Raw genomic sequence first — 72089 nt, 5'->3', positions numbered from 1 at the left:
TAAACTTTATACTTAGGAGGCAAAAGACATAATATTTTTATAATTTAATAGGGTGTTTGAACCAAAAAATACAGGTTTGAAAAACGAATTTCGTCTATATTACAGGAGATTTTATATATTTAACCTTTATTTTTTTTTAATCTCAAATCAATTGATTTCGTTGATCAAGTTAGATAGATTAATAAAAATGTGTAAATAAAAAACAAAATAGTATATTTTTTTTACTAAAGTTATGCTATTATATATTAGTTTATTTGTATTTATCAATCGGGTCATGCTAACATGTGTTCCCGAACACTCTTTAAGAATATTAAATAAAAAAAATTATTTAAAAAAAATATTTATTTCAATTTTTAATTTATTGAATACACGTATTTTTTAAAAATCTTAATATTTTAAGCATTAAAGAGTACCTCTGAGACACTCGTTAGTATTTCCCTTATAAAAAATAAAAAATAAAAAATATTGAATTGAGAAAAATAATAATATTAATTAAATAGGAAAAAACTAATAATATTTTGTTAATTTTTTTAAAAAAAAAATAACTTGTTTAAGTATTAATCTTTTTAAAATAAATCAGTTATTTTTAGATGGATGAAGTATATTACACATTGCTATTGTAATATAGTACTCCATTTTGTTTTCTTGTTAATTGAATCTTCAACTGCTACCAAACACAATTGTGTGATTTATGAACAAATAATTTATGCATGAGGCTTGGTTTCCCCACCTAATTTAAGATGCACGGTGCAGATTAATTACAGAATTGACAAAAACAAAAACAAAAGCATCTACCTCTGCTAATAGACTGGTCCATCTGAGAGACACTCACAAGACGACGTTCCGAAGACAAATACATGGAAAAGAATCAAATCATGTCTCACTCACATTTGGTTCTATCAACTCTATCAAAATTATTAGTAATTTTTCAAAATAATTATGTTAAATGAGTTTAAGTATGACTCTTTTAAGAAAGAAAAATTGACGAACAATTATCAAACTTTGTTTTAAGAAAAGCTTAAAAATTAATCTTTTGGATTCAAAGGGAGACACTTAAGATGGGTAAGAAAAAATAATTGTCAAACTCAATAAATTTTGACTAGGTAAGGTTAGGTTGCATTAAAAATAATGTGTATAATGTATTGCTCGCCCACTTTTTCTTACTACTTGACTTGTCTACAAATGTTGTCAGCAGTGGTGACATGAGCCATGCATGATAGCTTTCGATTTCTCATATGGTCCCATTTTGCAAAATAAATACAAAGCTTATTTCAATTCTCTTATTATATTCCAATTAATAATTTTATATATAAATATTAGTAATTAATTGTTTAATATTTCTCATTATTAGGAAGATCCTAAAGTTTCACACTGGTTGTAGATAGAGCATTGAAATAATATCTATAGAGGAACACTTCTTATTTTACCAATCAGTTTTATAAGGATGAGTTAGGTCAAACTCTAATATGGTATCAGAGTTTATCAATTGGACCGTGGGCCGTCCACCGTTAATATCCACGCACCAAGTCAAAAAGAGTGTTGGGCGTGAGGGGGGTGTATTAGGAAGATTCTAAAGCACTACATTGGTTGGAGATAGAGCATTGAAAGAGTATCTATAGAGAGACACTCCTCACCTTACCAACCGATTTTATAAAGATGAGTTAGGTCAAACTCTAATACTCCTTTATCGAAATTTGAATTCAAATTCTATTAACTAATCAAATTGTTTCAACCATAAACTCAAGTGAGAAAAGCTATATAAACTATCATTTATAATCATGAGTAGTTAAATCTTACATAAAAAAAAATTAATAGAATATATATATATATATATATATATATATATATATATATATATATATATATATATATATATATATATATATATATATATATATATATATATATATATATATATATATATATATATATATATATATATATATATATATATATATATATATATATAAAAGAGGTGACTTGTTTATCGGTAAATGTTTTGATAGAGAAATAATGTATTTCTCATGTAATTATATTGACTCATTGTTGCTTGGGCGCTTTCCGAACTTTGAAAAAAAATTACATAAAAGTTTCATTAACATTTTCAATGGATATAAACAAAAAAAAAATTGCCCTAAAATGTTTTAAAAAAACAAGAGCTAAAACTAAAAATCTATAAGTAAATATATTTATTATGGAGGAGTGGTAAACATGACTTGTGGTGATCATATATGTTTGAGTGATAAAGAGGTCATAAAGTCAACTTATTCTACTAACAAAATAATAACTTGTTCTAGTAGCTAATATTTATCATTATATTAAAATAGACTGTTTTATGATCATGGATTCTAAGCGATTTGATACTAATAAAATCATGAGATGCGGAATCTTGGAAAAGGGGAGGAATGGAGAATACTTAAGCTATAAAATAATCTTAACATGTAAGGTGGAAAATACTTAAGCTCATTAATGGTGTGGCTATAATTAAATGTTAATAGAAAGCATGAGGACCTTTTGGAGCTTTCCATATTGGCCAATATAGTAGAATAGAAATAAGATTTGATTTAACTCTTCTAAAATAAATGTGGAGGATGTTACCAAAAAAATGTGGAGGATGCATAAAGGTAAAGTTAGTATCCGGATTCGATTCCGGCTGGAGTCAAAAACGCTCTGGAGCCACGGTGCCGTCGCCTCCTATCCCGAGTCCGGAGTAGTCACGTGGGACCCCTTTCCCCGCGGATACCGGTCGGTAAAAAAAAAAGTTAGAAGTTAATCTTGCGATGATCTTGTATGTAGGGGCGGATCTAGCTTATTTGAGAAGATTGAATTCCATTGAATCTCATTAATTTTCTTTATAAAAGTACATATACTCTTTCTTTTCATTTAGAATTCTTGAAGCTGGTAGATATTTATTGAAATCTAGTTTTTTTTTTTTTAAATATGATATAAGCTTATGTTATTTAATAGGAGATTTGCAACAATGAAAGTTATCATACGAATTTATTGTTACAGGATGATTTCCCTTAATATGCGGTAAATGACGGCGGTGTTTAGAAATGGCGTAACATGATATAAAATGACGGTTTGAACCGCCAGTACTTGCGAAATTAAAAAATCCATCCTTGACAATAAAAAAATTACTAATATTTTCACTTTTTTTCTTTTTTTTCAATTCCAAATTTTTTTTCTCTCTTTCTCTCATTTTTCAATTTCAAAAAATCGTCCACTCTTTTTATCATTTTTTTTCAATTCCAAAAATTCTTTCTTTCCATTTTCCTAAAATAGTTTACCCTAACTTCAACATATCTTCTTCTCATATTTCTCTTTCATTTTCTATATTCCATTACTTTGTTTCGCACTACACGCCCACCATCTCTCTCGCTCTAGTCTGAACCACACATAACTTAACACCTCCAACCATTCATTGTGTTGTCTTCATGTTATCCTCCATTCACGTATATCTACATTCTTTCCCATGAACTGAGAAATTATATGCGTCAATCACATCGATTTTGTTAAAATTTGTTGTTCTCCCAAAAAAAAAACTTTGATAGTAGTTCTGTTAGGTCCCTTTGTTTGAATTTGTAAGTGTTTTGAATTCTTAGAAGAGTAGTAATGGCCAATCAAAAAGCAGTTACAACAAAAGACCTGTGAATACAAGCCCACACTCACAAAGGTGTTTTTGATCCATGGCAAACTTCACAAGCAAACAAGCAACAAGGCACAAGCAAAAGAACTCAAGGAAAAGCAAGTTTGGCTATTCAAGACAAAGCTAGGTCGACCCAAAACAAGACAAGGAAGATTCAGAAATGCCGCAGATAGGTCGACCTACTCACAATCCAGGTCGACCTAAAATGATGAAATTTACACACCTCACTGTTAGGCCGACTCACATAACAACTAGGTCGACCTAAACTGAAGAAAATTCTTCAGAACGTGTTTCAACAGAATTCTGGTCGACCTAAACCTTCAACAGGTCGACCTAACTGGGAAGAATTTCATCCAGGTTTAATCCAGCTCTGTTAGGTCGACCTAAGCACTACAAGAGGTCGACCTATTTAATCAAAAAGGCCAAAATTGCTGATCTGCTATGCTCAAACTGACCAGCTCTCATATATATTATCAAATGTTCATTATTGAAGTTTCAACACCAACAACTGAAAGATACACAAAGGCTTCTCATCTTCGATCATCGACACAACTCCAACACAACTACACACAATCATTTTTGCGTTGAGGGTTTGCGTTCAAGATCGATAACGTCCATGGAACGGAATTGAAGATTCCTAGTGGGTGAAGATTTGTGGGGTTTTTGGTGAATAAAATCTGAGGGTTTTGTCCTCCAAGATTGGTGAATTTTGGGGGTTTTTATCAAGAGGCTTCATCAAGGATCCAGCTGAGTGTGAAGATTGAAGAACAAGTGTTCAAGCAATTCAAGACACTGCAGAAAGGGATCAAAGTGAAGCTCTTGGAAGACCTTGATCTGGCTCAAGATTAAGGGGGAAGAAGATTCAAAGGATCGACAAATTTGGTTTATTGTTTATCGCTTTGTTATCTTCTTTGTATAAACTGCTTTCAACATTAATGGAAGACTTCCCGATTTCAGTTTGGAATTGGGGGCAGACGTAGTCGTAGCGAGGACGATCGACGAACTGCCTAAACAAATATCGTGTTCTTGTCGCTTTTATCTTTTCATTTACGTTCTGTTCGTATTTGGTTATAATTACAAATTGATAAACGATTCAAGTGTTAAAATTGTGAATTAAGAACTTGCATAAACATCACAATTCATCACACATTGAATCACCATCAATTTGAACATTATCACCAAGTGTTTGTCTTTTTGCTTCTTCCATTATCATTGCATTGCAAACCAAGGTTTAACAAATTATAAGTTAATTGATTTTCTTCAGTGTAACGAATTGATTCGATAACCTATCCTTTCATTGTTAATCCCAATTATTTCGTGGTTTTATCACATATACAACCCTTGCAATAGCGGTCCGGAATAGACGCAAGTCGATTCAGAACCGCTTTCGCTTAAGTTTGAAATAATTCCGAAAAACTCTGAGAGATCTATTCACCCCCTCTAGATCCTTAAGCCTAGCGTCTAACAAGTGGTATCAGAGCTCTGGTTTATTTCGTGCTACGTGAAACACTTATTGGAAAGATGGCTTCCGGACCTAAAGGGGCTCACAATAGAGCTCCAGTTTTCAACGGTGAAAACTATGGCTATTGGAAGGATTGTATGTGTGTTCACATCAATGCCATTGATAGGAACATCTGGACAACAATTGTCAATGGTCCCTTTCAGATCACCATGACAAATGCAGCTGGTGTCGTTGTTCCAAAACCAGAAAATACTTGGGATGCTGAAGATGAAAAGAGATATGGATACGATTGGAAAGCGAGAAACATTCTAATCTCAGCTCTAGGAGTTGATGAATACTATCGCGTTTCCCATTGTAGATCCGCTAAAGCTATGTGGGACACATTGCAAGTTGCCCATGAGGGAACGGATGATGTCAAACTAGCTAGAATCAATACGTTAACTCAAGAGTTCGAACTCTTTCACATGGAAGATGGTGAATCCATCGAAAACATGCAAAAGAGATTCGTTCATTTGAAAAATCATTTAAACTCTCTTGATAGACCTGTTTCTAATGCAGTTGCTACTAACAAAATCTTGAGATGCTTGAACAGGGAATGGCAACCCAAGGTTACGGCAATAAAGGAAGCAAATGATCTAAATACCTTAGACATCACCACTCTCTTTGGTAAACTAGAAGAACATGAACAACATCTTAAATGCCTTGACATGCATGAGAAAAGGGCAAAGAAAGAGAAGAACATGGAGAAAGAGGTAGAGAAGAAGTCAATAGATCTAAAAGCTTCAAGCTCCAAGACCTCAAGACAAGAGCTAGAGGATAGTGATACAAGTGATGATGAAGACTCCGATGATGAGGAAATGGGACTGTTTGTGCGAAGATACAACAAATACCTAAAGAAATGTGGAGAAAAACATTCCGACAAAGGCTTGATCAACTATAGAAAGCAATCAAACAAGTTCAAACAAGATGACAATAACAAAGGAAAGATCAAAGGTCCTTGCTTCAGTTGTGGCAAAGTCGGTCACTACAAACCGGATTGTCCATACCTTAAGAAGGAAAAAGAGAAGAACCAAAGCAAAGGTCACAACAAATCTAGAAGATCCTACATAGGATGGGAAAGTGATTCATCTAGTGAAAGCTCATCAAGCGATGAAGAAGAATCAGCAAACTTATGTCTTATGGCTCATCAACACAAGAAAAAGAAACGTGTAAGTCATCTTAAACCTGAACTTGTAGATAAAGTATCTCATTCTCAATTAAAACTTGCTTTTGAAGAATTACATAGAGATGCAATTGAAGCTTTCAAACTTTTGGCCTCAAATAAGAAAATCTTTTCATATCTTGAATCAAAAGTTGAGAAAACCGAAAAGGATATGGAAGCTTTAAAACAATCTATGCTAGATATTCAAAAGGATAAAGTTGAGATAGATCCTACATCATGGTTTGGTTGTGAGACATGTCATATTTGGCAAAAAGAAGTAAGAGATCTAAAAGCCAAATTAGACAAGGCTCTACAACCAAAAGTGACTTTTGCGGTTGATCTAAATAAGTTCAAAAGATTGTATACTCCTTTATATAGTAAATACACTTTTGTACCAAAAGTATCAACTAGCAAAACATCATATTCTCATAATATTACCTGTCACTATTGTTGCAAAAAGGGTCATACCATTGAAAAATGCAAATTTAGGAGGATTTTGGTTCCTAAAGGAGTATTTCAATGGTTGCCCAAGTGCAACAAATTATGTACTCACTACCAAGGACCCAATGAAAATTGGGGACCTCCCTCTCTAAATTAATTTTGCAGGAAAAGTGTCTTGACATTGCCGAAAGGTTGTGGTTCCTTGATAGCGGATGTTCAAGACACATGACGGGAGACATATCACTTTTCGTTGAGTTTCACGCAAAGAAAAAGGGGTATGTCACCTATGGAGATAACAATCGGGGAGCTATACTTGGTAAAGGAAGTGTAGGTAACCCCTCTACCACAACTATAACTGATGTATTGCTAGTAGAAGGTCTTAAACATAATCTCTTAAGTATAAGTCAATTGTGCGACAAAGATTTCAAAGTGACATTTACAAATTTTGGTTGCACAATAGAACATACTAAGAAAAGAGACGTTATGTTTAATGGCTTAAGAGTAAACAACATCTATATGCTAAACTTGGACGAAGTATCTAAGTCTAGTACCAAGTGTCTAATTGCTCTAGGCGAAGACTCATGGTTTTGGCATAGACGCCTCGCCCACATAAATTTTGACTTACTTAACAAGGTTGTCACAAAAGACTTAGTAATCGGCTTACCAAAAATAAAGTTTTCAAAAGATCATCTATGTGATGCTTGTCAAAAGGGAAAGCAAACGAAAACCTCGTTTAAATCAAAGAACGTGGTTTCAACATCACGCCCTCTTGAACTCCTTCACATGGATCTCTTTGGCCCTTCAAGGACTAAAAGCATAGGTGGAAACATCTATGGTTTTGTCATTGTCGATGATTACTCTAGATTTTGTTGGACAATCTTTCTATCTAGTAAGGATCAAACTTTTCCAGCTTTCACATAATTTGCAAGATTATGTCAAAATAAAATGAACACCAAAATAGTTGCAATTCGAAGTGATCACGGTGGAGAATTTGAAAACTATCTTTTTAAAAAATACTGTGATAAACATGGAATTGCATAACTTTTCAGCTCCTAGAACACCACAACAAAACGGAGTGGTTGAACGTAAAAATCGTGTTCTAGAGGAGTTGGCAAGAACAATGCTAAATGAGGGTAGTCTACCTAAGTATTTCTGGGCTGACGCGATTAGCACCGCGTGTTATGTTTTGAATAGGATAATAATACGTCCTATACTAAACAAAACGCCATATGAATTACTAAAAGGTAGAAAACCAAATGTGTCACATCTCCATGTATTCGGTTGCAAGTGTTTTGTATTGAACAATGGTAAGGATAATCTTGGGAAATTCGATGCTAAAGCTGATGAAGGCATCTTTCTTGGTTACTCACAATCTAGCAAAGCATATAGGATATACAACAAAAGATTACTTATAGTAGAAGAGTCAGTACATGTGTCATTTGATGAATCCTATACAAAATATGTCGAGAAAGGTCTATCTTTTAATAGTGTAGGTCCATCTACTGAAGACATTGTCAAAGATAAGGAAGACGAGAGTGAAACTATTGTGAAGAAAGATGCTGAGAAAGAGAAAGATGAGTCTCATGATGATAATGAAAAAGAAAGCATCTCAAACAATGAAGAACTTCCTAAGGCCTGGACAAATGTGAAAGATCATCCAATTGACAACATAATAGGGGACATCTCAAAGGGCGTTACAACACGCTCCAAGATAAGTAACTTTTGTCATCATTTTGCTTTCGTTTCACAAGTTGAGCCGAAAAACGCTAAGGACGCATTACTTGATGAGCATTGGCTAATGGCCATGCAAGAAGAATTAAACCAATTTAAACGGAATGATGTTTGGGACCTAGTCCCTCATCCGGGAGATCATCAAGTAATCGGCACTAGATGGGTTTTTCGTAACAAACTTGATGAAAACGGCGTTATTACTAGAAACAAAGCTAGATTAGTTGCCCAAGGTTACAATCAAGAGGAAGGTATTGAGTATGAAGATACATACGTTCCCGTAGCACGTCTCGAAGCTATTCGCCTCTTACTTGCCTATGCTTGTTCAAAAGATTTTAAACTATTTCAAATGGATGTTAAAAGTGCCTTTCTAAATTGCTATATAAATGAAGAGGTCTATGTCGCTCAGCCACCCGGCTTTGAGAATTACATGTATCCAACTCATGTTTATAAGCTGAAGCATGCTTTATACGGTCTCAAACAAGCCCCTCAGGCTTGGTACGAACGGTTGAGCAAATTTCTACTTAGTCCAGGATACTCTATGGGTAAAGTTGACACTACTCTCTTCATTAAAAGAAAAGATAAAGATGTACTCTTAGTTCAAGTTTATGTAGATGATATTATATTTGGGTCGACTAATGCAAAACTTGTCAAAGAATTTTCTAAGCTTATGGAGAGTGAATTTGAGATGAGTCTCATGGGAGAGCTGAATTTCTTCCTTGGCCTATAAATCAAGCAACTTAGTCATGGAACTTTTGTAAGTCAAACCAAGTACTGTATAGAGTTGCTTAAAAGATTTGGAATGAGTGAGGCAAAGGAGATTGACACACCTATGGCAACAAATAGTAACCTAGACAAAGATGAGAAAGGTAAAGAGGTTGATGTGAAATTGTACCGAGGTATGATAGGTTCACTATTGTATCTTACAGCCTCAAGACCAGACATCATGTTTAGTGTATGTATGTGTGCAAGATATCAATCTTGTCCAAAGGAATCACACTTAAAGGCTGTCAAAAGAATTCTGCGATATCTACGTGGAACTACTACATATGGCCTATGGTATCCTAAAGGCAATGAGTGTTATTTGGTGGAATTCTCCGACTCAGACTTTGCTGGCTGCAAATCCGACAGAAAGAGCACCAGTGGAACATGTCATCTATTCTCAAATTCATTAATAAGCTGGCATAGCAAGAAACAAGTATCAGTTGCATTATCTACCGCTGAGGCAGAATATGTAGCTGCCGGAAGCTGTTGTGCTCAGATATTATGGCTCAAGCAACAACTCATTGACTTTGGTATTAAGCTTGATCGTATACCTATCATGTGCGACAACACAAGTGCCATAAACTTGAGCAAGAATCCTGTCATACACTCACGAACCAAGCATATTGAAATAAGGCATCACTTCCTAAGAGATCATGTAGAGAAAGGAGACGTTATATTTGAACATGTAGAGAGCAAGAAGCAACTAGCTGACATCTTCACCAAACCTCTAGCAACGGAGCAGTTCTTCAACATTCGTAGGGAATTAGGGATATTAGATATCTCTAATTTGAGTTGATTACGTTTGTTTCTCTTAATTTTATTCTTTTACTTTATATACATTGATTATACTCAAGCTAACACTTCTTTTAGTATAAAGGTAGTTCATCATCAAATCAGGCATCATTCCACATTGACTAGAGGATTCTACGAAATGATGACGAGACACCTACATATTGAGAAGGCGGTAACATGTTTGTTGTTCACTTCCAAAAATATTATTGATACTATAATATGCTATCAATTAACATGCTTATAGTGACTTCATCCATATATCTCTCTTACTTGTATATGTATTTCATCATTATGCTATCTCTGCTTGACTTTACCTATTATACTATGAATGTTCGCGTTATATCTATTTTATCTCGTTACTCTCTTCTACTATTCCTTCGTTGTATTTCTTTTGATGTTGTCAAAGGGGGAGATAGGTGCTGAGAGTACGGGGGAGCTCAGTAGGAAGGAGCTTACGCATACAAGTCCGGGGGAGCTCTCACTACTTGTTTGCCGAAGCTTTCACTACTTGTTTGCCATTATCAAAAAGGGGGAGTATGTGAATACAAGCCCACACTCACAAAGGTGTTTTTGATCCATGGCAAACTTCACAAGCAAACAAGCAACAAGGCACAAGCAAAAGAACTCAAGGAAAAGCAAGTTTGGCTATTCAAGACAAAGCTAGGTCGACCCAAAACAAGGAAAACAAGGAAGATTCAGAAATGCCACAGATAGGTCGACCTACTCACAATCCAGGTCGACCTAAAATGATGAAATTTACACACCTCACTGTTAGGCCGACTCACATAACAACTAGGTCGACCTAAACTGAAGAAGATTCTTCATAACGTGTTTCAACAGAATTCTGGTCGACCTAAACCTTCAACAGGTCGACCTAACTGGGAAGAATTTCATCCAGGTTTAATCCAGCTCTGTTAGGTCGACCTAAGCACTACAAGAGGTCGACCTATTTAATCAAAAAGGCCAAAATTGCTGATCTGCTATGCTCAAACTGACCAGCTCTCATATATATTATCAAATGTTCATTATTGAAGTTTCAACACCAACAACTGAAAGATACACAAAGGCTTCTCATCTTCGATCATCGACACAACTCCAACACAACTACACACAATCATTTTTGCGTTGAGGGTTTACGTTCAAGATCGATAACGTCCATGGAACGGAATTGAAGATTCCTAGTGGGTGAAGATTTGTGGGGTTTTTGGTGAATAAAATCTGAGGGTTTTGTCCTCCAATATTGGTGAATTTTGGGGGTTTTTATCAAGAGGCTTCATCAAGGATCCAGCTGAGTGTGAAGATTGAAGAACAAGTGTTCAAGCAATTCAAGACACTGCAGAAAGGGATCAAAGTGAAGCTCTTAGAAGACCTTGATCTGGCTCAAGATTAAGGGGGAAGAAGATTCAAAGGATCGAAAAATTTGGTTTATTGTTTATCGGTTTGTTATCTTCTTTGTATAAACTGCTTTCAACATTAATGGAAGACTTCCCAATTTCAGTTTGGAATTGGGGGCAGACGTAGTCGTAGCGAGGATGATCGGCGAACTGCCTAAACAAATATCGTGTTCTTGTCGCTTTTATCTTTTCATTTACATTCTGTTCGTATTTGGTTATAATTGCAAATTGATAAACGATTCAAGTGTTAAAATTGTGAATTAAGAACTTGCATAAACATCACAATTCATCACACATTGAATCACCATCAATTTGAACATTATCACCAAGTGTTTGTCTTTTTGCTTCTTCCATTATCACTGCATTGCAAACCAAGGTTTAACAAATTAGAAGTTAATCGTTTTTCTTCAGTGTAACGAATTGATTCGATTACCTATCCTTTCATTGTTAATCCCAATTATTTCGTGGTTTTATCACATATACAACCCTTGCAATAGCGGTCCGGAATAGACGCAAGTCGATTCAGAACCGCTTTCGCTTAAGTTTGAAATAATTCCGAAAAACTCTGAGAGATCTATTCACCCCCCTCTAGATCCTTAAGCCTAGCGTCTAACAAGACCAAGGCCTAAGGAGCCAACATTACACGGTCAAGTACTATAAAGGATCAACTATGAAATCAATAACATTACAACAAGGTTTATTGATTTTATATATACCATTCCATAGTCACACCATATGTTTAATAAGTTTCAAACAGTATTCATGTTTATAGTTTCTCCTTCAAAAATAATCTTATTCCTATGCTACCATAAGCTCCAAATGACAACAAACCATATGAATCCCTCTTTTCTAATTTTAACCTTCCCTTCAAACATGCTCTAAAGAGATAGAAATTTGTTCCAACTGTGTTGTGGTGAATGAACATTCAGTCAAGTGAAAACTTCCAACCAAACTTGCAAAAAAAAAAAGGACATTCATAAAGCAAATGTTAGAGATTCTCTTCCTCTTCAAGACGCTACACACAGTTTAAACCCCTTGAGTTTGTGAGGATGATTCTTTTCTACAATTGATCTTTAGTAGGAAGTCTATTGAAAAACAACCTCCATCCAAAGATCTTGATCCTTGGAGGGATTTTGGTTTTCCACGTGATTTTCAAATCTAAAGAAATGGCCTCTAAAACCCTGTAATAAGAGATAATTAGGAAAGATTTGTTTGAGGCACCTTTCCAACAGAAATTATCTTCTTCATCTAAAGAGGGTCTGCAATTTGTCTATTATCTCATGGACAGGAGTAAGCCAAGTGGTTATGTCAAACTTGTATAAATGTCCGACAATTTCTTTCTAAACTCTTTTCTCTTTAATTTTGATTGATTATTTTATTTTTGTTGTGTATCTCTCTTTTCATCTTTCTTCTATCTAATTATTATCCTCTAATATAAATGGTTTTAAGTGTAAAATATTTTTAATTATTCACGAATTTCGAATATTACAACTCACCCCCTCTCATCTCTCTCTGTCTTTCTCTCATGTGTTTGGAGTTACTTAGTCAATAGAAATCTCAAGAGAAAACCTTTGGATTTATGAGTGGAATGCATGGTTTAAGGTTTGTTGTAACAGAGTTCCGTAAAGAACAAACCAAAACTATGAGAAAGACTGAGCTTCTTGAACAAACACAAGAAACCCTACTAGATTTTCACAAAAGAGAGGAGAAGAATAAATTCAAGACCGGTTATAATAGTTTTAATATTCACTTACTCAATAAGGGTACAACGATTACAAGTGAATAACAACAACCAACTTCTCTCAATAACTTGAGAGAACTAGCCTATTTATAGACTACTAAGCTAACTTAGGCTACAAGTTAACTTAAACAATTGGGCTAAACAAACAAGCTCATTTTGACATACTAACAGACTTAGCAGTATCGACTATTGCATGCTAGAATATATTTCGACTAAAGCATGCAAGACTTCAATATCAGCATGTGAACAGACTTCGACAACATGCTTAAACTCTATCGAACCAAGAAGTTACCCCTGTCGAGATATTAGAGTTCAATCCAAATTCTCACAAGGACTGTTAGGAAAGTTGGCTAAGTTTAGGGGCCCGTGGAAAACCGATAAAATTGGTATTATCCAAACACCCTTAGTTTCCTAAATAGGTCACGTGTTTAGCACGTGTTTTGTACCATAGTGCTCTGATTCTAAGTACCTTATAATTTATTGATATAGACAGTTTAGCATACATTTAATTCACATGTTATTTATGATTGATTGAGAAAGAGAAAAATAAGCAATAAAAGGTGGTAAAAGGCGACTACACCCTCTAAGTTGAATAATCCTCACCCGACAATTCAACCCAACGGTGGTCGAACCCCAACGTCAAACCATAATGGTTAATAAATAAACACACAAATCAAGTGCGTAAAAAAATTTCATTTGCAAAGACAAAATTCTCTATTTCAATCTCATACATTTAATGATTATCATTATTTAAACGATGCCTTAATTTGATTGTCTAACAAAAAGGATGTGAAAATTGAATAACAGAGTTAAGTCCAAAGTGTAGCTAGACAGGTGACCAAAGTAAAAAAATTAATGATTGTATCCTTTTCAAGGTTTTGTGTTCCAGTAATACCTTTGGTGTTGGTGAGTATGGGGAACTTAAGTCTTAGCCGGTCAAAAAACGGACCACGTACGAGTAATGACAAGTTTCCAACTTTAAGAGTTTTTAAAGAATAAAAAAAATCACTTGATCCTAACTCTTCCTAAGCAAGCTTGTTGCTTGAGGATAAGCAACGGTTCAAGTTTGGGGGTATTTGATAAGCGGTAAATGTATCATTTTTATTGTGTGTTTTCCCTTCTATTTCATGTGTGTTTTTATCATTTTTAGTTCGCTTTTATGCGTTTTTATTTCCTTTCTTTATTTCAGGAAATAAGAGGTTGATGAAGTGAATCGAAAAGTATCAAGATCGCACAAATCATGACACTTCCCATACAAAAATTCTGAGGGAAACACGGCCTGGTCGTGTCCCATGACACAGTTCGTGTTGCCTTCTTAGTCCTCAGTCAGTTACGAACTTTTTATCTTTTGGCTTCTTTTGTGACTTTTCAACTATTGTAACCTCCAAAACTTCGTAGCTAAGCAACTAGTGATTGGTTTGCTTTAACTTAATGCTAATAATGGATGACTTAAGTCTAGAATTAGTATAAAAATGGGCTTGTATCATCTTTCACTACAACATTCCAAACTTTTGTTCTTTGTTCTTAGCTTAAATTATTAGTAATCTTTTGTAATTTCCAGCACTCTTTAGTATAATCTTGCCTTCTTCTTCGTCTTTAGTTTGTTATTGCTTAAGTTATTTTCCATTTATTTATTTTTATGCAATGTTCTTAAGCTTATTCATAATTGTTGTTCATCTCACCATGAGTGAGTGAATCCTTAGAAATATGGGGTTATGAGAGTCCTTCTCATGACAAACCTCTACTAAGTTATTTATCTGTACTTGTGAGAAATATAAGTTTATTTATCTTAGAATTTGAATGCCAATCCATGTTTATGTCGGTTTTAAAGCAAAGTCAAAACAAATGTTGATCATGTATCGAAAGATAATGATTCCACATCCGAACACGGATTACTAAACAAATGAGTTCGAGGCACCACTGACAAGGCAGCTTGATCTCAATTGAGAAAGAATCAAGAATGTGGCATCACGTGACAAGGCATGCGCTTTTGATTGATATACATAGTTGTGCTTGAAACACATTTAGATGTGTATACCACGAAAGTGGGTGTCGGACATCTTTATCTAATTTTCTATAAAAAAAAAGCTTAGAACTTTTCACAATTCAAACATAAATAGTCTTAGAGGTAAGTCTTGAATGATGATCATAATCCCAGTCTTGTTTTTAATCATTTCTTAACTTACAATTTTAATCTGCAGTCACTCAAACTTAGTTTGATCGCTTTAGATAAACACTATATGAGTAAAGATTGTAATCACACATCTCTAAATGGAATATATACTTTTTACTACTTGAAACAATCGTGCACTTGCGGTTTACACACATCGGTCAGCCGGTATTAAAACCAATAAAGGTTGAAGCTCAGCCCGATATTAAAAGCTTTACATGTTCGAGATCAATTCGGTGTTAAACTCTCACAGGTTTTTGGTTAGCCCGTAAAACCAAGGTTTTAAGCTCAAGGTGTAAGGAAGCTTGAAGACTTACATCTCCAAGATTCTTGTTCGTGGAAAAAAAGAACTTGTTGCTTCGATCCATCATTGAGAAGGACGATTGGCCGCTTCACTCTCAAGAATGTTTTAAGGAAAAGACGCAAGCACCCACATTCTTCTCTTTTATTATTTGGTTAAAGATCAACCATCATGTCCTTGTATAAAGGGGTTTATGATCCTTTCCTACTAAAAGCTCTCAAAGTACTATTGGAAACTCTCAAGATCAATTCTTAGAAAGTGGATTAGGTCTCTTTATTTTTTACCGAACCTTTATATCTCTTGGTGCTCTTCTTCTTCCCTTAAACTCTTTATTTTGTGCCATTTACTTTCAGTTGCAAAATGTTTTCGAACTCTGATTTTGTTTTCCAAAAGTTTTCAAAACCACATTTTACCAAGTCATGCAATTCACCCCCTCTTGTGTGGAGAAGTTGTAATGTGAGTCTAGATTTGAGTTATGTGTTTTATGCAAATTTGATATGGTGCAATGTTTCAGGGGGGGCACGAAGGAAAGCCTTTATCACGATTTACGTAATGCTCATGCCGACTCAATTAAAATGCAAGTTTGCCAAGCATCAAAAAGGGGAGACTGAAGTTGCTATACCCTATAGGAATTTGATTTTGTTGTTTGTCTCGTTTATTATCGTTTATCATTATATCTTTCATAATTTAGTCTCATCTAAGTTAGATTTTATTCAAATATCTTAGTATTGAGTACAATGCTTTTTAAATGGTATTTTGCGTTGAATCATATTTTTGCATGCATAAATCAAACCATTAATAAAAGTCAATGCAATATGGTTCATGTCAAATTAGTAGATTGTTTGGGTCAAGAAATGCATGAATGAATGATTCCTATCATACCAACTTTAGATTTAATATTACACTTCAATTTACTCTAAAATATCAATGTTTAGAAGTGTGACTAGAATCAAGGTTGAGCATGATTCAAATCAAACATGATTGTGAAAATTCAGATTTTGCTTCTGCCTTGTATGATTTGAATCACATATTACACTTGATTTGAAGCATGGCACCATTGTGATTTGAATCACATATTATACTTGATTTGAATCGTGACTCAAATTTTGCTTATGTTTGCTATGATATGAATCAAAGGTTACACTTCATTCAAATCATGAGTCTGTTTGATTCAAATCACAATTTATACTTGATTTAAATCATGACTTCATACATTGTTTATGTCTTAATTCAAATCACAGTTTTTAGTTCTTAATTCAAAGCATTTTTCTTATTCGACTTAGGTTATACCCATTGCTTTTGACTCGAATCAAAAAGGTATTTTCATTCATTTTTATGCATAATCTCAAACACCTATATAAATCATTCCCTCCCCCCCCCCCCCCCCTCACTATTAAGATTCAATGATTATAGTGATGAAAATTTGAACTTTGAAAGTCTTTCTAAAAACTTGGAAAACCACTTTCAAATAACACTTTTTCACATCTATCTTTTACATTTGAACTCATCCTCAACCTCTATCAAGATTAACATCAATTGCTTATAAATTCTTAGAGAATTTAAGATGCATTATAGAATAGGTTCATTCTTTGTTAATGTTTGTCAAGTTCTTGAGTTGCAGGAAAAGAGTCAGATTGTATGGTGTTGTTGAAGTTTGGAAATCCAGTAAGAAAAAGAATAAGTATTTTCTCATGGTTGCTTGGGTAGTGATGTGTGGAATCCTACAGATAAAGTCAGAGTTTTCGTGTTCTTCAGACAGGTCAATATTCGAGAGATCGGTAAGACTGAGTAAAGGTTGAGGCATAATGTAGGTTTGACATGATTATTGATTCTAGAAGAGTTAAGTCGAGATCAGATGGATCTTGCAAGATAGGAGAAGTAGATGCCATATGCAACAAGAGAGGATTAAGATAAGAAGACTGGTTATTTTTAGGAGTATCTTGTATCTATTGATTGTATAGTTTCTGTAAACAATTGTCATATTATATTTTATAGTGGAAGAATACAATTTTCAATGGGAAACCATTGAAGAATGGATTAAGCTCATGCGAGGACGATAGAGCTGAACCACTATATATTTGATGTACTCTTCTCATTCCTTATCTCTCTCTCTCTCTCTTTCTTTAATTTTCGGTATAGTTTTGCATGCTTAGGTTTGCACTGCTTTCATAGGATAACACGATGTTAGGATTTATCTACTCATAGCGATTTTCTGATTAAAGTTTAGGTCATGATAGATCTAGTCATTTGAACATTCTCTCTCACAATTATTGTTGTATGAATTCTTGTTGTTAGATTGGTCATTCGGTTAATGAAATTCAATTTGAGCTTTGTGTGAATATTGAATTATGATTATTGTGATTACTGTTAATATGAGTTAACAGTAATATCCATTTCATCGTATGGTTTATAAAATGGTCGTTATCTTTTGCTTTCGTTTGTAATATACTTTTATGGTATCAACAATTGGCCTCAGAGCATGTAATTTGCCCATCAATTTGTAAAAATCTGGTTTTATAAAAAGAAATTTTTTAAAAATGGTTTTTAGCGGAATGGTCAATTCAACCCCCCTCCCTTTAGACCGTTTTGATCCTCATATCCTCCACCAACACACCAAAACAGGAAAGGGTAGTGGATGCAAGTGGCAAGATCAAGGTCCAAGCGTGGCTTGGACTTAATAAAAGTTGTTGAGTGAAGATTCAAATCGGAGAGAGCAACAAGGAGGTTGATGGATAAAGCATCATCACCATAGATTTAAACTCAACGTGGAGAATTGTAGAAATATGTCTTAAAACCTCAAGTGATGAAAAAAAAGAAACCAAATTTTGAGATTGCTAGAAAAGCAGTAAGAAAGACGATAAAAGGACGTTGGAGCCGCAAAGTAGTGGTTAGGTTGGATAGAAGTCGGCGGTGCAGCAGAGCTTTAAAATCGGCGACATTGGAACCATGGTTGAAAAACATTTCTAAATACCTTAGATTTATGTGATTCATATGTAAAGAATTTGAGAGATTTGGAAACACTTGAATAAAAAATAAGGGTTTGTTCTCGTGAACTTATGAGACTATTTTCTTGTAATTCCTTTGTAATCTCGTGTACCTGTTATTAGAAGTATAGTGAATTAGAGAGATACTATTTTCTCAAATAAGATCAGTTTTGTTGAACTGGATAAACTATTAGAATTAGAGTTTATTCTAACTAAATCGGCTTATAAGGTGAGTGGTGCCACTCAATATAAACTATTTCCAAGCTCTATGTGTAACTATTGTGGGACATGAGATTTTTTCAATACATCCCCTCACATCTGACACTATTGAACTTGTTGTGTGGATATAAACGGTCAGTGGCCTGTGGCCTGGTCGATAGGCTCTAATATTATTTTAGAATTGTGATTGAATATAATTTAACCATACAATCAAGCCCAATAATGTTGGACGTGAGTGGTGTATTGGAAAAATCTTAAATCCCACATTGATAAAAGATAAAGCTTGAAAAGAAAAGAGTATATTAAGTGACGTCTCTCACCTTATAATGCAGTTTTGTAGGGATAAATTAGATCAAAATCTAATTTTATTATCATGTCAAAGCCTATCAATTCGTACCACCCGCCGTTTATATCCACACGCCAAGTGCAAGAGTGTTGGATGACGGGTGTATAAGAAAAACCAAGTCTCACGTATTGACAATTCGATAGTGTTAAGCGTGAGGGGTGTATTAGGAGAAACTCAATTTCCACATTGGTTAAAGATAAAGTCTAAAAACTATATATCTCGCATTTTAAAAGTCAATTTTGTTAGAATAAATTAAGTCAAACTCTAATTCTAATATAAACAAAATTCTCGTGTTTTATCTTTTTCTTATTATAAATTTGTTTACACTATTCGTTTATTATTCTATTGTTCGAAACTATTTTTTTTTATTGTCAAGTTTCTTAGTTGAACCTTTTAATTTTACATCAAGTACAATCTAATTAAAGGCTAGTAAGTAAATCTAGTGAATGTATAAAAAAGAAATAGAATAAGTAATGAATATAAAGAAATGCAATAAAGGAAGAAAGTAAATGGCAACAAGTACAATCTTAATAATGGTTGTTATCTTACACTAAGATTGTTTTCTACATTCTTGAATCATTAATGCACATATACACCATTTAAGTTTGTATTATGCAATGCAAATCTTCCTTAACTTGCACTTCAATCCTCAAAACGTTTGAACCAATCACTAATGGTTCTAGCAAGGATTCTAGTATCACTCACAGAAAGAGATTTAAGCCTTTGTGCAACAGCATCTGCTGGAGTATATAATTTACCCACTTGCCATCTTGGTTCCTGATTTCAGTGTGTAACAAACCACCAAGCAATGAAAAAGAAGCAAGACAAGAATTTAAATTAAGTGAAATATAAGGCTTTTATATGAAGGATTTTGCAGAAAAGTTTTACCTGGATGCATGGTGTGATGTGGTTACCACTCAATTCTACTTTTTCTACCGTTCCGCCAAACGACTCGACACGGGGCGTGAGTGTTTCTTCGAGAAGATTTGTCTCGTCAATTGTGTCGGAATTGAATTTTACCTAAAGAGACGAAAACAAAGAGAAAATCAGACAGAACTTGCCGATGCTATCCATCTATCAAAATTATACTTTTTGAGATATAGGGCATCAGACAAACCAGTAATGTGTGTTTGACATTGTATGATGTTTTAAAGCAGTCACGATTTTCTGATGGTGTCGGTTTGAACTCTGAGACTCCTTGTGTAACCTGATATATATACACATAAAGAAGAAATTATATACATACATATATAACCATAAACTTGAAAAAAGAGTGTGTTTTAAGTAGGGGTGGCAAAATGGATCTGGTTCCCTTTTTGATCTCCAAGGTTTTCCCTTTTTGTAATGAGTAGGAATCAAACTCATTACCTAGAATTGACAACACACACTGCACGCCAACCACTTGTGCTAGACACAAGCTTTTCCCTCTAACACATATGTTGGCTAAGCTATTGGGTTTTGAGTTTGAAATCCAATGCAAGGAAGGGTCATCAAATGTGGCTGCTTATGCCTTATCAAGGAGAGTTGGGGCAGAATTATTACCTTTGTTTCTGAGCATGCTAGTCTAGATCTGTTGGACTCCATTAAGCTATCTTGGCAAATGGATCCTCATCTCAAAACAATTATACAAGAGTTGCACGCTCCTCATTCTCACTCCAAGTTTTCTTGGATTAGAGAAGAATTGAGAAGGGAAAACTAGTAGTTTTGGTTCTAATCTTGATATCATAGCTTCCATTCTTAAATGGTTACATGACTCTGTTGTGGGAGGCCATTTTGGTAAGATGTCACTGCAAGTAGAGTCAAATCTTTGGTTTATTGGAAGGGTATGACAAAGGACATTGTCAATTATGTGAAAAAAGTGGAATATATCAGAAGAATAAACCTGATTTAGCTGCTTCTCCAGGCTTATTACAGCCATTGCCTATCCCTACTCTAGTTTGGAGTTCCATCAGCATGGAAACAGGTTATCTTTGTGGTAGTTGATAGGTTTAGCAAATATACTCATTTCATGGCATTGGCACACACTTATACTGCACTAGATGTTGCTCAATTATTTTTGGACAATGTATTCAAGCTCCATGACTTACCTGAGTCTATAACTAGTGACGAAGACCCTATTTTTCTTAGCTCATTTTGGGACGAAATTTTCATACTGCATGGTGTAGCTTTGAATAAATCTTCTGCTTATTACTCTCAGTCCGATGGCCAAACTGAGGTGGTCAACAAATGCTTGGAAACCTATTTGAGGTGCATGTGTTCAGACAAACCTACTCAACGGTATAAGTGGTTATCCTTAGCTGAATGGTGGTATAATACTAACTATCATTCTTCCATTCACACAACTCCATTTGAGGTTGTGTATGGCCGGCCACCTCCCATTCACCTAATAAGCTGATAAACACAGAAGTGACCGTGTGTTTTCTGTGGGAGATTGTGTTTATCTCAAGCTCCAACCTTACTGGTAGTTATCTATGAAATCACATTTATATATCCGTTGTAACCATCGGCAATGATATACTAATATTGATCAACAAACCTTCTTTTTTTTTCTCAACTCTCATATCCTCCTTTGATTCTTAATCATCGAGTAGTATTCTTAAGTTAACAACTTGCTATTCTTGGTTTAGACTTGGGGAATTACCGGATTTACTATCCCTATTATCCAAAAGATTGGTATCTACCAACATACTACCAGTTACTTATTGAAATAAATAGCATCATATAATCTCCAAAATCGACAGTACTATACCTCATTAAATACTAAAGGCAGCTGATCAACAAATTTAGTTAAAGAATTCAGAACTTCCTGCTCGCTTTCCTGCAGAACTGATCCGACAGTATCCAGCATCATCTTCCATGCATCTCCTACACAGGTTAAAGATGACATGCATAATCATTATACAAATATAGATACATAAATCCTTATAGTTAATCTAACTTTAGAGGAGCCTGATGCAAAGTTAATATGTTTCGTAATCTAACAAATTTAGCAATGACGACAAAGCTTCTTTTTGCAAATCGTTGGTAGTTGGAGGAGTGAGATAGTTTATAAAGCCAAAAGCCAAAGTGTGCAAAATTTCAAAAGGAGCGCAAACTGAGGGGTACCTTGTGCATTTCTAGCTATTGATAGAATAGGATTTGCTTCCACAACCGGCATCATCTGGCTGACTGCAGGACCCAACTGCAGGACATCAATCATTTTGTTAAAGTAGCCTGTAATGAAGTCTCTTGGATAACTAACAGTATTAGCATTTAACAAATGTGAAAGTTGTTAATACCTGCTCAAAGTAAGGAACCGCCTCTGTCGCTGGTCTGTTGTTGTAAGCGATTACAGCATTTGCCTTTCATAAGAGATACATATCTTTTCATCACATTCCTTGAATTGATATTAACTATATAAGTTTTATTAAAGAAAATAAAACTTTATAACATGCATTATACTTCCACAAACTAAAATATGCATTATGCCACAACCTTTATGTGTATAGATAAATGCACTCTTGTGTTGTATTCTAGCATAAGGAAAAATAACCGAACCTTGGGTAATTTCTCAGAAAATAAGCTTCCTATGAGTACTTGAAGAAGTGCACCATTGCTACAAATTGAAAACAAAAAACAAGGAAAACTGTTACTAGACCTTAATTCCAATAAGATTGGTAAAGCCCCGACACAGACACATACATCAAACACTACAATAACATTGTACCGCTATACCTATAACAACACAAGTCCCCTCAACTTTAACTCCCTAAGAGGGGACTCACCAGAACCCTGGAGGTTACTCCAAAAGGGATGGGCGAGGTTGGATCCCCCTCAAATATGGTCGGATAAGGTTGTCAAGATCGAGATCTTACCTAAGATTGGGAGAGAATAACAAAATCGTAAAATATAAAATCGTAGTTAAGATCGGAAGATCCTACTCAATTGTTTATGTAAGATCGAGAGGGGATAACAAGATCGTAAAACATAAGATCGCAACAATAATCGTAAGATCCTACTAAAATGAAAATATAATAGCATATATTTTAAGTATTTTTACTTCATATATGTTAGTAGACAAGTGTATTTGTGAGAAAATGACTCTTTTTCATATTCTTCAGACATATGATTGATGTTTTATTGAACATTTGTTAATGTTTAGACATTAGGGACATAATTGGCCAACTACTAGGATTATCATAAGTCAAGTAGTTAAAACAAACCCTTCACCCTAAATCTAAAACTTCATTTCAAAAGACGCGCATTCATCTCCGCCGAACCGTAGTTGTTGAGCCTCCGCATCTTGTCATCCTTCTCACTTTTTAATGTTGGTGGTCGGAAAACGGCCAATCATGGCCGAAGCTGGCAAAGTTTGCACAAAATCAATGATTTTACAAGGTTTTTTTCACAATTTGGCTACAACACGCGATTCTACTTAAGATCCGGATCGTTGGGGGTGAGTGAGATCGTAAAATCTTAAGATTTTAAGATCTAGATCGAGATCTTGACAACCACAGAAGAGCTCGCCATTACAATTGAATGAGCACTCTCCCTTTACTATTTGACCAGCTCAAAATTGGCTGGCCGACCTCATCTGACCAGTTTCGCCGACTCAACATTGAGTCAGATAAGGATTTACAGACTATAAACATCAATAACCGGAGCTTTACCGATTCCACTGTCAGTGAAGCTACAATTAGGGTGTACTTTTCAAGTACATACACCAACACGTCGACCATTAATAATTTGAAAAAAATGAAATAAGTGGATGCAACTGCATGTTTGGTGTCAGACACAAAACACATCTTCAATCCAAAAATATCTGTGACACGGTATTACATACTAAACAAAACAATCCACCTAAGGACATACCTATGGCCAACAGAGAAAAGAGGAAGATCTCCAAGCTGAGCAGGCGACAAATTGAATTGAGGCAACCCAGATGTGAGGATTGTATCCAAACAAGTATGAAATCTCTCATACACTTGTTTAGCAGCTAGAGAATGATCAAATGTCACATTGTAAGGCACCACAACAACCAGAAACCCTTCCTTAGCCAATAACTCAACCAAATAGCTACAATTTGCAACAACAACAAAAAAACGTATAAAATTATACAACTTCAATGAAAAAGAATCAAACTTTACATTGAAAAAACAAAAGGGTAAGAAAGAAAATAACAATACCCATAAGTAAGTTGAGGAATAGCTCCAATGAAAGCACCACCAATGAATTTGATTATAGCCCTAGGTTTGGTGTTCGTAGGTGGTGGAATCACAAGACAAGATTCCAAGGTTGTGTAAATCTTGCTATTAATTCTGGTTGTGTTTCTTCCAACATAGTTATCAGAAGCTATGTTTGAAGTACCTGACACCATCTTAGAAGACATAGACTGAGGTTGAAATTGGAAACATTTGTGGAATAAACAACCATTTAGGTTTTGGTGTCTGAATCCATGAAACACAGACAGATACTTAGTATTCTTCGAAGATAATGTGAAGTTGAAATTTGAGAAAGTTGCCATTTCTGTTGTGAAATGAAACCAACCAAGAACAGTGTTGGGTTATAGAATTTTAAATTATTGTGGAAAATAAAGTTATGTATTAATTTATTTGTTTATAACTTTTGTGTTGTAGATTTGTCCCTGTGTCTAATTTTTAAATTTATTAATTATTATTGTTATTGGATGTTGCAAAAGTTGGTCTATATTTGGCCACGATTTGAGGCTTCTCCATGTTGTTTGAAATTCTATGTTTCTCAAAAAAAAAATAATAATCATTTTATTGTGCGGGTTATATTATATATACGTTTTCTAGCTTAATTATAGGAACTTTATTGCGTATAAAAAAGGATTTTGTTAAACAAATAAATTAATCATGCACTATTTCTATCTTAGTATCATAGCACTTTCTTGAAGGTTTTGGATCCAATCTTCCATAACTATCTACTATGGAAGTCACTAGTTCATACATTAATTAGAAGTTGCAAACTTGATAGTTGCATAATAAGAGCAGAATTTTGTCACCACAAATGATATAATTAAGAAAGTCATTCTAAAATATGAATAATGGATTGTTCTAGGCAAAAATTGATGTGAAATTAAAATATAATAACGTACTAATATGCAATGGAGGTAATATTCTCCTCATTTATAAAAACTTTGAAAATCAACAATAAAAATAAGATAGAAAATCGAACAAATAAATGCACACAAAAAAACTAATATTTTAACGAAGAAAATCTCTCAATATGAGAGTAAAAATCACGAGTCATCTAGACCAAAGAAATAGTCCAACTATAATCTAATAAAAGTATAAGAAAGTCTCAAAGTGATTCACAAACTACTGCTAGCAACCACAAATCACAAAGTAAACTATTTTACAAATAAGAATCAAAAAAACTTTACCAAAATCTGCAGCTTCAGTGCGAAGCAGATATCTCTCAGTTCAAACCTTGTTTTAAAATTTTGAACGGTCAATAGTTAGATTCAGGTGTTGCGAATCTGCCCTCCAAATTTGAGCTCGATCTGATGGTTAAGGAGTCCGGGATCGTTGATTTAGTGAGACTAGTTGCAAAAAAATAGGAATAGGTTTCTCTCCTCTTTTCTCTCTTTTGAACCCTTATATCCTCTCTATCTTTTCCAACTTTAAATTAATCCTCTCCACTTAAATAAGTGAGACAAATGAACTATTCATATTTGAGTCTTTCTCCACATAGGAAGGGAGCCCATACCCCACAAAAATCTCTTAGGGTGGCTAAGGAAATCAAAGATCCTTGACATTGTAACTAAGAAAGTCAATCCAAAATATGAATAATGGATTGCTCGTGGCAAAAATCTCTTAGGGTGGCTAAGGAAATCCACGACTATTGATATTGTAATATAGTGTTGCATTGTGTAATATAGTGTTGCATTGTAATATAGAAAGTTAAGAACAATTTATCTCAAATTAGTATTTCACAATAGTTTCAAATGAGAGATGAAGATCGACCAGTATCTTATAAAAATGAAGAACCTTGTTGATAAAATGAAGTTGACTGGATCACTAATCTCTAATGCAAACTTGATGATCCAAACATTGAATGACCTAGTTGCTGAATATAATCCAACATCGGTAAACCTAACTAACCAAATCAAGCTTAGTTGGATTCATTTATAAGCTCAACTATTGGCATTTGAAGCAAAATAGAACAATTCAACAATTTTAGTAATCTCTTGATGAACACATTTGTCGACAAGACTGGTTTCAAAGGCAACAAACCTAGAACATGAGACAACTAAAGAGGCTTTAGCTTTGGATGAGGTAGAGGAAGATGTGTGTAACAAGAGTGACCACACTACAGTGTAACTCTTATATTGCTATTATAAGTCATGCATAGTCTCAAGTCAATATGATGAGGATAACAAGTAAGGAAATCACAGTGTTTTCATAGTCTGGCCCTATTATAGAACTTTGATAGTGGATTTTGCAATATAGAACTTGTCAAAATAAATATACAAAAATTCGGGTCTACCCATTTGAATAATGAGTATCCCAATACCCAAAAAACGTACAAAAATTTAAAAAAGACTTATCTAATGAATATCAACTCAACTTTTAAATCACATAAATTATGAACAAATAACTTTTTTCCTATTAAAATAGGTAAGTTTCCTAAACTAACCTCATAGGTTATGTTCAGATTGATAAAATATAACGGAACATAACGAAATAAAACCTAATGGAATAGAATGAAATATAGTTTTCACTCTATTATTTGAATATTCAATTATTTGAATATTCATTGCATACACCAATAATAAGATAAAAAAATAAATAAAAAATAAAAGATGAAATTGAATGATCCACTGGATCCATTATTCAAAAATGCCTAATGTTCACCTATGTTTGACCCACAAATATCCATAATCCATTTTTAGTTAATACTCTTTCTTTTTTTATTAAATATGGTTTTGAGAAGAAAAAAAATTACCAAAATTTATTAATATTTTTATTATGTTTCTAAATATTGTTGATTTTGTATTTTCCATTTTTTAAATTTATCTTCTTTTTATTATAAATAAAATATAGTTTAAAAAAATGTATTAAAAGTGTAAGTAGAACTATGGAATTAGAAGCGCGAACCAACCGAAAGTGGTTAAACCTAAAAACGTGATACGGCCAGCCTGAGTTGTTCTGCATCTGATATCGCATCCGGCGTCGCCATCCAGCCACACCGCTCCTGCTCCTTGCGTTGTGTATGTTTGTCGCCTTCGTTCCTCTTCCTTATTAAGGTGTGTTTGTGTCCGAAACTGTGTAGCTATATAGCACCGACACTTTTGAAAAATGCGTTTTTGTGTGAGTGTTTGTGTCCGAAACTGACAACAATATTTTTTATTATGTTTAATTTATTCATCTTCTTAAGTTAGTATTGGTGTCTACGTGGCAGTGTCGGTAATTTCTGGTAAGATGCCAATGTCTCTTATTAGATTTTCACATTGATTATATACAGTTTCAGCATGATTGCATGTTAAGCCAAACTGTTCCCTTGGTAATTCAGGTTTTGCTCTTCAATTATTGTATACCAATGGAGCCTGCAAAATTTGACCCAAGACACTCGGGAGAGCTGTTGAAGTATACCTCTTATCTATTTTTTTTCGTGTTTTTCGGAATGTGATTTTTCTGCTATGAGCTATTTTTTAAATTGCTTTCTATTCTATGTTTCTGGTGAATAGGCATATGGATAAGCAGAATGAGGTCCTTATGGAAGCATACAGATCAATGTTGCATGAATTGCAAAAACTTCAGGTTCTTATATCTCCTATGCATTACTCATCGACGCCTCTGAAAAAATGTGTGTCTATGTCAGTGTCCGTGCCTGAAACCGACACCGATATTTGTGATTACATTTGATTTATTCATTTTTTCAAATTATTGACCGTATCGACGTATCAGTGTCGTGTCATATTTCCGGTGTCTGTGCTTCATAATACTCCCTGCTTTATTCTCCTATTAGTCTATTAGTTTAAGAAAAGGCTATGTTGTAAAGCTAACTATGGTATCAAGAAAAATGATATTTTTAGAATCTGATTTTATTTCATGAATGAGAATTCAACATCTCATAATTTTGGCTCATTCGATGTCAATCTTTTGAAACATTATAATTCTGCACATTGATTGATTCATCGGCTCTTTGTATGATTTCTCTTATGGTCGAGATTGAGATGCTTATATCACAATTAGGCGATTCATTTATCTTTGAAATATGATTCTAAGCTTGTGGTAAATTTCATTATTCCATGGAACTAGTAGACCACCTCATTCCAGTCGCTTGCTGTAAATGTTTCTCTCATTTTGATTATTAATATAGTTGTCTGATATATCTTCTGTATGATATGTTTATGACACATTTTAACATATGTTTATGATTTCATTTGTTATCTTTCCATTGCCTTAGTTACAAATATGTTTACTCAACGAATGCTGAGTGGAGAACCTATAAATAATGGTTGTTTTTTTGCTCTAACTCTAAGCTGCTTCATACTACAATGTATACAGGACATGTTTCTTTTCTTTTATTTGTTGTGTATCAATACTCAATAAATAACTAGAGTCATACTTTTCTGTGGTGATTATAATTTCGAACAAGTAAATCACATGACACCTACAAAAACTTGAATCTCCTAAGTTTTGAAGTTCTGGTTGTTAGGTGGAAGAAGAGATGCTTATGCGCAAGCTTTACGAAGTTGTCCGTCCACGGTCTCAATAAACAAGTTAAACGCTGTCAACTTTATCTCAGATTCTCAGTTGCCAACCTATGTATATGATATTCCTGAAATATGTCCACAAACGTTTTGTGCAGTTTAAGTTTTGTGCAGAATGAAGACAACTCCAACGCTTCCCATGATAGTGTTGGAGCTGAACTGTTCGATTATAGAGTCAATACAAGAAAAAAAGATCAAGATGGGCTAATTTTCTCATAGATTTGGTTTATGACCAAAGTGTGTTATATGCTTGTATTGAATATACAATCATGTAACCCATATAGAAAAAACAAAAGTACCAAAGAAAAATAAAAGGAAGTAGATCAATGTTTGATATTAGTGATGTATATAATCTCTATTTTAAAGAAGTTTAAATATATCGGGGGTTCTCAGAAATATTCTATTATTCAATTTTAGTTTCTATAAATTTTTCTTTCAACAAATTGTCCTTCTAAAATTTTTCGCCCTCTATTTTGTTTTATGCACTCTATTTGCTCTAACGGAAGCTAACGTAGCACGTCACGTATCATGCCACATTATTTAAAGTCAACAGTTTGCTTGACTGCAAAACCTCCCTAAATTTAGTGATCTTTTTCATGCTCTTCTTCTTTTAGCCCCAATTTCCACCTGAATAAAATTGTTACAGCCTAAGTCTCCATTCAGTCCATTAGATTATGTTCACAAAATCCTCTTATGTTATAGGACAATGATACTTACAAGAGCTTCTTACAATGCTATGGTCCCTGCTTCCTTTGTGGAGTTGTAAATTGTGATAATACCACCACCTTTGTGCCTATGACAACACCAAAGAGTGTCTGTGTCTCACATCTTACTACAAGTTTCTCTACCAAATTGATTTTATTCTTAATTACCTTCATGCTTGAAACAGTTGAAAAGGTTGCCATAATATTAGTTTGTGTTATTCTCAGTATGTAGCCATAATATTAGTTGAAGGTTTAACTTATGCATAACTGCACTCTTTGAAGACCATGTATGCATTAATTTCTTACAGTTATTACTAGATGTACTCAAAATATTACTAGATGTCCTGCAAAATAGCCAACGTTTAAGAAATATGTAATGTAACTTAATACCATTACATTTTTATTTTGTCGTTGTGGTGCTTTATAGAGACTAAAATCTGATTTTAAGTTATTTATATGAACGAAAAATATATTTAACCTTTTAAAAAATATATCCATAATGTCATGATGTAATTAGTTGTGGTTTGATATGTATAATTTTAAGAGTTATATTTAACATGGTAAATTGATCATGATAAAATTTTGTACTTTTCTCTATCATGGGTTCCTAAATTTTATTTGACAGATTTGTTGCTTGCAATCTGTATTTTTATTTTAGGTTTAGCGTTTACTAATCCGTAATATTTTCGACTGCGACAGGTTGCATCAGAGTAGGTTCTCCTATTTCTTTTTGTAGCTTGATCAATCATTGGAGATCAACCAGTGACCAAAGTAGATCTTGAGAGAATTATCACGGCTTTTACCACGGCTCTAACTGCTTTAAGTAAATAGGTGGTGACTTTAGCAACTCACGTGAACAATGCCAACAACGGAAATCAAACAAGCTCATATAAGCCCCTCGTGAGAGGGACTTGGAGTCTCGCCAGACATGCTCATCTAAACGCCTCGCCTAAGGGACTTAATGTCTCGTCAGACAGGCTCATCTAAACGTCTTGCCTGAGGGACTTAGAGTCTCATCAGACAACCTCATCCAAGTGTCTCTCCTAAGGTGCTTAACTTAGAGTTTCATTAGAATGGATCATCCAAGTGTCTTGCTTAAGGGATTTGACTAAGATTCTTATTGGACAGACTCATCTAAACGTCTCGCCTGATGGACTTAGAATCTCGTCAGACAGGTTCATCCAAGCGTCTCACCTAAGGGACTCGACTAAGAGTCTCATCAAACAATCTCATATAAACTTCTCGCCTGAGGGACTTAGAGTCTCATCAGACAGGCTCATCCAAGTGTCTTACGTAAGATACTCGACTTAGAGTCTCATTATACAGGCTCATCCAAGTGTCTCGCTTGAGGGACTTGACTAAGAGTCTAATAAATTCATATAAACGCATTGTCTAATAGACTTAGGGTCTCATCAGACAGGCTCACCAAAGTGTCTCGCCTTAGGGACTCGACTAAGAGTTTCGTCAGATAGGCTCATCTAAATACCTCGCCGAGGGACTTAGAGTCTCCTCAGATAGACTCATTTAAACGAATCGTTTGGGGGACTTATAGTCTTATCAAACAGGCTCATCCAAATGTCTCGCCTGAGGGACATAAAGTCTCATCAAGTGGACTTATCTGAGTGCATTGCCCACATGTTTATGCTCACTAACGCAAAGTCAATTAAGCAATTTGCCCTTTACCAAGCCCTTGCGCTTGAGAGAATGTGTAATGGTGAAACTATAAGTCTCTCAGGTGAGACATGATCATGTCGCACACGAGGGGATGACATCGCCCGCGACATGCCCCACTCGCTCAAGATAGGAAAATAAGGGTTTGATTCGATTTCGAGAAAATCTGATGCCCAAACAAATAAAAAATATATGAATTGGTTTGGATTGGATTTGCGCATTTTTGTGATAAAGTCCAAACCAAACCGAAAAATAACAGGTTGGTTTAGGTTGAATTGATTGGATACATTAAAACAAATGTGCAAAAATATTTTTAAGAAATATCTAATTTACATCAACTAATTTTCTATAATAATATCAAATTCTTAAATTTTCATTTCTCCATATAGGTTGTGAATGTCACAAACAACATTTAATTTTTTCTCCTTTAAATTGAATATCTTATACTAGTTTCTATGATAATTATCATATAAATTATATGAATTAATATGGTTGGTTTGGGTGGACGAGATCGCCGGTAGAATTTTGGAGATTTGTTGTCCAGACCAATTAACATCGGGTTTCATTGATTTGGTTCGATTTTTTCCGAACTAAGAAAATGTCCGACCCAAATACCATGATTTGGTTTGAATTCTAGTTTTGTTCGAATTTGTCCGAAGCAATGAACACTCTAAAGAAAAACATGGAAAGTGACTTGTCTTAGTCAAGGATAATGCAGAAAATGAGTCAATGAATATAACCCACGTCTCCTTGGAAAATTGGAATTCAAAAATAACATACTTACAAAAAAGTTAGACTCATACTTAAAAATAAGATCAATGCTTTCGAAAATGTTAGACTCATACTTAAAAATAAATCTATGAAAGACTAAACGCCAAATTTTAATTTTAATATTTTTATCATAACTTATAAAAATCATTTAAACACTTGAAACCATTTAAGATATTTTTGTTGTTAATGTTTAATCTTAATTTTAAATTTGCTATGAAGTTAAGAAATATGTTAGTTGTCATCAATGAACTAGGATTAATATACTAAGGAAAATGTTGTCAACTAAAAAGGCACCAAAATTTGGACAGTCTATATTCTTAACAAATATTCATCCTTGGAAGTCAAGAATCAAACCTCGAAAAAGGATACTAAGTTATATTATTATTAATTATATCCCAAAAATAAAGTTATGTTTTTATTAATAAGACTTTGACTTGTTTGTTATAAAATTTAAAAAATCGCTTTTATTATTTTAATAGTGATTTTTAAAGATTTTTTATAAAAATATTTTTAAAATCTATTTTGTTTGTTACTTTCAAATATTCAATCAAAATCTTTTAACTCATAAAATCTACTTAATCTAAATCCAAGGTTGTCATGATGGCAACCTTGAAACCCTAACGCTTATATGGCATGATTTTAGCACCTTTAAACACAACCCTAATCTATGTGGCATAATTTTAAAATTTTCAATTTTTATATACCAATTCTTTTTAACAATATTATTAAAACTATTGTTCTAACCACTAATTTATCTCTAACATTAAAAATAAATAAATAATAATAATAATAAACAAAATAATGATAATAATCATAAAAATAATAATGATAATAATAATAACTAGAATAATTATAATTATAATTATAATTAAAATAATAATATTAAAAATAATAATAAACAAAATAATAATAATAATAATATAATTATATCATTACATTTTTAATATTATAATAGAAAACGAAAATTTAATCAAATATTTTATTACTAAATATATTTTTTTTAAAACTGTGGAATATTATCTCACCATTTTTTTAAGTTCTTAAATTTTTCAATTTTTATATACCAATTTTTTTAACAATATTATTAAAACCATTGTTGTAACCACTAACTTATCTCTACATTAAAAATAAATAATAATAATAATAATAATAACAATAATAAACAAAATAATAATAATAATAATAATAATAATAATAATAATAATAATAAAAATAATAATGATAATGATAATAATAATAACCAGAATAATTATAATTATAATTATAATTAAAATAATAATAATAAAAGTAATAATAATAATAATAATATTAATAATATAATTATATCATTACATTTTTAATATTATAATAGAAAACAAAAATTTTATCAAATTTTTTATTACTAAATATATATTTTTAAAAACTGTGGAATATTATCTCACCATTTTTTAAGTCATTAATTAATTAATTTTATAAAAAAAATATTTCTAATGTCATTAATTTTTAAAAAATATCCAAACTATTATTATAAACGATTAATAATATTTTTTTTTTTTTGGCTTTATACCACCGGTTTAGTCCGGTTCGGGGGCGAGTTCTGGCATCAAGTGGTTCCATCCCCCTCCCGATCGCAGTTGCGGGGGATCGAACCGTGGTTCTCCCTACCAAGTCCAGCGCCAATCACCACTGGACCAACTAACGATTGGTAACGATTAATAATATTTTATTTAGCCATATTTTAACATTTAGTGTGACAATTATAATTATTGCATTTAAAAAAATAATAATAGCCACGTAAATGGTCCAATAACTCCATTCGTTTTGGAAATATAATTATTGACATTTAGTTTTCTTATAATAACTCCTTTTCTATCTATTAATTAGTTTTATTAAAACGTACTACTCCGTTACTATCCGTTTTCATATCATAAAGTCATTTTTAATCTATTAATTATTTTAAGAAAATCAACCACGTCATTACTCTCCATCAGTTTTATTTCATATTGCATTTAAAAAAATAATAATAACCACGTAAATGGTCCAATAACTCCATTCGTTTTGGAAATATAATTATTGACATTTAGTTTTCTTATAATAACTCCTTTTTTATCCATTAATTAGTTTTAATAAAACGTATTATATTCTCCTTATAAATAATCGATCCTTATTATCTTATTTCATCTCAATCACAACTCATGTCATTGAATCTCACATATGATTCCCTTATTATGCTATTTTATCTCAAACACAATATTTACATTTTATTATGTTATTTCATCTCAATCACAATATTTACTTTTCATGTTAATCTCTAAATCACAATCTTTACTTCTCATGCCATTAAATCTCAAGTATAATTTACTTATATCATTGGTACTTCTCATACCACTAAATTAGTATAATTTACTTATACCATTGGTTATAAAAAATATTAATTTAAAAGTAGATACATGAGAGATGGTGGCAGCAACGACGGCATAATGTAAAAAAATTGGTTTAAAAGTAAATACGTGAGAAATGGTGGGTGACAATGATGGCAGAAGAGGGGTACATACTCCTTATTTTTGTATGCCTTATTTACTACTAATATTTGTTAATTCTTAATTTTAGAAATGATGGGTGGCAATGATGAGAGAAGAAGGGTATAAACTCCTTATTTTTGTATGCTTTGATTTCAATATTTATTAATATTTGTTAATTCTTGATTTTTTTTGTAGGTATAAATTTTGAAACATTATAAAATATATTTAAAAAAATTGTTGATAAATTGGATTGTGAAAGATTGAGGAGGGTTAGAAGATACAAATTTATTTTGTTTGTTCAATTTTATAATATGCTAAGTCTTTTTAATTTTATTGATGTTTATTAATTTTTTATTATTTGTTTATAGGTACTGTCTTATATATAATATATTATATTTTGTCCCTTAAAAAAAGATTTAAAATTTTTTTACATCTCTTTCGATCAATGTTGAAAACCTGGCAACGGCGGGACTAGAAGACTATTACTCAATACAAATGATATTAATTAATTACAATTTTATTTACTAAAACTATGAGTTAACATTTTTAATGACATTTATGGTCCTAATAATTATGATTGCATATATAAATGTATTAATTAATTACAATTTTATTTACTAAAACTGTGAGTTATCATTTTTAATGAAAATTATGGTCCTAATAATTATGATTGCATATATAAATGTATTGATGCACATATTTTACATAGTTGTAGTATACAATTTAGTCGTAGACCTTAATTTTTTTGCTCCAGACACCTCTTATATGGTACATATATACTTTTTGATTTTCTATTATCTCTTAAATGTGTAATCTTATTTGAGAGAACTTTGGGTCATCCGGAAAATAAAAGACATCTTATTTGAAAACATTAAAAAAGTCATCCGAAATATAAAATACATCTTATTTGAAAACACTAAAATTATCCACATCCTCTGCGAAGACAAATCAAACTGCATATTTCATGGTAAAAATCGCATCCACTAACAACGATATTTTATTTTATACATCAATTGAATCCTATAAATTATATTATTTTGATTTGTATTATAATTTTTTAATTTTAATTTTAATTTCTATTAATATGATAATAATTATTAACTATCTCTAAATATCCTTAAAATTAAATAATTATTTACGAAAAATAAAATTGTAAAATAAAATGTAGTTGTAAGTCATAATTGATTTAGTTTTAATTTACTAAACTATTTAAGAGTTACGTAATGATAAAGTATTTGATTTATTATAATATTCAAGTAATATGTACTATAAATAATTAATTTATTTTGTTAAATGGAAGAGAAATATGAGGACTAATTTAAATTTTTTATCATAAAATTATATTTAAGAATCTAAATATCACTATTTAATAATAAATTTTAGAATTACCAATGTCTATAAAATTGAAAAAAAAAAACTCTTTAATGTTTCATTTTAATTTTCATAATTATTTTTTCTTTAATTTAATTATTGATGTGAATATAATTAATTTATTAATATGATTATATAAAGTTTTTCGATTGATTAATGACATACATTTCCCCATAATAAATAATATCTTTCTATATCCCATTAAATAACTAATTCATTAATCAAGTCACAACATATTTCTTCCACTATAATAAATAAATAAATCATGAAAATATGAATCAATATGGTAAGATATAATATAATTTTAAATAATTAATTTTTTTAGAGAAATTATATAATTGAAACTTTTTTTTGGACTTGACATTGAATAAAAAATTCGTAAGTTTTATAAATTATAGATTAAACACTAAATTGAAATTTACATTGATTGACTCTTATATTTATTATGAATTTAATGATTAATCACAAATAATACATACACATAATTTTATATAACATTTTTTTTTTATAATATTGTATTATTCACATAAATATTACATATCTTTCTAATTTAAAGATATATTTAAAATTGTTTATGTATAATTTATTAACATTTCTCATACTATAAAATTTTATTTTGTATTTAATATAATTTTAAAGTAGGTTTAATCATATAATTATAATTAACTATACTTAATCAAATATATTATTTGATTTTAAAAAAATCCAGGTAAAAATTATAAACAAATCCGTGCAACGCACGGGCCAAAAATCTAGTTTGTAACAAACCTTATCTTCATGTTAAAATTGAAATCTGAATAAAATCTTTTTTTCACCATTTATATCTCAACCGAATAATAATATATATAACAACAAATCTACTAAAAATTAAATCACATTAAAATTTCCAAAAACCAGCGTATCTTTGGTTTGTTACTTCACTTGTTTGTTTCTGTCTCCGATTCCACTGAGTCGACTCACCGCCATGGATAAACAATCTTCCACCATCGACCCTTTCCTCCTCGATTATCAACCTTCCGAACTCCGAATCGCTTCCGAATTCTTCTCCACGTGGCTTCCTTTTCTCTCCAAAGATCTCTGCCGCAACTGTTCTCAATCACTCTCCGATCGCATCCGTTCAATCGACCCTGGTAACATAAACCCTAATTTTTAATCGATTTTAATTTTTTAATTTTTTTTGTGTTTTAATGATAAAAATTCATAATTTATTGAATTTTGTAGAGTCTGAAAATGAAAACCGGAACAAGAATTCGGAGGAAGTTAATTTAGATGAAAATTGTGATTGTCATTCTCTTGGGAGCTGGAATGATGGTGTGCAGGAGAATTCGGCTTCGGAAGTTCCGAGTCCGCGGATGTCTTGGGCTGATATGGCTCAAGAGGATGATGAATTTGGTGAAGATGAGATTGGGATTGATCGAAACGACGATAACGCCGTTGTTGGTGGTGTGGTTTTGGGAGAGAATTCAGGTGAAGATAGAGTTGTGGCTGATAAGGCTGTTTTGCCGAGGGAACAAAGAGAGTATATTAGGTTTATGAATGTGAGGAGGAAGAAAGATTTTATTTGTATCGAAAGGATTAATGGAAAACTAGTCAACATTGTTGAAGGTCTTGAGTTGCATACTGGTATTTTTAGTGCTGCTGAACAGAAGAGGATTGTTGGATATGTTGCTTCTTTGCAAGAGATGGGAAGAAAGGGAGAGCTCAAAGGTTTGCATTTTTCTACTTTCATGTTGTCATAAGTTTGATCAGATTATTTATATGTTTGTAATGTTCATATGCATATATGAAGTAGTCTCATGGCTAATTGATCCGATCCCATTGCATCCGGTCATACAAATCCATGTAGAACTGACACCTTTGAAAAAAAAGTTGTTTCCGCAACACCTGGGATTATGTTTAATTTATTCATTTTTTAAAATTATTATCGATGTCAATGTGTCCGCGTCAGTGTTGTGTTTTTGGTGTGTGTGTGCTTCATAGATACAAATAATCAAGATCTAATTTGTTCTATTAAGATTTCATTTAGATATGCAATTGTTGTTTAGTGATAAGCGTCTATGCCGATTCATTTATTGAATCATTAGATTTCTTATTTTGTGAAGATTTTGTTGATAATTCAAATTTGAGATGGAAATTCAAACTGCACATGGTTATAGAATGTAAAAAGCACCCTTAAAGTTTAGTGGTTTATAGCACATTGAAAGCATGTCTCATTAAGATTGGGGTTAGGAAGAATAGAAAGAATTAAACTCTGACTTTTTCTTTTACGAATTTTGGCCATACAAATTAGCTCCTCAAGTAACAATGCGCCGAAAAACTCATGCCTAATTGAAGAAAGGCGTTAACATTAGAAATCATTTCATTATTTGACACGATTGTTAACTTTTTCAGAACGGACATATTCAGCTCCTAAGAAGTGGATGAAGGGCAAGGGACGCCAAACTATCCAATTTGGGTGCTGTTACAACTATGCAGTGGTTAGTCTCTCATAATGTCTTTACATTTCTTTAGAAGTAATATTAACTAAACTACTATTGTTTAGGGTGTAGGGTAATGTTTGATGAGCATCATAAATGGATCTATAACTTTCAAAATTAAATTTCTGCCTACAGGATAAGGACGGTAACCCACCTGGTATTCTTCACCGTGCATCTATAGATCCTTTACCCGATCTTTTCAAGGTCATCATTCGACGCCTGGTCAAGTGGCATGTACTCCCTACTACTTGTGTGCCAGATAGTTGTATAGTGAATGTCTATGAAGAAGGGGACTGCATACCTCCACACATAGACAACCACGATTTTGTTCGACCATTTTGCACTGTCTCATTTCTTAGCGAGTGCGACATACTTTTTGGATCAAACCTAAGGATTGTAGGTCCTGGTGAATTTGATGGTGTGTTTGCTATTCCTCTACCAGTAGGGTAAGTATTCAATCTTGATTTATCCACTACTCTGTCTATTTTGCTTGTTAACTAGTTCTACATTACATCGGATTCAGCTGAATTACATTATTGATCAACTTGTCGCTCTTATGGAGGATTCAAAATCTTTATAATCTCTCTTTTTTTCTCTCCAGATCTGTACTTGTCTTAAATGGAAATGGAGCTGATGTAGCTAAGCATTGTGTACCCGCAGTTCCTGCAAAAAGGTATTTACGGATATGATAGTATACATTCCTTTTTTCTCCGTTTTTCTTTTTTTAAAAGGTTATTGATTTGTATTATTTTTTGTGGAAACTTTTGCTAGGATATCAATCACATTTAGAAGAATGGATGAGTCCAAGCGACCTGCCGGTTACGTCCCAGAACCTGATCTTCAGGGGATCCAACCATTGGCATATGAAGCCGAGCAGGAAGAAAGTAACAAATCAAGTGGTGGACACAACAGATCTAATGATCGTCAAATGAGTAGGAATAATGACAGAAGAGGTGGCAGGATTGACGGAATGGGATCTGCACCTAGAAACGATAGATTCTCAGAGCCTCGTGAGTGGTCTCAAAATTCACAAAGATCTGCACCGACTAGAAACAATAGATACTCAGAGCCTCGCGAGTGGAGTCAAAATTCACAAAGATCTGCAACTAGAAACAATAGATACAACGATAGATACTCAGAGCCTCGCCAGTCACCTCAAAGTTCACAAAGATCAAACGATAGATACTCAGAGCCTCGCCAGTCACCTCAAGGTTCACAAAGATCTGCCAATAGGTGGAGTAGGGTAAAGCCGACTAATTAACAAGGAGGCGAGTTATTAGTATCCAAGATTCATACCAGTTCACGTTAAGTGAATTCTACAATCTTTATGCCCGTCACTTGGCAAATAGTCATGGGAGGTTTCTGAACTTTGGTTTTCCGAGAATGTTTTACTCTGCAACAATTTTTGTCATATCGGTGTATGGTTACAATTTGGTCGATTTGCGGCTGCTTTGGCACGTTTAATTACTTAGCCGGACTCGCTGTGTATATTATTAATTTGAGAGAACTTACAACTCAATAATGGTTGCAATTTGGTGAGAAGTTGTTGTATTTGTTGAAATTTTTAGCACCAAGCTAGAATGTAGCTGGGTGATATATTGACTTTTATTTTTTTATAGATTGATGCTTTATACCTAAAAAACATTCATTTTTAAGGTAATAATATTTTGGTTGCTTTGTAAGGTTAGCATTTTGCTATAATTGTTTAGTTTGAGATTTGCTGTTGGATCTAATCATTCTGAAATTGCTTGTGAAAGAATGAATTGAAGTGTGATGTTTAGTTCAAAAAACAAAATACTTTTAGGCTCAATTTATTGGTACTTGTTTGTAGCATTAATGAAATAGCGATAATGTAAGAGAAGAAGTACACAGTACACTTAAGATAGTTGGCCAAACATGTTAATGTCATGCCAGTAACATAACAGTTTGTGTATTCTGTTCAGAATTTAGAAATGCATGAGGAATGATAGTTGTGGACCCGTTCAACAAAACAGTTTAAATAATTGTACCATGTGTTTTGTCCAAATTCATCATACAATACAATAGAATAAGCAAACACAGTACTATGGTAAATTTCACAGATCTCAACTAATTAAGGTGGTTAGCTTTTTCAAGGTACTTATAGCATCTTTAATAAAGAAAAATTCAGTGATTGTTTAACTTACTTTTTCTGTGGGTGGGTTCAAATTGCCACACAATATGGTACTTTTCAGGGTAAAATGATGCATTAGGGGAGAAAACTACTATAGTTAGGGGTGGCAAAACGGTGGTCCGTCAGATCGGTCCGCGCACCCGTTATAAAATGGCGGGTTGGGTTGAAATTTTGAGTCCGCCGTCTACCAAAGCTTGCTCCGCCAAAATCCGCCGTCCGCCAATGTTCGCCTCGCCAAAATCCGCCATCCGTTAAAGTCCATCCCGCTTATTCGTTCAGCCCGTTCCGCCTTAAGCACGCCAATTTTTAGTTAATTCTAATAATTCTAATTCTTGATGGTTTTATTTTAAACATTTATTTGTGAATATATGCAACATTTTTTTAAGTAAAACTTAATAAAAAGATATTTTATAAAAAATTATTTAAAAAAAGTGAAAATTTTAATTGGAAGGTAAAAAAAGCTTATTAATCTATTAAAATAATAAAAGAAAAAAATAGGCGAACTTGATTTTTATGCCCATTTTCACTTGGCATGCTTGTCCGCCCCACTCTTTTTTTGGCGGGTTTAAGATGGAGCGGGACGGATGATCCATTTTGCCACCCCTAACTATAGTACTATTTAAGTGATTCTTAAGCGCAAACAAATTTTTTTTCAATGACATAAAAATAAATAATTCATATTTAACCTCATAAATACAAAATCAACCGACTCTTATCCCATTAGGTGGAGTCGGCTATATGGATTAATTTTCGCTAATGTTCTATCAAAGACCATGCTTCTATCTAAATCATTAATATCGAGATCTTTTCTAATAACTTCTCTTATAGTCTTTCTTCCTCTTTCTCGAATTGTTTGTCTTCTCTTCATCTCATATATTCTCCTTACTACAAAATTACAAGTCTTTCCTTTTTATGTTCAAACCACCTAAATTTATTTTTCACCATATTCTCTATTACAGGCACTATCCCAACACTCTTATATTTTCATTTCTAATTTTATCTTGTTGAGTCTTACCACATATCCACCGCAACATCCTCATCTTTGTCTAACTTTATTTTCGTGTTGATTCTTAACCATCCAATATTTTATTCTGTATAAAATCGTAGGTCTTACTTTTCCTCTAGCTTCAGCAGAGGACTAGACTTTTCCATATGCTGCAGCACTGGCCCCAAATTTTGAGGGATTCAATATTTTTTAATTACAAAAGCAAAAAATTTTACACCTAATTTTTCAAAAACATGTGTAAAATCATAATTTGCTTTCAAGCATCTATGATTTTATACTGGTTTCTTAAAAACAGGTGTAAACTCATAACTTTTAAAATTATATTTTTAATCTAGGTCTATTTTTTTAAAATTACAATCGGGCCTCCAAACTAATTGGATCGACCTTTTTTTAGCGGTATTTTTGCATCACATAAAACACTTGATATCTTTTTCCATTTCAACCATTCAGTTTGAATTTAAAGGTTTACATTCTCTTCTATTTCTCCATCATTATGTATTACGAACCTAAGATATTTAAACCGTGTGACTTAAGGGATGATATGGTCTTCAACTTTCACCTCTATGTTATAAACACTTCCTCCTATGTTCAACTTATATTCCATATACTTTGTCTTACTTCTGCTTAAGCAAAAATCACGCGTTTCTAAAGCTCTTCTCTAAGTTTTCAACATTTCATTTAAATCTCCCTTCAACTCTCAAAGAGGGATTATATCATCTGTAAAAAAACATGCATCTCATTGCTTGCTATTGGATATGTTTCGTGAGTACATCCAAAATTAAGGTAAAAAGATAGGTAGTAGAATTGAACCTTGATGCAAACCAATTTTAATGAGAAAATCGTCTGCCTCTCCACCATGTGCCCGAACACTAGTAGATACTCCTTCATACATTTTTGGACAACGCAAATATATGCAATTTTAATCCCTTTCTTCTCTAGGGCTTTCCACAAAATCTCTCTAGAAACTCTATCATACGTCTTCTCCAAATCAATAAAAATTAAGCGCAAGTCTTTTTAGTCCATCTGATACTACTCCATCACACACCGTAATAGATAAATCGCTTTCATGATCGACCTTTCCGACATAAAATCAAATTGATTCTCAATTATTTAAGTTTTTTCCTTAATCTTTGCCCAATTGCTCTTTCCCATAACTTCACAGATATTATTTTTAATTATTATTAAAACAAAATGATTGCTTCTATGACCTCTAGACTTTATTTTTAAACGATCCTAATCTCCACCCATAACACTTCAATGACAGTAAAGAAGAAAATGATCTCAAATCAAGAAACCTTAAAGTTAATAGGCATTGGATTGAGAAACTTCTTAATCTATATGTTCATAGATAGAAGTGGCGAAGCAGGCGGCTTGTCCGCCCTATTTAAGTTCGTCCTATTTAAGTCCATTAAAAAACGAGGCGATGTAGGGCGAACCATCTAATTAGACATCTGAGCTCAAAATTCAAGTTTGTTACGTTTACTAACGAATTAGAGTTTTTTTTCTTTTTCAGTTTGATTTATTACTTAGTTTATATATGTTTTAAATAATTTACGACTTCGTTTACTTACTATTTTATTTACAAATTTTTGTATATGTCATTACTTCCCAAACAATAATACACACCTCTTTTAAAAATCATTAAACAATAAAGTATATAAAATTTGTAGTATTTTACTAAACAATAATAAAAAAAAAGTTTATTATTTCATTATTTCTCAATTTTTTAATTTTTATCTCATAAATGATTGATTTTTACGGTTGCAACTTGCATCTACCGCCACTAAGTGAAACAATATGAAAATACATTTATCAAATCATAATGACTTTAGACAGAAGTACTCCTATTTTAAATTTTTTAATAAAAAAAGTTAGTGGATTGACCTCTTAAATGCCTAATTTTAAGTAAAAAAAAAATTTAACAAAAGTAGGTGGAAAAAACACGCCCTATCCCGTTTTTAAAGGGGATTAGGTAGGATAGACCAATTTAAGTAAACCTCGACCCGACCCGCCAAAATGATGGGGTCAAATGAACCGACCCGTCAAACCTGGCCTATTTTGCCATGTCTAGGACCTATCACATTGTCATCACTACTATAAATGATTTTCCAAGCATTTGATTCTATGAAGTTATATTTCCAAGTTTTAGGTTCCATTAGTGCTTCTGTAAATTGTAATGCTAAAACAATTCTTTTCCTATATTTGCAAACTGTTCTTTTTACACGCACTGCAAAAAATAGGGAGGATACAACTAAATTAATGCAAGCCATTGAACTAATCCAACTTCAGTTGATTTGGGTAAAATACAGTAATTGAAGTTGGATTGACATCATGTATAATTGATTCAATGTTTTAAAAACAGATTTGTCATGCCATACTGTGAGCGCGTAGTTTTTAGCATATAGTTTATATAACAATAAAAACCTGATTAGTTAAGATCTTTTAAGATCTATTCATCACGAACTTTTAATTTATTTTACTAACTTACAACTTATTTTTCAGACGTTTAACGGTAAAATTGTGTTGAGTCTTGTATAATAAGATAATGAAGACATTTTTTTTAATTGAAAAAATTATGGGCACATACGGAAATGAAGACATTTTTTATATTTCCATAAAATTCCCAAGTTTTATGTCACCTTCACCATATCCAGTTGATGGGTTTGTGATTATTCATTGCAATTTTTTGTTTTCTCTACTTTGTGTGGATACTTGTACCTTGAAAATGGCTAACTGGGTGCATTTTAAGAACCCTAAAAACTATGAACATGTATGTGATACACTAAAATGGAACTAACACATGAATCAATCCATGCTGTCAACATTATTTGGAATTAAGTGAGATTTTTTATTATCAAGGAATAGCTGTCATAAAAAGGTTGTCCTATAAATTTGTGAAGAAATCTATAGTTTCAAATAATGAAGAATACACAACTATTCACCAACTGAATATCCATCTAAACATACATGAATTCACCACCTCGAAGAGCGTTTGCAGCGCCTTTCCTCTCCTCTTCAGCTTCCTTTTCACGTTCCTTCCAGCTCTCATAGGCATGATCATCAGTTTGCAGCTCATGACGACAGATTGGACAAGAATTGTGCTCATCCTGCAACATAAATGATAAAAAAAATTGAACATTTCTTCCATATCCCCATAATATCTATCAACTGCAAAAAGGTTGGTTTCAAAAGGGTAAAACAAAACTTTCAGTAAACAAGTGAAGTTCGAAACAATACCAGCCAAGGTTTTAGACATGGAGGGTGGAATGTGTGCTTGCACGGTAACTCTTGCATTTGATCGTTTAGTGCCAGATTTTCCCTGCAAATGGCACACTCTGCATCTTTCCCCATATTAGCAAGGATCTCCTCTGTGAGAGTAATGACGGGAAGTTTCGCCACAACTGCTTTACTTGCCGGAGGAACTCTTGGAGCTACAGGACCATCATTCTCCATCTAACCATTTTTTTTGAAAAAAAAAACAGAGAAACAAATCACCCTCAGTATATTAATGTTTCAAACAATGCCTAAGCTGCATAGTACCTCTTTCATTTACTTAGAGAAACTGAATCTAGAAATTCAAAGCCATGTTATTATTTAAGAGAAACAAATGAAGCCGAACAAGGGGTTATAAGAGATACTTGAAAAGACTTAGGAAATATACCAGCGGCACAACTTCTTCCAATCTATTTCTAAGCATTTCAAGCACACTAGCAACATTTTCTGTCGTGGCTTCATTCGTTGCTAAACCTTGAGAGGATTCAGCTTCAAATAGTGTAGCAGCTGCTGTCAAGAGGTTTGCCTGAACCAACCATTCAGGCTGTGGTGGCTCTTGATCTACCGTAAGGTGCCCCTCAAAAAGGTATCCTGAATCAACACAAAACGTGATAAACACACGAAGGTAAAAAAAGCAAACTATTTAAAAATTTCGAAACCATAAAACTCATCAACATGAAAAACTACATATGTGACACATCAAGATAGTAAAAGAAAATCACCTCTATTTTCACGAGTCTCAGCAGGTCGCAAAGTTTGTGAAGGGTTGTCTTCTAGATGCAAATGTTCCTTGGCCTGATCAATGCAAGCCTTCAAGTGCACCTTCTCAGAAGGTTCGGAAACAAACAATATAGCCTGCTCAAAAAGGCCTAAGCCAGCACTCCAGAAACCGGGTGCTGTGTATCTCGTCTTCAACACCGTAGCAACTCTGCATATAACAGTATAAAACTGGAAATCACCAGCAACACCTCAGTCAGTTCATTATATTTTAATTATCCATCAAATCAAACAATAACCAGAATAGTCATTTCCGAATAGCAGCGCAGAGCGGCCGACTCTAAAAGTGGGATAGAGAGATATCATATAGCAGGATGACTGCTCTATTTGATATTTTTGGACGATTTACATATAATAATTATAAACATATATTTTTTGGACGATTTAGTGTAAAATTAAACAAATAACTCAAGTCATAAAATGTTCATAAATCAAAGCATTGTAAATGAAAGGAGCATACAGATTTCCGTAGAGAGGTAGAAGCTGATGGATATGTGGTTTGGAGCAGAGATTTAAGAGATGAAACAGCGGCTTCGAATTTCTGCTTCTTCCCCAATTGTTTCTGCAATTCTTCCAATTCTTGTTTAACTGAATCTTCGGAAGCCATTGGATTCTTTTCTTTGTGATTACGAAACTTGAATTTGAATAATTGAGGTTGTTATTGAAATTCAAAACCCTTTTTTGTTCTTCCTCTTTGTGTTTGTGGTATTTTTATATGGTTTGTTTGAGCAGCGATTTTCTTCGGGAAGGGGAAACAGAAGGGAATGATCGTCTACAAACGACCCTACTGTTATCTCGGTAGGTTGTCGAATCAAATTTGCCGACTTAAATTTATTTATAAATAAATTTTCTATTTCTTAAGTACACGTTAGCAATAGATTAATCTTTTAAGTTTTTTTTTTGTAGAGATTAATCATTTGCATTATATAATCATTTGTTATTTTATAAATGCTTAAAGTCAAACAATCAATAATCAATATTATAAGTATATAACAATTAAATTTGTTAATATCAAATCAAAATAGTCACTAAATATTTAAAAAGTTTTTTTAACAAAACATTATTATTAAAAAAGGTTTAATGGATATGCATTAACAATATAAAACAATTTTACACTGTCATCTAATAAAAAATAAGCAATTTGTCATGTCATTGAAATTTTTTAAAGATAAAATGTGATGAAATTGGATACATAGTTGTGATTGATTGATAGTTTAAAACTATTTTACACTGTCAGTGCATCACCATTTTCTCTTAAAAAATATATAAATTGTTTTTAGGAATCATAAAAAAATTTAAAATTGATCATCCTTAACTTTGACCAAAAAATCACACTTTAAAAGGAAAAGAAAATTAATTTTCAGGATGAAAGTGAGATATTTATATCCGCATCACACTTGTCTTCAAAGTTCAAACCCAGCTCATTTCAACTACAGGAAACAATAGAATAGCCAAATAACAACTTCTATCAATCCACAGATGAGTGATTTGACTAAACCAATTCCAAATATTAGAAACAAAATGACACTACAAAAAAACATGTTGCATTGTCTTGTTGGTTTTGTGACATAGGTCACATTGATAAATCAGGTAAAGATCTATGTTAGTCACATTTTCATCAGTAGCAACTTTGTTTTGAACAGTCCTCCAAAATAGACTAGACTCTGAAAGAGGGATATAATTGTGTCAAATTTATCATATGAAACAGTATATCATAGATTTTCAAGGTATACTTATGCCAAAGTTAATAAGTTACATTTTAGACAAAGATTTTACTCCCTCCGTCCCACAAGGTATCCTTATGCCAAAGCTACATTTCAGACAAAGATTTTCCTTCTTCGTTCCACAATAAGCGACTCAGTCCATCATTTCACACAAATTAAGAAAAGTGTTTAAAAGTAAGAGAAATAATAGTGTTTTTACTAAAGTACCCTTATCATTTATTAAGAATGGTGAATTTTTATTAATTAGAGAGTAAAATTGTAGAAAATATATTAGAAATTGAAATAGATCATTTATTTGGAACCATCATTTTATTTCAAATAGGTCACTCTCATTGTCACTCTCATTGTGGAACAACGGGAGAGGGAGTACCTTATAAAAATTAAATACTTTAGAAGCATTAACATGAGACAAAGAATCATGAACAGGATCATTCATTGATAATACTACTAAATGATAACAGTGTTACATCTCAAATTCAGTTAACAAAATTACAATATAATCAATCTGTCAACAATCAAATCATTTGGTTAGCTTCCATTTCTAACTATGCTGCATGAATAAAACTCAAGTACAAATCAAATTAAAATTAAACCAAACAGAACATAAAACAATGATTCCGGCTAGGCCGTTTCACAGTCACACAGAAGCCTCTATCCTCGGCTCGAACGAAAAAGCAGACATAAACTCCATGACTTCTCCATTTATGCAACATTTTGGCAATTCAACCCATTTGTTGGTCACCAAATCACACGTTACATAAGTGCATAGCTCAGGAGAGTTCAAGCATATGAAAATACGAGAACCGGCACCAACACAGTTGATATCCGGCTTCTTTCCGTACCATTCGTGAGACATTGAGGCAGGCATTGCTGCAATCTGTTGCCAGCAACGGTTAGTCTCGTCGAATTTCCACACACGAAGACTTGTGCTTTCCAAGAATTCTGATAACAAAACAACTAGCATCTCACCATTACATTCTACAATGTCGATAGAGTACTCGCAGAAAACTGGTAACAACCTAGGGTACTCAATGAAAGATTTGCAAGTCAAATTGCAGGCTACAACGGTTCCGGAGGTGCTCAGAAAATAGACTATCTCCTGACCGTCTTTGTTAGTAATGACCGATGAATATTGCTTGGTTGGACTTCTCTGCATGCTACTTGCCACCACGTTTCCGGCCTTGCTCAGGAAGTACACTACATTGTCGTCAGTCGAATCACAATCCGACGAACTATCATCGACCTTCCTCCCAAGAGCATTCTCATCTTCCCAACAGGCTGAGCTAGAGTTATAGACTTTAAACGAAAGATTCGGTAATTCCCCAAAGACCAACACAATCTTGTAGGACATTTGGTCATTGAAAGCAGCACTCATAACAACAGCATTGAGAGATTGGTTTTCTGAGTTGAAATTCAACGGAGGAAGTTCGCAACAAGATCCGGTCACGGGATTGGACACAATGAAGTTCCCCAACGACGTGCGGTAGCAAACTAGGCCATTAGACGCTGCAACCGGCATGCAACTTTTGTTGGAATCTTCGAGCAGAAGATTCGGATGATTGAGTTTTTTCCAACTGTTTTCAGCCGAGTCAAAGATAACCGATTGGTTGAGACTCGGAGCAACCATGAAAAACCAAGGATCCCTCGAAGGAACGTGTGAGCAAGCAAGCTTGAAACTCACAGAACCAGCAGCTGATTTCCATCTTTTGCAGACAGAAGTAAGGCGAAAGAACGACGAAGTCGGTAGCCACGAAAGTACCCTTTCAAAAAGATCTTCATTCAAATCATCAAGCGAAAAGCTGTTGAAGCCTAAATTGTCTCCATTTTCTGGAGACTTTCTTTTCAAACTATGTGCCATTGACAACAAATTTGAAGCAAACAACTGCAGTAAGAAACAAAGCAACTATTAGCTAATAGCTAAGCAAGATGTAACCAATAAAAATCCAATTTTTTTTCCATTTTCAGAATCAATACCAACATAAAAACCAATTGATGAGAATAATAATTAATCACTTTTATATGAACACATAAAGGGTAACCATGAAAAAGGTCAAAACTTTCCCTTTCATTCTCCAACCCCTTTTAATCTTGCAACAAAAATTTCAAAGCTTCATTCACTATGCTAACAAATTAAAAATCAAAACTTTACATAACTCTAAAAGAAAACCCTTTAATCTTAAGAAGCTATTCTTCAAAAACAAACATTAACCTTAAAACTTCAAATGCAAACATCATAAAAATTTCACCCCTTTTACTAGAAACCCTTAAAACAAACTCATAATTCCAAACAACACTAACAAAAAACTCACTCAAAGAAACACATATTCAAGAAGAACAAGATGAATCAAAGTTAAGATAAGAAAGTTACCTGAAAGAAAGATAGAAGTGAAGGTGGTTCTGATGCAAGATGAGATGAAAATGGGGTTTTATGTGAAGGATGAAAATCTGAAAAAGTGAAAAAGAGAAAGTAAGGTTCTCAACTCAAGAGAGAGGAAGCTTCGTTAGGATATGAGTTTTATAATAACAATGGATAGTTGACACTTTGACAGTAGTATAATATAGTGTAGTGTTGTGTGTGTACTCTCACAAAGTCACAAAGACATATTCTCATTCACAAGACACACGCACACAAACCACACACACGTGTGAGTGAGTTTGCTTTAACGTTGTTTGTTTTGTTACATTAGATTCGGTTGCATTGCAAATCTATGTCAACGGATTTTCACATAAGTAGTTGACTATGGTAAGAGGAGCTTTGGATTCGGTTGAAACAAAACAAAAAACAAAAAAAAACAAAAAACATTAGTTTAATAATAATATAGTGTTGCATAAAAGAAAGAGAAAGTGGAATCACTATGTAGAAATTGTCAAAGTGTGGTTTTGTTGCAGCTGACCCTTGTGAAACAAAAGCACTTTTGGGTCCTCGTTATCGAATCTTTGTCTGTTTTTATTGCAAAGTCAATGGTGAAACCCCATTCACAAGACAACTATGGGATTCTTTTATCATATTAATAAAACTAGATTTGTGGAGGAAAATATGGAAAAGTAAAGTATGTTGTAGTTTTGATTTTTTATTTTCTTCTTTTCTTGTTCCTCGTGTGTTTGTGTGTTTTCACTTCGTGTAGATAGATGCTTTCATACATAGATACTCCCTCCGTCTCATAATAAGTGTCCCATTTGAGTAATGCGCGGTTTTTAAGAAAATGATTGGATGTGTTGGTTTTAGTAAAAAAGTTAATGTCATTTACTAGAATACCCCTATTAATAGTAGTTGAATAACGTGAAAGTTAATAAATAGGGGTATAATAGTGGAAAAATAATAATGATTCATGCATTGGAATTGTAAATGGACAATTAATTTGAGACAAGGAAAAACTGCAAATAGGACACTTATTATGAGACGGAGGGAGTAAAAGATATTAGGTTAATGCAGCATCCTTTGTTTAAACTGGTTTTGCTTTTGGACACTTTCATTTTTCATCTATATTGATACTTCTAACAAGAACAGAAGAAGGTTCTAATGAACTTCCCATGTGGAATATGAGAGTTGATGAAATAAAACTAGTTGAGATGCCTCTAACAAACTCTCACGTGACTTGGTAAAGTAACCATTTTACTTTTAGTTAAAATATAAATTTATTAACTCTTAATCTATATCAATTTTTTTATATTTACTATTATCAGTTAAAGTGAAAAATATATAATCTAAGTGTTGTAACCGGTTAACACGGGGGATTAACCAGTTACAGTTACAGTTTGGAAAAAAACACTTTTGAAAAGAGAAATAGTAGTTTTGAGTTGGCATTAATTGGTTACACCTGATTGATAATTTTGAATTTGTATCAGCGGTAACCGGTTAACAGTTTGTGGTAACCGGTTACAGCCCCGAGTTTTTGTTTTTTCTAATTTTTCAGTTGTATGTTTTAGGTCCTAATTATTTTGTAACACTTGTATAAATGTCCCGGGGACATCGTTATCTCAAGTAATGAAAATATCATTCTCACCCTCAATTATCTCTCCTTTAATCCCCTCGTGTCTCATTATCTCTTTCTCCACATACTCCATAGTTTATCAATTGTGAGATTGTATGTTTCAACATTTGGCATCAAGAGTCTGATTTTGATCCACAAACACCTAGTGTGCAACATGAATTATATCACCAATGACAGAGTCCTTACAATTCTAACAACCCTTGATGCGAAGAATTACGACATATGGTGCAAGCAAATGAATGTGTTGCTTGGCTACCAAGATGTTATTGAAGTGAACAAGAATGGGGTGAATCCACTTGTAGAAGGTGCAACGAATGCACAACGAGCAACGCATAAGGAAGAGAAGAAGAAAGACTCCAAAGCATTGTTCTTGATCCATCAATTTGTGAATAGTGACAAATTCGAAAAGGTTGGCGATTGCGAATCGTCGCAAGCGTGAGAAATCCTAGAAAAGGCATATGTTGGAGCTGATAAAACAAAGATGGTGAGGTTACAAACTCACAAATGTTAGCTTGAATTGATTCAAACTAAAGAAAATTAGACAATCAATGATTACATGAGACAGATTATTCAATTGGTGAACCAAATCAAGGCGTGTGAGAAAACTGTTTATGAGTAGAATACTATGTCAAAGATCTTGCATTCTTTGGCGGCAAGATTTGACAACATTGTGGTGGTGATAGAGGAATTGAAGGATTTTGCGACATTGAGCAAATAGAAGCTTCAAAGCTCTCTTGAAGCTCATGAGCAAATGATGGAGGAGAGAAATAACGACAAGACAAAGGCGGATGTCACTTTGCAACTTGGTTCAATGAGAAGAACAAGAAGTCGAAAGGAAAATGGTCCATGAAGAGTAAAGGAAATTTTCAAAATTTTGGTGGAAAAGATTCCTAAAATTCAAAACGTTCGACTTGTCAAAAGGGTCAGAGCAGCTACAACAAAAATGGTGGTTAAGGCATCATTAGAGGCGAAAAAGGAAAATTTGACATAAGCAAGGCACAATGCTATAATTGTCAAAAGTTCTATCATTTCCAAGAGAATGCAACACAAAACAGAGGGAATCTCAAGGAGATGAAGTCAAGTTTGCAAGCAAAGAGGTGGATGATGATAAAACACTCTTGTTCATGATCACGGAAGGTGAATGCAACAGTAGTAGGCTATAGGGCATCAACAGCAGTTCCGAGAATGCTACAGAAATGCTTGCGAAATAAAATGTTAAGGTGATTGTGATAGAAGAAGTCCAGTGCAATGAAGAATGGAACTTGGATTTTGGTTCTTCTATGCATATGACGAGGGGGAAATATTGGTTTGTCAAAATTAATCAAGCCATGAAGAATAAAGTGAAATTCGCTGATGACACCATTTTAGCGGTCGATGGGATCAGTGAAGTTTTTATCATGAAAAGGGATGATGGACATTCCTTGATCAAATATGTATTGTACATTCCAGGAATCAAATTTAACCTTCTAAGTATTAGTCAATTTCTTGAGAAGGGTTACAAGATTCGCATGGAAGACAAAACTTTGTGCATTATAGATGAAAACGAGGTTTTGGTCTTTAAAGCTCTTATGGCTGCTAATATAACTTTCAAGATTGAGTTGAAGGTTATGGAGCATAGGTGTCTTGCTACATGGACAAGTCGAGAAGAGTGTTTGTGGCACTACCGTCATGTGCTTCTCAATTTTTGAGATCTCAACGCATTACAAAAGAATGGAATAGTAACCAGGTTGCAATCCATCAACATATCGGATGAAATTTGTGAAAAGTGAGTGCAAGCAAACAACACAAGGTTGAATTCAGCAAGGATATAGGTTGTAGAATCAAGTATCACCTTGAGGTGGTGTATTTTGATGTGTATGGGCTGATTCGAGTTAATTTGTGTGGTGTCAATAGGTACTTTGTCACTTTTATCGGAGATTATAGTAAAAATCTATAGACATACCTAATCAAGATAAAGGAAGAGGTATTCGAAGTGTTTAAGCATTTTAAGTCCATGGTTGAGCGGCAAAGCAGTCTCAAGCTCGAAGTTCTCAAAGCGGATGGTGGAGGCGAGTATGTCTCAAATGACTTTGAGAAGTTTTGTAATGAAGAGGAGATAATGCATGAGATAGTACCACCCTATACACCGCAACAAAATGGTGCCTCCGGGAGAAAGAATCGATCGATTATGAACATGTTGAGAAGTATTTTAAAGGGGAAGAACTTGCTGAAAGAGTTGTGGGGAGAAGCGGTATCCAAAAGTGCCTATTTGTTGAATAGGTATCCTATAAAGAAGTTTAAGAAGATAACACTGGAAGAGACATGGATAGATTCAAACCGAATCTATACCATTTGAGAGTTTTCTATTTCATTACGTATCGATGTATTCGGGTCAACTTAGAAAGAAGTTGGATGACAAAGGGGAGATGATGATACTAGTAGGGTATCACTCTACTGGAGGTTACAAGTTGTTTGATGCTAAAAACACGAGGATTGTGATCAGCTTGGATGTCGTAATCGATGAATTGAAGCAAATGGAGCAGCTTGTAACCAATTACAGCCAATTGTTAACCAGTTACATGTATGCGTTAACCCTTTACATGAAACTGTTAACCAGTTACAGCTTCAAATTTCCAGATTCTGAAGAAAGGGAAAGTGTAGAAAAGTAACGTGTCCAATCCAGAGCTGGTGAAAATGTGAGACGACCAACTAGGCAGAGAGGTTTTCCTCAAAGACTCCAAGATTGTGAGATATTACACGATAACGAAATCAATGATGATGGTGATTTTGTCCATTTTGCATTTATGGCCAAATTCGAGCCCGTTAAAATGGAAGAGACCGTAAGTGATCCAAAGTGGATTTGTTTTATGAAGGAGGGGCTAGAATCGATCGAGAAAAATAGTACTTGGGAGTTAGTTGATCTTTCGAAAAGAAAGAAGTTGATTGGTGTAAGATGAGTCTATAAGGTGAAGGAAAATCTCAAAGGTGGAATAATCAAGCATAATACTCGATTAGTTGCAAATGGATTTTTGCAAAGAGATGGTATAGACTTTGATGAGGTATTTGCACCGGTAGCTAGAATCGGAACCATGAGGCTAGTTTTTGGTATTGCGAATATCAACAATTGGTCTATCTATCAAATGGATATGAAGTCATCATTTTTGAACGGTCCGCTTGAAGAAGAAGTGTATGTGGGGCAACCCCCTGTTTTGTTATGAAATAACAAGAGGAAAGATTCTACAAGCTCCAAGAGCTTGGAATAAACGGATATATGGTTTCCTAGTTGAGGTTGGCTTCAAGAAATGTGTATCCGAACATGGAGCTTATGTGAAGACGAAAATAAGTAAAGGGATGATCATTCTTTGTCTATACGTAGATAATTTGTTTATCACAGGCAGCAATGAGAAGAGTATTTCTAAGTTCAAGAGTGAGCTTATGAAAGAATTCGAGATGAGTGACCTTGGTATCGTGACATACTTCCTTGGCATAAAGCTCCACAAATCCGAAAAGGGACTGCTTATGCATCAAAGGAGATATGCTCTTGAGATATTGAAGAAGTGTGATGAGGAGCATTGTAATGTTGTCATTACACCAGCTAAATCAAGGTTGCAGCTGTCCAAGAATGAAGAGGAGCAGAACGTAGACCCAACTCAATATAGAAGGTTGATTGGATCATTACGTTACTTGTGCAATACGAGACCAGATTTGGCGTTTAGCATATTGCAAGTAGATTCATGGAGAGATCGAAGGTGTCTCACTTGGAAATAGTCAAGAGAATCCTCAGATACATCAAAGAATCTATTGGTTGCAAAATTCTCTTTCCCACAGCGGATACGGGCAGAAAATGAAATTTTCTTGATTTTACCGATTCCAATTGGTGTAGAGATAAAGATGGTCTAAACACATACAACTTATCTCTTATTAATGTAACATACTTCTACAGCAAGGGTCCTTGGTTTGCGCTGCCACCTTGACTTAGAAGATGACCAAATGCAAATATGTTCCTCATTTGATTTTTATGCTCCCATTTCTGAGGCTAGAGTGAGACCAATAAAAGCTCTGTACTTTGCTTATTTTTTGGTAGTTTGGAATTCAAAATACGAGGATACTTCTACTACCAGCATTACTTCTCTCTCAAAGATGAGCCCCACACCTCTTCCTCTTGTATGGGGTGATCAGTCTGTGAAGACAATCCACATTGTGCATTTAAGCATGTAGATCGCGCCATTTATGCAATGAAATATGCAAAAACTTCGGTCCTTAAAACTTTCCTTTGCTCAAAGAAGATATTGAACTCAAATATTTTGATTGACCATTTTGTCATTCGTCATGCGAGGTACGGCTTGAGGAGGACTTGCTTGAGAGGTTGTTTAGTCCCGACGACGACATTATGTGCCAAAAAGTAACGTGGTAACTTTCTCGAAGCTATGATTAAGGCTAAAGAAATTTTCTCAATCTTCCGGTAACGGATATTTGAGTCGGGTAGTGTTTTGGATATGAAATATATCGGGCTCTGTAAAATACCCACCTCACGGATGAGGACAACGCTTACTACTTCGGTAGACATATCTAGGTAAAGGATTGGAGTTTCTCTAGCCAATGCTTTAGACATGATTGGTGGGGGTGGACATTGCTACATTTAACGACGTGAACACTTCGCATTCTGGGGTCTAATCAAATTGTACCTCTTCCCTTTGAAAGGTATAGGATGGTAGGCCGTGTTCGGATGACTATGAGATGAATCTAGGAGAGCGGTAAACATCCCATTTAACTTCATTATCTTCTTCTTCGTGTTCGTGGTGTCCATTTTAATCACATTTTTGAACTTATCGAGGTTGGATTTGATGTCTCTTTCTATTAAATAGAAACACAAAAATTTAGCAATCGCAACCTTTAAGGTACATTTCTCGAGCTGAAGTCTCATGGTGTATTTTCGAACCCGGTTGAATATGCTAGTGAGGTGTTTATCATGCCACATCTCTTCGCTGAATTATGCAACCTATGTACAAATTTCCTCTCCAAAAAGCTTGTTCATCATTCTTTGGCATGTAGCACCCATGTTCTCCAAGCCGAAAGGCATAATGTAGTATTGATAATTAGTATGCTCTGTCATGAAAACAATTTTTTTCTCTATCTTCTTCATGCATAAGAATTTGAGAATACTCATAATAGACATCCATAAATGATAGTAGTTTGTACCTCACCGGATTTTCCATCAGTTTATCGATGCTTGGAAGCGAGTACTAATCTTTAGAGCAAGACTGGTTCAATGTAATGGACACACACCCTCCCCTTGCTCTAAGTATATGACAGAGGGATCGATATTCAATTGGTGATAAGCCAAACTTGGGTCAATATTAGCCATCTCATATGAGGAAATCGCGAAGAGGTCGGTGTTGGGTTTGAGGCACTTCATGAGTTCCCTTTCTACCAACGATGTTAGACTGATTCCTATTTTCACCAATCTGGCCAGATTTTCGCCAAGTTACACGACTAAGAATTCTCCATATAGAGTTGGTCTTAGGATTTTCATCCTACCCCTAGTTGGGAGCTCACTCTGCTGATTGAAAGAATCACATGATTAGATCGTCATCTATTGTAGTTTCGTCAAGGCGTGCATTGAAATCCTTGGTATTGATGTTTGGTCGACTTCGATTGGGGACGACAATCCTTCTCGCTTTGATGTCTTGCCAAAGGATTGTTGCCGTTGGATATTTTAGCAATGTCTCATACATTCGGTGGACTTCATATAGGTTGGCATGGACGACAACCGGTTTGTCATAGATGTTGTGATATGTTATCTTTAGGTGGACGTTCGAAGCGACTATGTTGAGTGTTGTGAAGAAAATTTTCCTTATGATGCAGCTGTAGACACCCATTCCTTATGTCCGTTATCCTTATGTCCTTTCCTTCCTCCCAAAGAGACTGATAAACTTATGGTGCCTTAATGATGAGTTATAGAATCATTAAACGCATAAAGTCCCATTCTTTTGTTAGGTGATAATTCTTTTCTATCTAGTCCCAACTCCTTAAAGAGACCCGCGCAAACGATGTTGCATGAGCTTCACTATTTGATTTTATATTTTAGAGGTTATTACCAACTGAATCACTTTGTTGGAAACATCATACATTTTTTCTATATATCGGAACTCTAGGATTGGTCTCTCATCTTTCGGTTCTCTCTTCCCATCATTCGTCTAAGATCGCAAGGCATTTTTCTCTTTGCATATCTCTTGGTTGACTCTTTTAGGATGGATGATCCTCCGATAATCGAGGAGATAACATGAAGTGGTAATGGGACGGAGGTTGAAATCGGAGCGGCGAATCCACTCGCATGATCAGATGTTACTGTTATTGATTAAGGGAAATGTTGGTGAGAACATGCAACGTAAAGGATCTGATGAATTTCACATGGAAAATTGCGAGTGGATGAAATTATACGCGCGTGGACGAGCTTATATATGACAAGAGGTTAAAACCTCTCCCAGTTGACACGACATACGGGAGACGGTCGGATTGAATCCAATAGATGATGATGAGCAAATAGTTTGAATCTGGTGAGGGATTTATTGGCGAAAGTCTACACGTCAATCGCTCTCATGTCACATGATATTGTGGAGTGGATGTTGAGTGTTGGACTAGTTTTATTGGACCTTTTGACTGGCCCGGAACATTAATCGTTGCAGACAACAAATTGCATCAATATCTCATGAATGGTATGTAAAAAACAGGATGTCATCTGTGTTGATGCTGGCCTTCGGATTTTTATATGCTTGAACTCCCCTGAACTATATGCACTTATGTTATGTGTGATTTGGTGATTAACAAATTGGTTTAATTGCCAAAATGTTGCATAAATGGAGAAGTGGTGGAGTTTATGTCTGCATTTTTATGCCTTCTTTTGTTTCATGCTAATGTTTGTAATGTATAATATAAGGTAAAATGAAATGTAATCTACATGCTATTAGCTTTGGCATATGGATAACTTGAAAAGCTATGATAGACAGCTTCATATCACAGTTTCATTGATTGATTTATTTATGGAGTAAAAACGAGCAAAATATCCTGAAAATTGCACTAGTTGTAAAACTATAGTAGTATTTCTACAAAATATTGCTCAAGTTATCACATAATTAGTCTTACATTCATTTAATGATATAATTAGCTTTTATTGCACAAATCAACACACAACAATAAACACTAGTAAAATAAAGGAATGAGGTGTTACATTCGCAATCAAATGATAGGCAAGACAGACACCCTTTCACTTTAACCTTCATCTACCTGCGGCGTTACCACCATCTACCTTCTGCCGCATATAATGGCCTAGTTTGCTACCACACCTCGTTGGAAAACTTCATAGTGTTAAATTTCGTGATTGGATCTTGTTGCAACAAGATCCATTCACATAATTGAACACAATGAAGTTTCCAAACATCGTGCCGTAGGAAACAGACCATTAGAGACTGCAATATAGGTATGCAACTTTTGCTAAGATATAGATGATTGAGCCTTTTTTAGGCGGAGTTCAAAGATGACAGATTGGTTGAGACTTGGAGCAACCATGAAAAACCAAGGATCCTTTGAAGGGATGTGTGAGCAAGCAAGCTTGAAACACACAGATTTTCTGGAGACTTTCTTCTCAAACTGTGTGCCATTGACCATAAATTTCAAGCAAAAAACTGCAAAAACAAAGGAACTACTAACTAAGACATTGCCAACAAAACAAAAACCATTTCCCCCCATTTTTCAGAACCAGTACTAACATAAAAACAAATTGATGAGAATAACAACGATTTTCAAATGAACACATGAATATATCAAGAAAATTCACTGAAAGAAACACATTCAAAAGGGGGCTTCAGTAAACAACGATGATACAGTACAAGAACAATAAATGATGGAATAATAAAACCTTTTTGTTTCTTTGTAAACCAATATTGAGCAACCATTTCAATTGTAGGTTACATTTTTCCTTCAATATCCACTTATTCAATCCTAATAGGATTTGATGTGGCAGAATACTATCTTTAATTCTTCTATTTATGAACTACCAAAAGAAAAATGACATGTAAGAAATCTGTTTCATTATACTAAAATATAAAATCGTCGACCCTCCTAGTTTTCAGGCTTTCGACATGTGATAATGGCAAACTTAATTACACCCTTCCTGAATCCTTCTATCATCAATGGCATAGCCAAAGCTCCTTTTATAGTTTTTAGCCCTGCGCACACCAAAAATCAAATAATTCTCAGTTACATACAGTGTTACTTTAGATTATTATTTCAAACATGAGACAACATAAGAAGTTATATATAGATAAATGAAGGAGTTTAACACTTTTTAAAAAGTATTCTTAATAAATATTATGCATTAATCATGATAAATTATCATAAATACATAGTATTAGAGTATAATGTTGAGCTTACCACTCCTTAAGATTGAAGCGAAACCCTTCCATGTTAATGCTGAACGTATCACTGCTGGCCAAAATGGAGCAACATAGGGAGACCAATCTGCTGATTTGATGTCCTAGACAGATAGATAGAAATCAATGTCAAAATAGCAACACAGCCTAAACTGATAACACATAGTGTGATTGATTAAGTGCTTATCCAATAAACTATTGTATACGATAATGCAATTATGTCGTTTAAATTAGCAACACTAGATTCAAATGAACTCTAATAAATGTCTCAACTCATAGCAGAGAATGAATTTTTTATAATTAGGTATATTGATTAACTACCTGAAGGGACATGGACTCGAGTAATTTGACATATTCGGCAGTTGAGCACCATGCTGGAAGATAAAATGAGTCACATATCTTCTTCAAGAGATTTTCCTCCCATGGTTGTAGGGATTTTTCATCCGGACGAAGATCCCTATGGCACCACGTTACTATAATTATGGTGCCACCTGGTGCTGCTACCCGAACTAACTCTCCAACAAACTGAAACAGATTTTGAATGAGACTGGAAATTGACTATAACTGTATAAGCATAAAGAAAAGAAAATATCAAAGAAAGTGAAGTAGAATGCAAGTGAGACAACAAGAGAATTGGAACCTTTGGTTTGTTAGGCATATGCTCTCCACTCTCCATCGACCACACCAGATCAAACTGGCCGTCAGGGAATGGTTGCTCTAGAGCATCAGCAACTTGAAAGGAAACCTACCATTACATTACATAAACATAAAAGGTAAATATATCAGCCACACAATGAGTCACTATATAGACACTGAGACGTAGAAATGGTAATAATTTAAGAAAGTGGAATTGATTGAACCTAAATATATAACCACATGTGTAAGCATGCTAAGTGTCAAACATATGTCGAATATCAGACCCTTGGTGAGGGTTTTATTACAATAAAATAACATAGTTGAACAAATATTGAGCAGCAAGAAAGTAAAATGTGTAAGAAAACGATAAGGAGAAAATATCCAGAAAAAGAAAAACCTTGTCAGCTAATCCTTGAGCAGCAGCTAGAGCATTTGCTCTTTCAGCTTGGACGGGACTGAGAGTGATGCCGACAGAACTTGCTCCAAATTTCTTGGCCAGGTACCTTGAACTGCCCCCTATGCCACACCCAACATCAACTATACTCTTTGGCCATTTTGTTGAGTCCTCTGAGCATATTCATTCATTCAATAACAACAAGTAGTCAATACTAGTCAGGGTCAAATTTATCAGCAACAATGGAAAATTTATCAGCAACAATGGAAAATTTACTTTTGTTGATAACATCTAAAATTACACACACACATACAAAGTATCCTGGTATTCTCCAATTGAGAAATGGTTTATGATTTATTAACAATAACCGAAATCCTCTTTCTATGTGGCACCAAAACATCATATTGAAGGTGTTTTTGATATCCGACCGAGACTGACACCACATTGATCGTCACATTCAATCACTTCTATTTTTTCAAACAATTACCAGTGTTGGGTCTAATGTTCATGACCATATCTCTCCTTCATAGCATTGAGTAAACAGTCATTTTTGTCATTAAAATTTGCTAATAAAGTCCCTAAATGTATCAAAATTATATACAACAACAACCAAGCCTTATCCCACTAAGTGGGGTCGGCTACATGAACCAAATGTTCTATCCAGGACCATAATTATATCCAAATCGTTAATCTCGAGATCTTTCTTAATAACTTCTCTTATAGTCTTTTTAAGTCTTCCTCTTCCTTTAATTGTTTGACTTCTCTCCATCTGATCTACTCTTCTTACCACCGAATTTACATGTCTTCTTTCTACATGCCCAAACCACCTAAGTCTATTTTCTATCATCTTCTCTCTATTATAGGTGCTACCCCAACACTCTCTCTAACATATAAGTGTGTTTTCCCGCAATAATTTCATTAACCAAATTGTCTAACTAAAAACACATAAATTGACTAAAAAAATACATACTTATGTAAATTATTCTAATTTGATACATTCAAAGACTAAGGTGATACCAAACACACTCACCTAACAAAATGGCAATTTAATTTATATCTTTAGGTGATAAACCAATGATTGAAAATCCTTATTTTCTAGTCTATAAACATCCTCTTCAGTCTTCTCAAATAGATTACTAGAAATAGTGAATATGATTTATACATACTCAATTTCAAAACCCAACAAAATAAAGTACTATTTGCATTAAATGCATAAAAAACGTATAACTCAGACATTTTTGCACCGACACCTCTAAAAAAAAAAAAATCATTTCCACGCTGACACCGACATTTCTAATTACTTTCAATTTATTATTTTTTTAAAATATCATCGGTGTCAACTAATCAGCGTCGGAGTCTCCGTGTTCGTGCTTCATAAAAGCAAGATAATAGAGCAGTTCTACAATTCAATACAATATAATACAATACAACAGTGAGCAGCACTAAACAGAAAAAAGTTGAACGAAAGCAATACCAGAAAGAGAAGCAAACTTCAAAGACTGTTCAATCATTCGGATCTGAGCTTCACGATGATCCGAAACCGAAACAGTAGAATCCGGATCATAAAATCCATGATGCATATGGTCACCCCAAATATTCTCCCATATTCCAGAAGACTCATCGTAAAACTCAGCAATCCCTAACTGAAGCTTCTTCTTCTCTTCCTCCAACACAATCTCTTGCTCCCTAGTTGTCACCGCCATTGATACACCAACGTAACTACTTCTTCTGCTAAACGTTGTAGTAGTAACAGCGTCTCTGTTGCAGAAACTTTTTCGCTGAATCGATGAACTATGGAACGTGGGGGTGCAGCGTAATAATGAAGAGACTCTCGTCGTCGACATTGGTTTGTTTCTAACCACTTGCAAGTGGACACGACGCAACGAAATAAATTGCAATAATTTTGTGCAGCTTTTTTTTGAAGAAATAAAAAAATTCTGAAAATTAATTTTTTGAATTGTTATTTTGTCTGATTCTGAAAACTAAAATGAAATGTTATTTTCTGAGAGGGTAGAAGATAAGATTATTGTACTTTTTTGTGATTATAAATTTAAGAAATTATGGAGGATAAAATCGGGTTTGTACATATAGGTTGGAAATTTTAAACAATCATATTCATACCTAACTTGTTGGATTCCGTGGTGATGTTGCAGTCAGTTGATCAGGTTTTCTATAAATAATTTCATTGGTACATGTATAATATCAATTGTTTGGAGTTTGTTTATTCCAAATTTCCAATAACATATTTTTTCCTAAAAATATCAAACTGTCCTAGAGGATTCTTTGTTAGAGGATTTCTCAATCAACCTCATGAATCTCTTAAACATCATATAAAATTTTATTTTTACCTTCAGCTTCTGTAAATGCACATTCAGAAGTATGCTATATTTTGAAAAAATTTAGTTTATTTTCTTATATACATCTACGGAAACGCATAAAACATGGTAAAACTAAATTGGGAAATCTCAAGTTCCGTGGATGCATCTACGGAACACTTTATTGTCAAACCCCATCAAACCTGGGGTGGCAAAGACCGCCCGCCGCACGCTCCGCCTTATGCCTGACAAAAAACGAGCGGGGCGGGCATGGCCGTCAAGTAAAATAGGCATAAAAGTCATGCCAGTTTCGCTAAGATGGCGGTTTGGCGGGCGGCGGGCTTACCCGCCTATTTTTATTTATATTTTTAAAAGATTAATAGACTTTCTTTTACCTTTTAATTAAACTTTTCACTTATTTTTTAAAATATTTTTTTATAAAAGCAACTTTTTAACAAATTTACTTAAAAAATAAATGTATAAATAAACCATCAAGAATTGCAATTACTAGAATTAACTAAAAAAAAGTGAGTTTTGGAGGAGGGGCAGGCTTTGGCTGGACGGGTATGGCGGGCGGCGGATTTTGGCGGGGCGGGTTTTGGCGAGCGGAAGGCCTAAAATCTCAACCCAACCCGCCATTTTTTGGCGGGTACGCGGGCTGGCCCGGCAGGCCATTGCCTGTTTTGCCACCCGTAAATGTAACTATAGAATTTTTTTTTCAATTAACTGAGAATTTGAGATTTTTCCAATTAATCAAACCCCATCAAACACTTCTCATGTCATATTAGTCACAATTTTAAATTAAAATTGTGTTTTAATTGGATACATGGTTGTGATTAGTTGACAGTGTAATAATATTTTACACTGTCAGTGCATATCCCTTTTTCTATATATATTTAAAATTATTAATAAAATAGTTAAATAATTATTTTTAAATATTATTAAAATATAAATAAAGTAATATTTAAAAATTTTATCAATTTAATTAATTAATAAAAAAGAATTTGATAAAGTTTAATTAAACTAGTAGTATTTATGTAATAATATTTTCCACTAAAAAAGACAAAAGAAAATTACAATTGTTTTGTTTCAGAAATAAGTGGTGACATGATGAAATGAAGTTCACATGCGGTGGAGTGTGCTTTTGATACGGTAGAGTGGATGAATATGCAAAGTTAGCATTTCAATGATAAGATAGTGAATGAATGGAAAGTAGTTCGAATGCATGAATGAATAGAATACATGAAGCAGAGGTGTGGCGTGTTTGTATATCGTGAACGGTGAAAATTGTTTTTTCTTGATCAGACGCCTTGTACAGTTCACCGTTCGATCAAATTCAGCGAAAGGGAGTAATTTAGAAACTCAAATCTCGTGCCTCATGCTTGAGGGGGGGCTCATCTATCCTCGCGTTTTCCGTATGGCGCTTATAGTTGGACCTTCAAGCGCAGGCTTCATGAATAGCCGAGAACAGTTATCCTTGAAACTCTTGTTTCTACATGTTGGAACGAGGGTTTTGTTGTACAGGTTCCTTGTATGGCCTCCAGTACAACAAAGTGGATAAATGTCTTGAACGAACACCGATAACATTGGGTATCAACACATTTAATGTCTTTCTCGCGACTTGGAATGTTTCACATGAGGGTTTTGACACGTGTCCCTAGGACTGATAATAATATTCCCCCTCATCTTAGGGTACTCGAGTCTTTTGATCAGTTTTATGTGAGATCTCGATTTTTGGTGGTGTGGTCGCACTTGCTAATGTCTTGTATCATGGATAGTACGTTTGTCTTATTGGAAAATATATAATGAATTTTGGAGGTAATTATTTTTTTTCTCCATTCGTGAGACTTAAAAGTTTTTTCGTGTTTTTGCAATTTCCTCTCGTATTTGTGAACAGTTTCCCATCGACCATAATTCTAATGTATCAATGCCTTTTCTTCTGGAAAATACTACTTCATGTGAATCATCAAGTTCATCTTTTTTAAGATAATGAATCAAAACCTTTTTCTCTTCTATTACTTAATTTTTCTTCACTAGGGTTTTTAAAGAATATGGTTATAAAGGATTTAAGAGAAAAAGTTGCGATTGAGTGTGGAAAGATGGTACGGGGTATCAACCCATAAAGGTTGCTATGGGCTTTGCTTTTCTTGCTCTAAATTTGATGAATCTCAATATCATAGATGGTTTTAGATAGGAATGCAAGGCCCAAACCTACATTAGAGGGAATCGCTGTGCTTATATTATAACCCCACATATAGTGAAATAGTGTGGTGGTTGAAATTTCAATCTCGTGCTTTTACTTACGGTCGTTCTTTTTTGTGTGTTGGAAATAATTTTAAAATAGATGAATTTTCCCCAGAAACCCAGAACATGACGAAAGACATTCTGGTTGTGTGGATGGATCAAAAAACATTAGAAGTCATCTCTGTCTTTGTAGGCAATGGAGGTCTGAATCATGCCTTCACCAAGGTGGATTCTCCCTTGGATTGGGGAGTGCTTCCCCCAAAGAAAACAATAAGTTATGCAGCAATTATGAGGGATATGTCATCCCTTTTCGCAATTGTTTGTTTTCTCATATAGAGTTTCACATTTCTTTCAATGACATTGAATTGAACATCTTAAATCATCTAGGAATCTCTTCTTCGCAATTGTATTCAATGAGTTGCGTTTATGTTAAAGTCTTTCAATATTGGTATGAGTACAAAAAAATCGTGCCAACTTTGACACTCTTTTCCACTTTTTTAAAGTGCAGCGAAGTTTTGTTGATTCAGCATGATGTCAAGCTTTATTTTCTCTTAGACATACTCAGAAAATATTCGAGGTCTACGTGTGAAGAATTTTAAAAACTGATTGAATGGGTGAACCATGAAAAACATGGTGCACCTTCATAACAAAAAGACTCTCTTGGTAGCCATGGTTGTGTGTAACCACTTGCAATAGGACACAACGCAAAAAAATAAGACAATTTTGGAGATGCATCTCCGAAATCACCGATTTTTACATTTTTAATTAATTCGGAGATGCATATCCGAAAACACTCATTTTTTGGTGTTTTCGGATATGCATCTCCGAGAACAAAAACCCTTCATGGCCATGACTTCTTCTTTCAAACACTGAACCAACCACCCAAATTCTCAAAATCAACAAATAACAACCTCAATATCAATGATCCAAAATTGAACCCCAAATCTCAATGACAGTCTAAATCAAACGTAGATGCAAGAATTTTGAATTTTGTGGTAGAAAACATCTAAAAATGCAAAAAAAAAGTTACCAACGAAAAGGTGGATCCACAAATTGATGGGTTTCAGTTGGTTGGGTGAGTATGGAGGTTATAATATATGCGAACCTGTTAAAAATGTTATGATAAGCAGTGAAGGTAATATTGTGAATCAGTGTTTGTTGCTTATGTTTGCGAAATTACAAGGTATTCAAAACGAAAAAGGAGTTGTTTATGCGTTATGATATTTCAGAAGTGCATTTTCAAAATGTCTTAGGGAGTGATTTCAAAAGTGCATTTTCAAATGTACATTTTTTTTTTTTAAAATGATTTTTTCGGATGTATACATCTGAAATCACTTTTTTTTTTCAAACAAAAATGCATTCGGATATGCACTTTCGAAATATAAGAATATTTATGAAATTTCGCCACGGATTCCTTAAAAGCCATGGAGTCTATAAAAAAATTGTCAAAAATAAAATGAAATAAATTTATGATGCTTTTTAAAGAAATGAATAAATTGATATTATGCATGATGGATGATTTAGAAAAATTATTATTTTTGAATAAATAATTCTAAGTAGGTAACGAAACAAGTACACTGTATAATGGATGATTTAGAAAATTTATTATTTTTGAATTGTTATTTTCTCTGAGTCTGAAAACAAATATGAAATGTTATTTCTACATTTTCTAACCGACTCTAAAAGATAAGATAGTATGATTTTTTGGGCTTATAAATTTAAGAAATAATGGAGGATAGAATCAACCTAACAGAAAGATATATGGTTGGAAGTTTTAAACAAACATATCTCTTACTACTTGGATTTCGTGTTGGTATAGTTGCTTAGGTTGTTTGTTTATGATTAATTTTAGGAAATTTCTTTATTCACCTCCCTACGGGGTCACTCCTATCGAAAACTCTAAGATGTCCCTGCTTCGGAGATGTATGTTTGAAGTATTTTTTTTCTAAATTTTTTCAAACGAAAAAATCCCAAAAATTGGAATTTTAATTAATTCGGAGATGCATCTCCGAAAAAACAAAAAAAAATTAAAAATCCCAAAAATTAAAATTTTTGGGATATTAATTAATTCACATATCATAAATATAATTTATGAGTAATGAATAATAATAATTATATATTTTGATATAATTTATGAGTTATAAATAATAATTATTATATATTTTTATTCTTATTCATATTTTAAAATTTAAAATAATTTTAATTAGAAAAATTAAAATAATTTCAATTAAAAAAAATTTAAAATAATTCCAATTATTAAAATGTAGTTTTGAATAATTTCAATTCATGTTTCTACTGTTGATAATAATATTGAAAGAGGTCAAGTAAGACTAATAATAATAATAATAATAATAATAATGATAAAAAAATTATTTTTCATAATGAATTATGATAAAAAAATTACTTTTCATAATTAAAAATGAATTATAATTTTTTATTTAGTTTAAAAAAATTAAAAAAAAATTTTGTCTTAATTTTATTTAATGAATAAATTTTATATTTAATTCTATATAATTCAAAATTTACTTATGAAATTAAAATGTTTTTAACTTATATAAGTTAGTAAAATAATTTTTAACTTTAAAATTGTTTAGGAAATTTTGATTCATCTTGATTTTATTGATTCACCTTCATTTTATTGATTCACCTTCATTTTATACCTATTAATTGTATTGATTCACCTTGATTTTAATTTTTTTAATAATTATTGAATTCTTTCGGAAGTGTATATCCGAAACATTCCAAGACCAATTTGGTCTTGGAATATTTCGGATATGCATGTCCGAAGACACTCTTCTCCTAAAAAAAGGTGTTTTCGAAAATGCATCTCCGAAAACACTTTTTTTTCGTGTTTTCGGAAGTGCATTTCCGAAATAAAACAAATTTTGAAGAAAAAAAGGCGTTTCAGAAATGCATTTCTGAAGTTAGGGTATTTTGAGTTTTTCGTCAGAGGTGACCAAGAAAACATTGGGTGGATAAAAAAATTTCCTAATTTTATTGGGTATATGATAGAAATTGTTTGATTTTAAATCAAGGGTTAGATTTCCCACCCTGTCAATTGTGGGAATATATTATTGGAAGCATTTGAAAACTCGTATCTTATGGGCTTTAAAATATAAGAAAGAGAAAAAAAAAACTAGTCTAATTATTAAAAAAAGATATCAATCTAAAATATATTTAAAGAAACAAGATTTGTTGAAAAAATATTAAAATATATTTACATTTCAGCAACTATTTTATAGGAGAAAAATCAAATCAATTGAAGGTGTTTTTTTTATAAGAAAGTTTGTCTTTATTGATTAATTGTCTAACTAAAAAGAAAATATTCAGAGAGCTCTCAAATAGGATGATTATTTGAACTTTTTTTTTCTGGCCTGTGGTTGAGAGACTTAGTACTTCTTTTGAAGATAATCATTTCTTTAATAAGAATGTACTTGATGACACTATTTTTTAGAAGAGACATTGGTTGAAATCTATGGACTCTCCATTGCTTTGAGATGATTTCAACTTTATGAGTTAACTTTTACAAAAGCTAACATTTTTAAGTTAATGTGGATGAGTTTTTTTTAGTGTGCAGAGAATTTTCTAAAGGTGATATTAACCCGTAAAAGACCGTCCACATGGGAGCTCTTGATCAGGTTTTTAAGTCTGAGCGACATGCTAGATCTCGTTAATTCACCTTTGAGTGTGATACTTATATTTTTTTTCTCTTTCATGAAGATATTGCTTGATGTTTGAAGAAGGATTTTCCAACTTCAAGACGGTTCCCCTTAGAAGGTTCCAATGGTGGCTCTAAGATTATGTGGGTTATATAGGAGTATGCAAGCCGAAGAGGTTAGAGAGGTCTTATGGTGAAAGACTCCAGGCTTATGGACCTTTCTCATTTGGGTATGTGGCATTGAAAGTTACTTTAGGACGACTTATCTCCGCAGAAGAAGATCTTTCTTACAATGTATGGCTTTGTCGGGAGAATGGTTTGGTGACTTGATTTTGCAGAGATACTTGGCTTGATATGTATCCCATATGGGTTCGTGAGTAGGGTGTGTGTGGGTTTGGAACTTTAGGTGGAGGCATAGGCTTTTTGTTTTGGGAAGAGAATCTTCTAGTGGCATTGCCTCAGGCCTTGTCGTTGTTATGGATTCAGTGGAGGAGGATTCCAAGGCCTTGAAGCATGATGTCAAAGGGGAGTTTTTTATTAGGTATGTGTATTTTTTTTGTTCTATTCTTGGTTCTGATCTTATGCCTAGCGTGATAATGGATGATTTAGCTATAGGGTGGAGTGGTTGAGCACTCGCCATTGTTATCGTGTTTTTCTAGCAACTTCTCTGATGAGATCATGAGTTCACTAAGCATGTGGAAGGAAACATATAAAAAAAAGTGCTCCAAATAAAATGTGTTAGGGCCCAGCTTGTCAAATTTTGGCCCAAAACACTTGTTTTTAATTTTTAATGTCTTTTTAAATATTCGAAAGCTCTTAAATCTTAGAAATTTCGTGACTTTTATGTTTCTAAGTGAATAATGGGCTCAAGAAATCAAAAGGTCAAGCTTTAATGGAAGGAGAAAGAGAAAGGTGGGATGCATTAATAAAAGTGGCTAAAAATTGCTATTATTCATCAGGGCAATTAATATCCACTTTCTCCACTACCTTTAAGTGTGTGACCTTTCTTTTCCAAACCATTATTGACTAGTTAGTGGGCTGAAGTTGTAGAAATTTCTGAGTTATTATTGTAAGCTACCTTTTGCCTATAAATATGGAGCTAAATATGAATGAAAGAGGAAGTTGAATTTCGTTGAACACTTTGTGTGATTTTTTAGAGCTTTGCTCCTTTGGTTCTGGATTGGACCAAGTTTTTGATCTTATCAAGAAGCCAAGTTTCTTGTGGTGATCTTCACTTAAGGCTTATCATCCTTTCTAAATCATAGAAAGAGTGTGGCGCCCCATTTCTTTCCTTTTCCACCTAGTTCTTTCTAAACTTTCCGTTGTTGCAATTCTATCCCAACTTAAATATTACTTGTAATTTCGTATTATTTACCCTATATTATCATCACCAATCACAAGTTTCATAAATATAACAAAGTATGAGAAAAATGGCTGAAAATCAAATCGGTCAACCATCAAGTGGTATCAGAGCATGGTTCTAAAAAGGGCCAAATATTTGTAATTTGTTTTTTTTCTTGTTAATTTTGTTCTTCATCTTGTATTGAGAAAAAAAACAAAAAAAAAAGGGAAAATCATCAAAAGTTTTTTTTTTTGTAATTGTTTGCCAAGTTTTAGTTTCTTATAGTGGTTCATTATGGAAGACAAACAAAAAAAAAATTGTCACAAGATATCTTGTGAATTATAAAGTTTGTGACTTGTTCATTGATAAAAAATTTCGGATCAATATGACAAGTACAACTATGGTAGAGAGATTGAGACTTCCGGTTCTTGAGCATCCAGAGCCATATATACTTTATAGCCTCGAGGATCCAGAATTCAAAGATATGGCTAATATTTTGGTGACCAAACAAGTTAGAGTGTCATTCATGCTTGAAGAATACGAAGATGAAGTGTTATGTGATGTGGTGCCTTCAAAAACGAGAGAATTGTTACTTGGGCTTCCATGACATAAACAACATCGACCAAAGTATGATTGTTTCACTAACACATACTCTTTTTTATTTAAAAAATTTCAAATAGCTCTTGTTCCAAAAGAAAATTTTCAAGATCAAATCTTAAAAAGAGAAAGTGAGGAAAAAATGAATGTTGGAAATTTTGTCAATGAAGAAAAGAAAGAAACAATCATTGAAAAAATAGAGAGCACTAGTAAAGAAGTGGAAAGAAAAGAAAAAGAGAGAAAATACATTTACAATGAAGTGAAGAAGAATAAAAGTTGTAAGAAAAAAGAAGAAGAGAGAAAAAAGAAGATACAATTGAGAAAAAAGATCTCTTTAAGAATATGGAAGGTAAAACAAAAAAAATTCAAAAAGAAAAGAGAAAAGGAAGAGATTTTTTTTCCAATCAACTAACTATTGATGCAGGTTTGGATTTGAGGACAAATCCTCTTGAAGTTTGGGAGAATGATGAGATCATGAGTTCACTAAGCATGTGGAAGGAAACATATATAAAAAAAAAGTGCTCCAAATAAAATGTGTTAGGGCTCAGCTTGTCAAATTTTGGCCCAAAACACTTGTTTTTAATTTTTAATGTCTTTTTAAATATTCTAAAGCTCTTAAAGCTTAGAAATTTCGTGACTTTTATGTTTCTAAGTGAATAATGGGCTCAAGAAATCAAAAGGTCAAACTTTGATGGAAGGAGAAAGAGAAAGGTGGGATGCATTAATAAAAGTGACTATAAATTGTTATTATTCATCAAGGCAATTAATATCCACTTTCTCAACTACCTTTAAGTGTGTGACCTTTCTTTTCCAAATCATTATTGACTACTTAGTTGGCTGAAGTTGTAGAAATTCCTGAGTTATTATTGTAAGCTACATTTTACCTATAAATGGGAAGCTAAATATGAATGAAAGAGGAAGTTGAATTTCGTTAAACACTTTGTGTAATTTTTTAGAGCTTTGCTCCTTTGGTTCTGGATTGGACCAAATTTTTGATCTTATCAAGAAACCAAGTTTCTTGTGGTGATCTTCACTTAAGGCTTATCATCTTTTCTAAATCATAGAAAGAGTGTGGCGCCCATTTCTTTCCTTTACCACCCAATTCTTTCTAAACGTTTCGTTGTTGCAATTCTATCCCAACTTAAATATTACTTGTAATTTC

General features: G+C 33.5%; 5 protein-coding genes and 1 long non-coding RNA gene across 6 annotated transcripts; 2 read left to right on the top strand and 4 right to left on the bottom strand.

Annotated features, from left to right (window-relative positions):
• Window positions 1-19660: 19660 nt before the first annotated feature.
• LOC131596360 (uncharacterized) lies at window positions 19661-24758 on the bottom strand. Its single transcript, XM_058868989.1, has 9 exons — window positions 24359-24758; window positions 24045-24248; window positions 22731-22788; window positions 22472-22534; window positions 22299-22374; window positions 21943-22058; window positions 20311-20400; window positions 20082-20213; window positions 19661-19970 (listed from the first exon to the last, which is right to left on the bottom strand). The coding sequence occupies exons 1-9, from the start codon at window positions 24694-24696 to the stop codon at window positions 19836-19838; spliced, it is 1212 nt and encodes a 403-aa protein (XP_058724972.1). The 5' UTR covers window positions 24697-24758; the 3' UTR covers window positions 19661-19835.
• A 2524-nt stretch (window positions 24759-27282) lies between these two features.
• LOC131600536 (uncharacterized) lies at window positions 27283-29628 on the top strand. The gene is made up of 5 exons (XR_009283176.1): window positions 27283-27444; window positions 27576-27614; window positions 27711-27784; window positions 27886-27958; window positions 28860-29628. It is a non-coding gene; the product is annotated as an uncharacterized LOC131600536 (long non-coding RNA).
• Window positions 29629-36792: 7164 nt separating this feature from the next.
• Window positions 36793-40099, top strand: LOC131596359 (RNA demethylase ALKBH9B-like). The gene is made up of 6 exons (XM_058868988.1): window positions 36793-37062; window positions 37154-37639; window positions 38324-38409; window positions 38545-38855; window positions 39011-39082; window positions 39181-40099. The coding sequence occupies exons 1-6, from the start codon at window positions 36897-36899 to the stop codon at window positions 39668-39670; spliced, it is 1611 nt and encodes a 536-aa protein (XP_058724971.1). The 5' UTR covers window positions 36793-36896; the 3' UTR covers window positions 39671-40099.
• A 4271-nt stretch (window positions 40100-44370) lies between these two features.
• LOC131600535 (E3 ubiquitin-protein ligase AIP2-like) lies at window positions 44371-46408 on the bottom strand. Its single transcript, XM_058872682.1, has 5 exons — window positions 46078-46408; window positions 45563-45788; window positions 45229-45431; window positions 44805-45020; window positions 44371-44674 (listed from the first exon to the last, which is right to left on the bottom strand). Exons 1-5 carry the CDS (start codon window positions 46222-46224, stop codon window positions 44525-44527), a joined length of 942 nt encoding a protein of 313 aa, XP_058728665.1. The 5' UTR covers window positions 46225-46408; the 3' UTR covers window positions 44371-44524.
• A 1147-nt stretch (window positions 46409-47555) lies between these two features.
• LOC131600534 (F-box only protein 13-like) lies at window positions 47556-49894 on the bottom strand. The gene is made up of 2 exons (XM_058872681.1): window positions 49710-49894; window positions 47556-49223 (listed from the first exon to the last, which is right to left on the bottom strand). The coding sequence occupies exon 2, from the start codon at window positions 49197-49199 to the stop codon at window positions 47979-47981; it is 1221 nt and encodes a 406-aa protein (XP_058728664.1). The 5' UTR covers window positions 49200-49223; window positions 49710-49894; the 3' UTR covers window positions 47556-47978.
• A 9255-nt stretch (window positions 49895-59149) lies between these two features.
• LOC131596358 (gamma-tocopherol methyltransferase, chloroplastic-like) lies at window positions 59150-62787 on the bottom strand. Its single transcript, XM_058868987.1, has 6 exons — window positions 62246-62787; window positions 60775-60944; window positions 60382-60486; window positions 60063-60266; window positions 59743-59845; window positions 59150-59537 (listed from the first exon to the last, which is right to left on the bottom strand). The coding sequence occupies exons 1-6, from the start codon at window positions 62613-62615 to the stop codon at window positions 59431-59433; spliced, it is 1059 nt and encodes a 352-aa protein (XP_058724970.1). The 5' UTR covers window positions 62616-62787; the 3' UTR covers window positions 59150-59430.
• Window positions 62788-72089: the final 9302 nt, after the last annotated feature.

This window comes from Vicia villosa, linkage group LG4 (genome assembly GCF_029867415.1).
Source record: "Vicia villosa cultivar HV-30 ecotype Madison, WI linkage group LG4, Vvil1.0, whole genome shotgun sequence".
Classification (NCBI taxonomy): Eukaryota; Viridiplantae; Streptophyta; class Magnoliopsida; order Fabales; family Fabaceae; genus Vicia; species Vicia villosa.
The sequence above is the reverse complement of the archived record's forward strand: the minus strand, read 5'-3'. Positions and strand labels throughout refer to the sequence as shown.

What these genes read in the sequence shown, in the direction of transcription:
- LOC131596359 (XM_058868988.1), top strand. Translation starts at nt 36,897, where the DNA reads ATGGATAAACAATCTTCCACCATCGACCCTTTCCTCCTCGATTATCAA. An exon ending in GCTGTTACAACTATGCAGTG is followed by an intron (nt 38,410 to 38,544) that starts GTTAGTCTCTCA and finishes TTCTGCCTACAG; the next exon opens with GATAAGGACGGTAACCCACC. An exon ending in GCTATTCCTCTACCAGTAGG is followed by an intron (nt 38,856 to 39,010) that starts GTAAGTATTCAA and finishes TTTTCTCTCCAG; the next exon opens with ATCTGTACTTGTCTTAAATG.
- LOC131596360 (XM_058868989.1), bottom strand. Translation starts at nt 24,696, where the DNA reads ATGGCAACTTTCTCAAATTTCAACTTCACATTATCTTCGAAGAATACT. An exon ending in CTTTTCTCTGTTGGCCATAG is followed by an intron (nt 22,789 to 24,044) that starts GTATGTCCTTAG and finishes TTCAATTTGTAG; the next exon opens with CAATGGTGCACTTCTTCAAG. An exon ending in TTTCTGAGAAATTACCCAAG is followed by an intron (nt 22,535 to 22,730) that starts GTTCGGTTATTT and finishes CTCTTATGAAAG; the next exon opens with GCAAATGCTGTAATCGCTTA.
- LOC131596358 (XM_058868987.1), bottom strand. Translation starts at nt 62,615, where the DNA reads ATGTCGACGACGAGAGTCTCTTCATTATTACGCTGCACCCCCACGTTC. An exon ending in GAAGTTTGCTTCTCTTTCTG is followed by an intron (nt 60,945 to 62,245) that starts GTATTGCTTTCG and finishes GAATATGCTCAG; the next exon opens with AGGACTCAACAAAATGGCCA. An exon ending in CTCAAGGATTAGCTGACAAG is followed by an intron (nt 60,487 to 60,774) that starts GTTTTTCTTTTT and finishes ATGTAATGGTAG; the next exon opens with GTTTCCTTTCAAGTTGCTGA.
- LOC131600535 (XM_058872682.1), bottom strand. Translation starts at nt 46,224, where the DNA reads ATGGCTTCCGAAGATTCAGTTAAACAAGAATTGGAAGAATTGCAGAAA. An exon ending in TGGAAGAAGTTGTGCCGCTG is followed by an intron (nt 45,021 to 45,228) that starts GTATATTTCCTA and finishes AAAAATGGTTAG; the next exon opens with ATGGAGAATGATGGTCCTGT. An exon ending in CATGTCTAAAACCTTGGCTG is followed by an intron (nt 44,675 to 44,804) that starts GTATTGTTTCGA and finishes TTTATGTTGCAG; the next exon opens with GATGAGCACAATTCTTGTCC.
- LOC131600534 (XM_058872681.1), bottom strand. Translation starts at nt 49,199, where the DNA reads ATGGCACATAGTTTGAAAAGAAAGTCTCCAGAAAATGGAGACAATTTA.